This window comes from Fringilla coelebs (genome assembly GCF_963513975.1).
Source record: "Fringilla coelebs genome assembly, chromosome: Z".
In the NCBI taxonomy this organism is placed as follows: domain Eukaryota; kingdom Metazoa; phylum Chordata; class Aves; order Passeriformes; family Fringillidae; genus Fringilla; species Fringilla coelebs.
The window spans coordinates 36870734-36942822 of NC_140031.1; the positions used below are offsets into that span (position 1 = coordinate 36870734).

The 72089-nt window shown below is 37.9% G+C and overlaps 1 protein-coding gene across 1 annotated transcript; it reads right to left on the bottom strand.

Annotated features, from left to right (window-relative positions):
• Positions 1-31237: 31237 nt before the first annotated feature.
• RASEF (RAS and EF-hand domain containing) lies at positions 31238-59767 on the bottom strand (the record flags this gene model as incomplete). The annotated part of the gene is made up of 17 exons (XM_084224636.1): positions 31238-31346; positions 32429-32505; positions 33502-33621; positions 34467-34581; positions 35535-35616; positions 36523-36670; positions 36765-36902; positions 37918-38152; positions 40875-40966; positions 42387-42471; positions 43315-43383; positions 44104-44219; positions 44727-44804; positions 45802-45897; positions 48381-48471; positions 49254-49400; positions 59400-59767. The coding sequence occupies 17 exons, from the start codon at positions 59765-59767 to the stop codon at positions 31238-31240; spliced, it is 2166 nt and encodes a 721-aa protein (XP_084080762.1).
• Between the last annotated feature and the right edge of the window lie 12322 nt (positions 59768-72089).

The window sequence follows — 72089 nt, forward strand, 5'->3', positions numbered from 1 at the left end:
TGCTGCCTCTTGCTTGCTGCCCCAGGTGAGCCCACCCTGGCGTTCCAGCCGCTGCTCCGAGGTTCCTGCCGGGCCTGTTTTTGCCAGCCCGTCCGCCAGAGCGGCGTGAGGGAGCCTGGGCGGGCCCGCGCACGGCGCCCCCTGCAGGCGCGGAGGAATCACCGCACCCGCCCGGCCCGCCGGGAGCCAGCAGCGCCCCCTGCCGGCTGCCACCGGAACCGCACCAGGAGCGCTCTGAGAGCGGGAAGAGCCTTCCCCGGGATTTCTGCTCTCCCTTGTTCCTCCAGCAGCGGCGTTACTTGCTTGCCTGGTTACACAGACACACACAGGCACACACACACACTAGCAAAGAACTGGTATTCCTTTTCCCATATCTTTGTCTGAAAGGTCATTAATTTCAAAGCTATATTAATTTGGGAGGAAGGGTGTCATACTCTCCATTCCAAGGGAGGTTCCTGCCTTCCTTGGTAGACACCTGTCTTTCAAAACAAGAAATTCTACCCTGGTCCTTTCATATAATCAGAAAATTTAAGTACTTAGCAGTACTGAAACTGATTTCTGAAAACAACTTTCAAGAGTGGTAATATATCAATGAGGTCTCTTTGTGAATAAAAGTAATTCATTTCATTCAGTTGTTCTTGCCGTTCACGTTCTACAACTGTTTGTAGTGAACTAAATTCTGATCCTAAGATAAGGCATTGATAAGACAAAGCAACTTTCTTTCTTGTGCTAATAATTGCACAAGAATCATCTGCCATAGAAGTCCCAAAGTCATGGAGTCAGGATCAGGAGTTATACTACACCACAAGGAAAAGCAAACAGTACATGTATGCAGTGAACCATAACCAAGAAATACCCTGTGTTTCTAAATAGTGTACTGCATATACAGATTTTGAAAAATACTGAAAAATTTTGTGAAAAATTACAGCTGAACATTAGTAATCATTCATCATGAATGAATAAAACATTCCCTAGTTCAGACTAGTGGTTTTTTGAATGGAGAAATTCTTGCATTTAGATTTTGGATTGATTCTGGAGTAGCTGCCGTTCACATTTTTGGACTGTAACAATTTGCTGGTGCATAGATGTCTGGGTACACAGACATTCTTCTGGTAAGTGCAAGCTGAGTCACTATAAATCTCTATCTTTGTTCATGATAGTGGAAAATAATGAACAAATAACATCACCTGAACCTTAATTCATCTTATATTTGCCCCTCCAACAGACTGCATCACTGATGTTGAATCAGAGACCAACTGACCTTGTTATTATTGCTTTCATCATAGTCATATTTAATCACGTCCCAAAACCCAAAATTCATTTAGAAGTACTGTATCATTAAATGTTTATCACCTAAGAAATCAGAATCACCATTTTCAAGAACAATGGAAACCCAAAAATCTGTGATATCCACACATTTATCCTTATCTGAAAACGAATTTGTATTACTAGCCTTAGTGATATCCATTAAAAAAAAATCCCAACAGCACAAGAGAAATATTTATGTTCCTTGGTTCCTCATGTGCACTTAAATTGTTAGAGGTAATTTCTTATAGAATAAGTATGCCTTACTTAAGGGAAGATTACATTGCAATAACCTTGTAGCACATGGAAAGACTTAAATTAGACTTCTTTATATCCATTGACTTTACGTGTATAAAAGTGAACTCTCAATGAAGCTATCTAGGCTTCTGGAGAAAAATCTCAATTTTCTCTACTTCTAACCTTCTTCAGTTTAAGTGTATCTCAGCATTGCTTTTCCTTTGGCTTCTGGGGCCTCTGGGGCCAAGCAGGCTGATTACACCTTTGTGAAGATGAAACCTTTCAGCCACGCACAATAGGCATCAATTCTGATGAATCCCACACCTACCCTGAACTTGGAAAAAATCCCTTTCCAAAATATCCCTTTTATCTTTCTTGGATTTAAACAAAACAGTTTGGTGGACTCTATGGGCCTTGTCTAAAACTCACAGATGAAGAGTATCGATGGGAATCAGAACCGTGTTACACAAAAAGATCAGGAAAAACTGAAGAAGAATAATGTTTCCAAAACATCTGATTTTCCCAGATGCATTATTTGGTCTAACACATTACTTCTAATTACAGTCTCCTGACAATGAATAGGACAACTTGTATAAATTAGGTCATCATCTAATTTCATGCAAGACTTTGGAATCTAAATATGGGGAATTCTCAAGGTCCCTCTTGGTGATGTCATCTGGATAGTAATAGCTGACGTGACATGAGAGCATGGAGAGCACAAATGAATGGCCCATGCAAAATTTTCACAAAATGTTTGCCAAAAGCCTGGTAACAGTGTGAGGCATTTAACAAGGTTTGCATGAGACTACCATCTGCCAGTATTAAACACTATAACCAGGGGAATATCACAAGACTTTTAAGAAAGAAGAATGAGCTCAAAGGGAAGGGTGAGATTTTAACAGCAACTGAGGGAAAGACCTTGGTAGCCATTCAGAGTGGGTTTAACACAGCTGGATGTCATCTCACCACTGTTGTGACCTTTGCCTGGACCTGATGGAGCAGCTTCACTCCAGAAATGCAGCCTGTGCTGCTTAGAGGGTTTATAGGGCCTCCCACCTCCAGAAGACCTATGTGACCTTGTAGAGAGGTATCTCACCATTGTGTGCTCAGCAGGTTGTGGAAGGTTACATGGATGCAGACTGAGCTGCAGCACCTGCACCTCACCCAGAAGGGATGGTGAAATAAAAGTACCTGTTCAAGAATGTGGGTGAGCCCAGTGATCCACGGATTCTCTGACAATGGCATTAGGACTATGGAAAATTACTATTTCTGAGGATTAAAGAAACATGTTGAGAAAGTTGTAAAAATTGTATAAGTATCTAGAGGTAGTGTTCTGTTGTATTGCTGATATTGACCTTGATTTTGTCAGATTACTCGATAATTACGCGTTGATACTAAATCAACACTATTATCTGATTTAAACAAGAATTGAGCAGTGACAATACACACTAGTACAATATATATTGCCTTCAGATGATACCTGTAAACCCTCCCTTCTGGAAAGTCAGAAAAGCTTAAAGACAATAGAGATCTTCTTGGATTCCTTTTGAAACTACGTATGCTTTCTTCACCTCTCCTCTTTTGCTGTAGGTCAGTTAAGACTGAAATGGAAGCAGTCCCACAACTAAACTTCTAAATACTTCTCCCTTGACAAAGAGCTTATTTCATACCCTTCTCCTTCTGTTCTAAAAAGACTAAACTCTAAAAGACTGTTCTAAAAATGGAGATTTTCAGGAGCTCTATCCCAGTACATAACCATTTTGCTGGACCAAATTTTTCCTTTCATTCAAGTCAATTTCCTAGAAAGAACCTCAGTGAAACCTGCCCGTTTAAAAACTACCTGTGGGCTTGATAGAGCTACAAACAGGTGCAATTATGACACTGAGGAGTCTGTAGTTGCTCTTCCAAACAACAACTACACTTAATTACACAGTATAGGCCAGAATTAAGGCATGGCATATCTTTCTTAAAATCACCACAGAATATAGATAGGCTAATTAGCCCCCAAGTTATTCAATTCTAGACTTGTACACTGAAAGCAAAATGTTTTATGTTAATGAGCAGTTTCTTTATAAAGACCAAACCAGTCTTTTCTTACACTTAATTTAATAAGAATATTGTTCATCAGCAAGTCTATCAGAACAGCAGAGCCCTGTGGGTAATTACCTTATTGGTTTACTAAAATAACACCCATCAGTTCCTTTCAGTCTGTTTTTCCCAGTTAAAAAGGGTTAAGACAGAAATCTAATCAAATCTGTATTTTACCCCATCAATTCTAGGACAATGATCCTGCTATAATCATCTTTACTTTCCATGTCTATCACATGCCATATCGTTCATCATTTTAGATCAGCATTATTCAGTCTTGCATAATCTTTCCAGAAAGTTTTATAATTAAGAGATTCTTAATGATAGCTTAATCATATTTTTTATTTTTTTAGTAGAAAAATTGTGATTAGCATTGGATAGCATTTCAGACCCAGGAAGTAAAATGGTAAAACATTCCAGTCAGAGGAAGAAAATGAGAAATAAAATACCTTGAAATACCTTCTCCCTCCCAGCCCCTCCCTCCTTCCCACAGTGAGAGCAGGGAGACAGGGCATGGGGGTTTTGGTCAGTTCATCACCAAAATTTTCTTTCTCCCAGCTGCTCTGGTAGAGGAATCACGGGAGACAGTTCTCAGGGAGCTTCCCAGGTGTGGGTCCACTCTCACGAGCAGCAGCCAAACCACTCCTGCTGCAATGTGAGTCCCTCCCATGGCACTCAGTCCTCCCAAAACTGCTGTGACGTGGGTCTCTCTTTCCACGGGGTGCAGCCCTCCAAGGACAGGCTGCTCCAGCCTGGAAGCAGGGCCCTCCCTCTCCTCTGGCTCTCCCACTGGATCACAGCCTTCTCCAGGCATCCACCCACTCCTGCCTGGGCAACTCCACCACGGGGTGCAGGTGGATCTCTGCATCCCCATGGGCTGTGGGAGGATCTCTGCATCCCCATGGGCTGTGGGTGGATCTCTGCATCCCCATGGGCTCTGGGTGGAGCTCTGCATCCCCATGGATCCCATGGGCTGTGGGTGGATCTCTGCATCCCCCGTGGATCCCATGGGCTGTGGGTGGATCTCTGCATCCCCCATGGATCCCATGGGCTGTGGGTGGATCTCTGCATCCCCCGTGGATCCCATGGGCTGTGGGTGGATCTCTGCATCCCCCATGGATCCCATGGGCTGTGGGTGGATCTCTGCATCCCCATGGGCTCTGGGTGGATCTCTGCATCCCCATGGATCCCCATGGGCTGTGGGTGGATCTCTGCATCTCCATGGGCTGTGGGTGGATCTCTGCATCCCCCATGGAATTCCCATGGGCTGTGGGTGGATCTCTGCATCCCCATGGATCCCCATGGGCTGTGGGTGGATCTCTGCATCCCCATGGATCCCCATGGGCTGTGGGTGGATCTCTGCATCCCCCATGGATCCCATGGGCTGTGGGTGGATCTCTGCATCCCCCATGGGCTGTGGGTGGATCTCTGCATCCCCATGGATCCCCATGGGCTGTGGGTGGATCTCTGCATCCCCATGGAATTCCTATGGGCTGTGGGTGGATCTCTGCATCCCCTGTGGATCCCCATGGGCTGCAGGGGCACAGCTGCTTCCCCATGGTCTCACCAGTGCCTGCAGAGGAATCTTGGCTCCAGCACCTGGAGCATCTCCTGCCCCTCCTTTTCCACTGGTTGACATCTCCATGTTGTTTCCCTCACATGTTCTCTTCTCTGACTAGGAACAAAACCCCAGTGACTTTGGTTTTGATTTTCTTCTTAAATATGTAATCACAGAGGCATTTCCAACCTCTCGTTGGCCCAGTTTTGGCCAGCAGCATGTCCACCTTCAGAGCCATCAGCCATTGGCTCTGCTGGACGTGGTGGAAGCTTCCAGGCGCTTTTCACAGGAGCCACCTTTGTGGCTGCCCTGCTGCCAAAAACCAGGCGGTGCCAAACCAATACACCTGTGTAGTAAGATTTTCTGGTAGGTGAAGAATTTATGAGTACATAAATTCAGAGCTAGTTTTTAATCTAAAGATGAATTTGGACCTGTTGATAAGAAATAATTGATTTTGGAAGAGAAATACATATTTTTATAGAAAAGGCAATGTGAAGTACAAAATGAAGTAGTAGAAGTAGTAGCAAGCATTGAAGATAACATTTACTTGGTGACCCAGAACTATTGGTCCTTAGTATACAAACCTTAGGTAAAAGAAAGATTCTTGTTTAGCTCAGTGGGCTCATTCAGGGGAATTCTCAGTATCAACACAGGAAAAGAACTTCAAGAACAGACAGTTTCGTAGCTGAAATGAAAGACATACAACCTTTTACTTCCTAAGATTTCAGCTAGCTTCCCATTGTAATATAAAGAAAGACCTCACGGGTGTTTTGTTTGATAGAATAACTAAAATCTTCTGTTGCAAAAATCATTACAGGAGTAAAATCTGTTTCAGTTCTGATGATGTGATAGGGTCCTAGAGCAGCTGTTTGAAGTTTAAAAAGTCTCTCAGTTAGAAATAACTGATAAACAGAACTTCCTATATTTTTTAAACATGAAAAATGGTTGGGCTTCTGTCTCTATAGTCTTCAAGTTAACAGGTTCATTAGAGAAAACCAGCTGCTAAAAATAAGTTAAACATGTGATTAAAAATAATAAGGAAAAAAACCCCAAAACCAGACCAAAACCACAAAACCCTTCCCACTTCGCTGGGAAGGAAGGAAAAATTCAAACACAAAAAACTCATCAAGTAGTCTTTCTCATCATAAATGTAAATAATGCTTTATTGACCAACACATTGCAAAGCAGATGAAAGATAAGGGATCTAACGTAATCTAGATTAGGTAAATACAGTTAGATAGGGATTGCAAAACTCTAAATTCAAGACCAAAGTTAAGCAGGTTTTGAGAATTCAGTGCCAATAAAGTCATGCGGAACAGCCTCAGAAAACTTAAAACTGCACAATTGCTCTATATGCAGTGTATAAACAATGTGCCTCTAAGACAAAGTCAGAAATGTTTATACAAACATCCAGTACAACCATCAGTTTTCCACATTTTGAACCCATGAGTTAATAAAACAAACTACCTCATAGTTTGTTACCTTAAGTAGAAACCTTTGATTTTGTTAACACTTCTGCAACTGTGCACATTTTGGGAATGGGGAGTATACCAGGTACACAAAATACCACGCACAGTTTTATATATCTGTAATGAACAAATTGAAATGAAGAGAAACATCAACCAGACTACGTAAATTGTTGGAAATAACTTCTTCTGTAAGTGAAGTCAATGGAGAATGGGGGAAAAACGTTTACTTTTGACAGTATTCACAACATTATAAATGAGCAGAGATAGTGATTCTCAAGCAGATATGGAACACTAACAAGAACTTACAAGTTGTCACAGATTTCAATTATATTAAATAGATCCTTATCCTAAAGGACACCTAACATTCCCTACAGAAAAAGGGAAGAAAGCCCATTGCTGTACTTAGTGGATTTCCAAAGGGAACTGGAGCACCTCTAAGCTGAAGACAAGGTGAAGAAGCTGGGGAGTCTCAGCTGGAGAAGAGATTACATGGAGATCACAGTAAGCTTCCAGTGTATGAAGGGGGCCTACAGGGAAGCCAGAGAGGACTCTTCATCAAGAACTTTAGAGATGGGACAAGGGGAAAAGGCTTCAAGCTGAGAGAGGAGAAATTTTTATTTGTTACAGAAGAAATTCTTTATTGTGAGGCTGGTGAGGCACTGCAATAAGTTGCCCAGAGAAGCTGGAGATACTCCATCCCTGGAAGTGTTCAGGCCAGGTTGGATGGGGATTTGGGCAGCCTGGTGTATTGGTATGTGCCCCTGACCACAGCAGGGGGATTGCAGTTAGATGATGTTTAAGGTTCTTTCCAGCCCAAAACATTCCATTATTCTAAATCCAGATAGAAGTTGCATATATCTGCATTTCAGTTCCATCCTTTTTGCAGGAGATGATGCAAGCAATGCTTTTCTCTGGAGCCAGTCACAAAATCCCAAAAGAAAGCATTTTCTTCCTGTGTCCCATATTTTGGCTCTACAACAGATTTATGATGCTTGACTTACTGAATTTTAAAACAAATTTTGTCTGTTTCTCTCTAATATTCTAGGGAATTAAAAGTCATATTTATGATGCAAACTGATAATTTCATAGTACTTTTATTAATATTTCCACACTCTTAAGTTCTCAAGTTGAAAGGGGAATTAATTGTAAGCATTTATTTACATTGCTGAAGCTATTATAATCTACTTGTTTATAAAGTAGAAATTTTTATATATGACAATCTCCCTATGTATCAGCAGTGCTAAATCTAGAACCCACTGAAAATATTTCAGATAAATTTATGGAAAGTTTGCCAGAATCTGATGCACATTCAAATACAGCACATTAAATGTTCTACAGGTTTATGGTTTATGCTCAGTGATGAGTGTGCATTGAAACACATACTGAAGAATCAGATGGTGCTTATAGACAACCACCAAATGGATGCAAGTAAAACACAGTGAGGTTGCATTACCGGTAATGGAAAATTAGGGGATGGTAGAAAATAGGAGTAAAGTGTGAAATAGCAAATGGTGGAACAAAGGAGGGTAGCAAGGTGTTGAAAATTAATTAATGATTGAAGTATCTTGAAGAGGAAAACTACTGTATAATTAGTAAGTACCATCATTAATCAATTTAAGTTCCTTTTTTTTTCAGGTAGTCTGTTATACTGAAAGATTTCCCTACATGTTGTAGAAGGATGTATTACCTTCAACATTTTTTTGAGCTAAAGGTCTTGTAAACTTACTGGCTATTAGGGACATGAATTTCAAATGCAGAAGCTCTTTAATAGCTCTTATGTTCAAATATAAGAAAGCCACAACAAAGGCATTATGAAAAACAAGACAGTCTAGTGAGATATCCATGGATTTTGTGCACACAAAAATCCCATTAAAAGAGCCTTCAAGTATGTCAGTACAAGTCAAATATTTTAATGGATTCCATAAGAATAAAGCAATTGAATATTGTCATGTTAAATATGAAAAGACATAGACACTACAGAAGGAGAGCAGTGAAGATTTTGACCAAGTGTTTCCACCTACAATATCAAATCTGTCAAGGAAATGGTGTTGCAAACAATTAGTGTTCCAAGGTTATTATTACAGATCATCCATTGCTCTGTTAAGGCATGATTTGTTACTCATTCTGTTATTTTTCTGTAATTGTCATCAGATATCATAATATTACACATTTTCTGAAAGGTTACTCTTCTCTGTACATAGAGAAATTAGAGCAATGAGAGACGCCACAAGCTGATCTCAATTAAATGTGTATCTATGCAAAGGAATTTAGGATTATTTACCACACCAAAGATATGACTCACAGTTAAAAGTAAATCAATGCTTTCAAATGCAATCAGTTTTTCACATAAAAAGAATTACTATTTTCAAACATTACTTAATTTTTTCTTTCAAATTTGAAAGAGATTATCCACCAACATGGAATTTCTGCTCCAATGGCTACCCCAGCATGTGTTCTGCTGTCACTGATTGCAACACTGCCCGATTTGCTAAAAGATGAATCAGAAAATTTACCTCATGCCCAGCAGGTCTTTTCCTCTTTTGTTCTTTTATTTATTTATTTATTGGGTCTTGCCTTTTAACACAATTCTGAACCACTGAATACTGGCACCATTGTTTGAGTGAGCTTAAGGTGTGATACTGTATGCCTTAGTTATCAGATATTTCTAAATCCAGGTCAACAGACATGTTTACATTTGATCCAAAAGGCTAAATCCCTCTCTCTTCAACCAAGAGATTTGAGTAAGAAAGCCACAAAGAAGGATTATCTTGGCAAGGGTACATAAAGCTTATTCTTTTACCTGATATACCTAAAATCTGTCACTTAGCAATCTCTTTTTAAAAACAATAAGATATATAAATAAAGAAGAACCTAAAAAAAAAAAAGCCCACAGCTCTGCAACTCTCATACTTAAGCAGAAAACAATTGCACACATCAGCCTGAGCTTTGTCTGTCAAAAAGCTTTGATTTCAAATGCTTATTGTCACAAAGTAAATTTTTCTTCTTGTAAACAGGGACAAAAAGGCCATAAAAATGTTAGAAAATTTGATGTCAAATCAATAGTTATACAATTGTTTGGCTAGACCTTGCATATTCTTTTTCATGACAAAAAGAAGGATAGTTAGTAGAATCAGTCACTGGGATTAAATGACATTGCCATATTCATACAAGGAAAAAATATTTGCTATCATATTCTATAATTTGCTGTCTAAAATCTGCTATCCTTCTCTGGTGTGGAAGATATTCTGTATGTCTGTATGTCAGTTATGAGCGTACTACTTCAAAGTGGCTAAGGTCCTTGCCATACATACTCTTAATTGAAGAATTATTTATTCAGAACCAAAACAAGTGGGAAAGAAAAATAAGCTGACTTAAGTTTCATTGACTTCCCGTCCATTTATGTATGGTCCTTAGTACTACAGCTAGCTTGATTTTACTGGTGTTTGTCATGTTGTTCAGTGCTGGTCCTTTTTAATCTACAGGATAGAAAGGTGGTCTAGTTTTAGTCATATCTATAAAATTGTAAAACTCTTAGCAGAGGTTTCTCAACAATTCTTTTCAAATTCTTATTCCACAATCACCATAAAGCTCATTTTGCAAACTTAAGCAATTTCTCTTTGATGGTGTATTTACCACTTGATTAATTGCAAATTGAAGCATCTCAAGCCAAAACTGAAGTCTCTACATAAAAAACCCGTTCACTGTCCATTTATAAACTGTGAGGGATTTGAGTGATTTCTCACATACTCTTAATTTTAAGTACCAGTTTAAGCTTTGACTCAACATGTCTTTCTGCTGAAAAGATACCAAAACCAGTTAACATATCTCAATTAAAACATAAAGGAAATCAAGAAGGAGCATTTCTCTATCAATAACAAGAAACACTCTACTGGATCACATGAAAGGTCCTTTTTTGGCTAAATTTCTGTTTCCAATAGCATCCAATAGTGAATTTCTTTCTAAAAGGGAGAACTCTAGGCTTCTCCAAGGGAGAAGTGACAAACACATCCAGTAGGGAACTTTCCTTAAATTTTCTTAAGTGTATCTTGTAACAGACAAGTAAGTGTGGTGGTTAATCCCACCCATACACAAATATGCAGATAGCTGCTTGCTCATTCACCTCTCTATTAGGATGAAGAGAAAATAGGAGTAAGGTGCGTAAAGTCCAGAGTTTGTTCAGACCATAGACGGGGTGTTGTCTGTAGAGTACAGAATAGAATACAAGGCTTGCTGTTTTGTTGAGAAGCAATGACAGCTCATGCTGTCACCAGCTCACTTGCCCAGCTCCTTCTGAGGTTTGTCCTCCATTCACTTGGGCTGCTCCTGCTATATCACTTCCTACAACATAGAGCTCAAAATGTCAGTTGCAACTTGTATGAATGCTATGGTTAATTGTATATCCATTACAATCTGCACCCCTTTTCCCTTTGGACCAGGTGATGGAGTTACCTTTCAACAACATCCACACATTGCACTTGTGCCAGCATGAATCCTCCATGGGCTGCAGTTTCTCTGAGGGTGTGCCTGCTCCAGCATGGGTTTATTCATGAGCCATAGTCCCTTCAGGGGTTTTTGATCTAGTTCATGGTTGACTCCATTCGTATCTGGTATAGCAGTACAAGAATGGAAGCATTGCCAGGGTCATATACCAGCCCAGGCACATGGGAATATATTGCTATCAAAATGGCATGGCAAAGTAAGATGATAAGCAGAACATCAAACAGCAAAAAACCAAAAACAGTCATCAGAAAGCCACAGGCTCCAATATGCAGTAAAGTAAATGAGCCTCATGCCAAACATTAGAGCCTGCCAATAAACAGCTAAGCAGTTATAACAGCTATAAATTCAAACTACAATCAGTCTGATATTATCTTGCACCTCTTAAGCCCCATTGCGCAACAAAAAATCCTGTGGTGGGTAGGGCAAATACCTACACATCCAGCCAGTCACTCCCTTATCCCTTGGAAAGTGGAGAAAACAGAATGGAGAAAAGAATATTCACGGATTAGAACAGCCAATTTAATAGGGGAGGAAAAATTACATGTGGAAGCAGAATAGTTTCACTGTTTCACATGGGCTAGAAGATATTTAGCCACCTCCTGCAAAACAGAGCCTTAGCAAATTATAGCACACAATAATTAATTGGGGAAACACAAGCCAAAACAACAAATGTTCCTAATCCCTCCTTCTATCCTTTTATTGCTTTCATTGCTGACTGTGATGTTATATGGCCTAAACTATCCCTTTGGTCTTTTGGGGTCAGCTCTCCTGCCAGCTTCCTGCCCAGGCCCAGTCCTGAGAGGGGAAGGTGAGGGAAGAAAGTGAGAAAAAGGGAAAACCGTGATCCTGGACAAGGAATACTCAGTAACAGCCAAAACATGAGTGTGTTGGCAACCATGTTTCAGTAACAAATTCAAAACAGCATCATAGAGCCTGCTATTATAAAAAAAATTTAAAAAAATAGAATATATGTAAATATATAAAGCCCAAACCCACACCCCAAAACAAACAAAAAAATCCCCTCTATCTTAAATAGACACAGCGCAATAGGCATGAAACATTACATTTATCTGGTGAATTTCCTTAGTTCCAATAGTCTTGATCACTAGGTCTTCCTGAGATTATGGCATTAAGCATTTGATAGGATAGATTGTGCTATTACTAGAATTCATTGGCCTCTTCTGTACTTGCTCCAACAGGTCCCTGTCCTTCCTGTGTTGTTGACCTCAGCGCTAGACCCAGTGTCCCAGGTGTGGCCTCAGCAGAGCCTTATGTCATTGTTTAAGTCACCAAAATGTACTGTTTCCAATATGTACATCTGAGGGACACCACTTGACACTGATGTTAAAAAGGACACAGAGCCATTGACCATTACCCTCTGGGGAACCATCTCAATTCAACCAACTCCTCATCCACCAAAGACTCCATGCATCAAATCATCTCTCCAATCTAGAGAGAGGGATGTTGTGGGGAACCATGTCAAAGGCCTTACATAAATCCAGGTAGGTGACATTCACAGCCCTTCCTTTGTCCATGAATGTAATCATTCCATAGCAGTGACCTGAATGCCCTGAAGGCTGTTTTGATCACCCAAAACCTATGCATTGCAAATTCATCCCTACCCCATGGCAGACTAGCACTGGTCAGCAGTCCAAAGGCCTTACCAGGAAGCCTCCTGGAGATGTCCTTAACCCTGGCCCCAGGTTGACACAGCATATTGGACTCCATTGCAATTTTAAGGCAATCACTTACAATTAAATCCTGTCTTTTTTTGTTGTTGTGGAAGTGGTTGTGATAGGAGGTGCAGGTCTTTCAGACACTGGTAACACCTCCAGTGGTGTTGGGTCTTCATCCATTCTCATCATCCATTGACTGTCCTTCCATGTACATATCCTCTGTTGGATACAAAAGTGTCTCCATTTACTCTGTTTTTTTGACCTTCTGCCCTACTGCCTTCTCTCTGCTGGGGGGACAGCAGACAGTCCAGTTGATCTTGTTTTGTTTCCTGGTGGCTGGTTCTGTCTCAGAGAGTTAGGGTGTTGCTGTTCTACAAGTGAAAAAACATGCACCATCTCTATTGCAAAGGTTCTGTCTGGGAAATTACACAGGGAAGGGAAGGAGAAAAGCGAAGATGAAGGAAAAACGACTACATGACTTTAGGTACCCCTCAAAAATCAATACACAGATCAATCCTTCCTATCACATAATAATATCTGCATCCACAGCAATTTGAATCAAAAAGAGAATCACAGAAAACTATAAAATAATTTTGTAAAATTAATTTTGAATTTTTCATGTTGGATATTGATGCAGTAAGAGATTACACACAAGTATGATTTTACATATTTTTCACCATGTATAGAAGTAATGACTCTGATACATACTCTACTTCTCTCCCTCTGCAACTTTCACTTTAGTTGTACTTTTTTTGTGTTTCAAGAGAAAGGAAGACTGCATTATGCTTATTATAATTCTATCCCTTGCTTACAATTACTGCAAATATTACTAGTTAAGATTTTTTTTCATGCTTCTCTCTGCTTAAGGCCATATTAAATTTATTTCAATATATTATCAGAAATTACTCCACCATTTCCCTAAAAAGCCATCCAAAAAAAAAAAGTGAAATCATCAGGCGGTATTTGTTTAACAGTACTAGCCACTTCATAACATACATTCTGCAGAATATAAGAAAACAATCATTAAGTTACATTTTCTTTTTTGATACAAAAGAAATAAGAAAAATCTTCTTTTATCCAAGCTCACACTAAGATTTGTATTTTCATTCTTTGAAAGTTCTAGCTTTCCTTTACATTTCCAAATCCCTTCAGATAGCAACTTGGCATTCTGTACTTATTGACATGGGACTCTTATGAAAAAATACACTTATTTACCAGAGATAATACTATGCATTTTGCAATATCTTCCTGTAAAACCAAAAGAGAACTGTCTTCTGCCACACAGAGCTAAACCTAGCATGAAAAGATTAAGCCTACACTTGGTTGTTCTATCTTCTGCAACAGTTTTTCAGAAAATGTTTTACTCTTACCCCAGAGTCAGGGGTCAGCTACAAGAATTTCAGGTGTCAACATGCCCACGATTTCTAGGTAACACACTCCAGTGATTCAAGTAACACCACATCTCAGCTACTTATGTCAACAACATAAACAATAAAATGTAAGAATTTCTTCTTGTGCAAGATGAATCTAAGACTGACATGTGAACAATGAGCATTATAGGCTCTTTGGCCCTGTCGGGTTCCCTTGATCACCTGAAAAAATGGAAGAAAAAAGATTAACCAAATCAAACTACAACACCCAGACACGTGCTCCAGCAGTTGAGTGGCTGACAACATTTACTTGCACTCTAAACAAGGCTTAAAAACCATGTTTTCTTCTAGACAAATGATGCTCACCACTGAGCGGGGCTTACTACTCAGAATAATTTATTTCAGGCAATTTATTTTAGATCTTATGCTTCCCCTTATACATTTTACAGCTTTCCAATATATAGTAGAGTCCAGCTTCACAGCCCACATGCTTCTGCTTCCTCGCTGCTGGGCATTCAGCTCTCTCTCACTGAAGGAAATAAAGTTTTAACTAAGAAACCCTTAGATTAAGCAGCTGTTTGGTGAGCTTGACTGATATAGACCCAGCATCACCAATACCTGATTTACCCAGACAGCAGGAAAATGATCTTGGATGGAGGCACACAGCCTAGGGCTTTCTCAAAATAAACAGAATTTTGCAATACAGGCAGTGGTTCCTGTATTACATTCAGTGTTCTATACTTCATTAACCAGTGTAGTTTCATACTGAAACTGTGAATAGTGGGGGGGAGGATGGGGCAAACAGAGACACACACTGAAAAAAAAAGAATCAGATAAAAACAAATTATAAATGAAGTATAGACTTTCAGCATTAAAGTTAAAGTTGTCTTGCAACAATTTTCAAAGTGCTAGAGGATCTTTACCTTTTTGCATGGACTCAACAAAAAAAAAAAAAAAAAATCCACGAGACCAAATAAGGAAGAATGATTTGTCTGCAGAGTTAAGTGACCAAACAGGAAGTTCTCTTTATCAAGTGTTTAAAGTGTACCTACTCATGGTACATAGCCAAAAGATTAATTTCCATAGCTCAAGTATACATGCATGTCTTGTGGAAATGTTCCTGAACCATGAATGAAAAAGTCCTTGAAACAGTGGGTCCAAGATTACCACAGTAAAAAGGAATAGCCAACATCTGATGTAAATATTTCATAGAATCATAGAGTCGTTCAGGTTGGAAGGACTTTCAAGTTTGTCTACTTCCAACCCCTCTTCCATGGACAGGGACACCTTCCACTACATCCGGTGGCCCAAAATTCTGTCCAGCCTGGCCTTGAACACTTCAGATCACCCACAAATTCCCTGGACAATCTGAAACAGTGTCTCAGCAACACATTGTAAAAAACTCCTTTATCTGATCTAAGGCAACTCACTTTCTGTTAGAAGCCATTCCCCTTGTTCTCTGACTACAAGCCCTTGTAAAAAAGTCCGTCTCCAGCTCTCTTGTAGCCCCTCTTTAGATATTGAAAGGCTGCAATAAGAACTGTCTGGAGCCTTTTGTTTTCCTGACTGAATAGTCACAACTCTTTCAGCCCATCTTCACAGGGGAGGTGCTGCAGCTCTCTGATCATCTTCATGGCTCTCCTCTGGACTTTCTCAATGTCCTTCCTGTGATGGGCACCCTAGAGCTGGATGCAGCACTGCGGGTGGGGTCTCACCAGAGGAGAGCAGAGGAACCGGATCCCTTCCCTTGCCCTGATGGTCACATTGCTTTGGATACAGCCCAGGACACAACTGATTTTCTGGGATGCCAGCCCATGTCCAGCCTGTCATCTTCCAGCACCCCCAAGGCATTTTCATCAACACTGCTCTAAATTAATTCTCTGCCCAGCCTGCATTTGTGCTTGGGATTTTCCTGATCCTAGTGCAGAACCTTACACTTGACCTTATCAGTCTTCATGAGGTTCACAGGCTTGTCTCTCAAACCTCTCTCAGTCCCTCTGGACAGCATCCTTTCCCTCCAGTGTGTCAACCACACCCCACAGCTTGGTGCTGCTCGGGTGTGCTCCATCCCACTGTCCATGCTGCTGACAAAGCTGATAAACAGCACTGGCCCCAACACCAACCCTTGAGGACACCAGTCATCCCTGGTCACTGGTCTCCACTTGAGCCACTGATTGCAATTCTCTGAGTGTGGCCATCCATTCAATTCCATATCCACTGCTAGTTAAAAAAGGATGAAGCAAATAACCAGTGTAGATTTCTAGCCATTTTTGGCAAACAGCTACACCTTATAGGCCCTGGAGAGTACTCCGGAGGCAGGGTAATAACCATGATTTGTCATGTTTCTCCCAAAAAGTTCTCTAACTGATAGTCATTTGCCTGTAGGAAAAACCCTTTCAGGCATTCTTAGTCTCTTATTTACTAAGTTTTGAGGGCATAAGCCAAGTGAATTTAACAATATTTTAGACATTATTTAATAGATCTTACTGAGTCCAGTGCTCAAAAATAGTTGCTCAACTATTACCTGCCATATATGTCTTTCCCTAGGTGCAATCAATTGTTTCAAGTCTGGACTGAATTCTGGATTTGCATTTTAAGCTATTAGAGTTCTTTTGTAGGAAACTCACTTGCAAGACAGCCCTTCTGCTTTGCCATACTTGAGGAATTAGTAACACCAGAGTTTTGAGATGGAATTTCAGTGACATACGAGAAGACACAGCTGGTAAGACTCTCAGACTCAAAGACTACTTTCTTACTTGTTCCAGATCAACCTTTATCTACCACTGGAACACAGTGAAAGTAACTGCTGAACTCTAAGAACCTTCAAGAAAGTGACTGGAGAATGACCAGTGAGTTTGTTCAAGTATGAGGACTACCCTTTGTATCTGCTGCTCCCTGATTAACTTTTGTCTGATGGAGTCTCACTTATCTGCTAGGACAGCCAGTTCTACTCTGTCAATTTAATCATTTTGGAGTACTGGTAACACAAGGGTTAAGCCTACTCTTGCAGGCTAACTGAAATTAGCACCCCAATGCCCTGTAGTAACTGTTCACTTGTGAAGATTCTTTAAAAGTCACATGGATATTTGTCTTCCTAAAACAACTTTCATAATCAATTCCTCAAATACACTGCCAATTAGGATATTTTTTATTTATACAGGAATGAAGGTCTCTTCATTTACTAAAACTATATTTGGCAATAGTCCACATTTCAATTGTACCACAATAAAAAGCACCATTTACATGAATTAAAAAGAAGTGGTTCAACCATCTATTTTAATATATATGTTTAAACCTAATTAGCCTATTACGTCCACCTGATTATGTCTTTTTTAATGCCTGCTTTTCTTATTTGCTAAAAGTAAGCTTTTAAGCACAAAATATACTGAGCAGCATTTCATCTGAATCCTATCAAACAAAATTATTGAGGCATGAGTTCCATATAACCAGTGAAGCAGAAGGCATGCTATTACATGGATAAATGCTCCAGAGTTACTGAAGCAACACAAAAACAATCATACAAACATGGCTTTTGAAACCTCATAAGCAATACATTTTGGAAAAATGTTTGTGTGGGTGCGTGTATATATATTAATAATCCCCCCCATACATATATATGCCATTTGACATCAAATCTCCACAAGAGATACAGCCGGACTAGCTTCACTCAACTCCTCCCAAAAACCACAGAAAAAAACAGAAATCAAAGCTTTCTATGAGACTTAAGGAAAAAAAAAATCCTTTTTCTTACGGTTTAAGTGCAGGCAAGGGAAAAGTAACAATTCTCAACTCACTTTGTCTCTGGAAACAACATCCCTCACAGCAGCTTCAGCACCCACCATCTTACAAACTCCTCGTGGTTTCAATGGGTCTGTAATGCAACTTGCACTCAGTTACCCTCTAACTTGGGATTAGATCCTACCTTTACACAGCTTATACACAAGTTTGTATGGTGTTGCAGCACTTGCTGCCCAGGGTGGCTGGAGAGGTCCATTGGGTACTTAAGCATGAATGCCTCGGCTCCTAGTCCCCAGCAGCTGCGGCCACCAACATTTCCTTCAGAGAGATAAATTATGTCAGATCCGGGCCTCTTCCAGATAGTGGACATTAAACAATCTTGAAATTCTCTGTTGTAAAAAAACCCCCAACCTTACGTAAACCAGCGGGAGTATATATAAAATTGCACAGCAGAGTCCCATAGAAGGGCTGTGCCCTGCTCCCCTACAGGGTGTGCAGGAGCCCAAGGCAGCACCAACACCCAGCATGTGGCAAGGACACGTGCCACAGACAGGCTGGCTGAGCACAAAATATTATCCTTCTTTAAGCAATTCACCTGGCACTGCAGAAGAGCTCGCTTGGAGTCTACAGCCCTGACATTCTCATGAAAATATGCGCTGTTGCAGGCGGTCCACATAAACAGCACTCTCTCTAGGTCTCCACTCACCCGCTTTGGTTTCTGTTCCCATCTCTCCCCAAGCCTCTGAGCCTATTCCCTTTCATTAATTATTAAATTATTTCATTGCACTGATCTCCTCTCCACAGCCACCACAGCCTCATTGGTCTGCACTGCTGCAGAGCAATGTATGCCCTCTCTTCTCCCACAGAAAGGACCTCTACACATGATATGGGAGAGGGTTGGGTCAAACCAATACACCCTGGGGCTTATCCCCAGCAGTAGATATCAGCACCCACCACCTTACCACACCTCTCAAGCCAGGGGACAATGTTTTATACTAGTGGCTTCACTCTCCCACTCCCCCTCTGCAGCCCCTCTGCTGAGGGGGTGCCTTGGGTGAGCTTCACCCTCACTCTCCAGCTCCCAGGATCCTTAGCCCACCTTAGCCCACTTGCACTGGCCAGCACCAGCCAGCACCTTGCAGGGTTGGGACCTTATAGGTGGCGGTATATTAGTTTATACAGCATATGGAAGTTTTTAATTCAGGGACACCATGGTCCCACGGGGGTGAAAAGCTCTCCACAGCCACAGGTAGTTAGTCTAGACCTTATTGGCAGGGGCTGTGAGAGCAGCGGTGGGCTAGCGCTCACCTCAGCCTGCAGCCTCCAGAGTAAAGGCAAAAACTCCTGTAGTATCAGGTCAGTGTCTTTGTTCCAGGGTCAGAGGTTCACCACTTAATGAATAATTTTTTCTATGTTTGCAAGTGTTTTCCATTGCACACAGTAAGGCTAGCATGGAGCTTATTTGTTTCCAACTGCAAACATTTGTTCATTACCCTAGGCTGATCAGCAGGGTAAAGAACTAACATTTCTGCATCGATGAAATGGAGCAATGAATAAATAAATACCTTGGGACTAGCCAGTCTTAACATTTACAGCTGCTTTAGTTGAATTGAGTTAATTGTCAATTAATACATGCCTCTACATTACCAAAAACTCTAATCGGGATATTCACAAAGTGAATGTCCTCTTCTTCTTACATTTTCATTATTTGCTTACTCAAAATTAACATAGGCTAGCAAGATACACATATAAAGAGATTCTTAGAAGAAGTAATCTCTTAAACCCACAGGATTTAGGGCACAAAACACAGCACACATCCCTCACTCTGTAAAATGTCAGTCAGAGGAGGCAGAATGGGGGCTTTTCCCTCCATTCAAAGCTATAATGAAATGCTTGTCACTACAGAAAATTGCCCTAAGCAATGGTTTTTTTTCATAATAATAGTAATCTAAAAGACAAATGAAAGAAATCAAAGAATGAAATTCATCCAACTATTTTTGCAAGGCAGCAGCTGGCTGTGAGCCATAGTCACAGAAGTATCTGCTGCACCACAGACTCCAACAAGAGAACAGCCAAACCAATCCATAGCAAAAGCCCAGTGCAGTGAGGGTGGGAAGGTGGTGTAAGATTCTTGAATGTGAAGTTTTAGCCTTGGGGGAGTTTTCACAAGCAAGTAATACACTGCTCAGAAAGGCTGTTTTAATTAAAACAGAACTGAATTTAACTAATATAGGGTGAATGTTCGACTATACAAACCCACGTCTGGACAGGATATGTTTCTAAAGTGGGGGGTTTGAGTGTTAGCTTTTGCAGCACGAGTCAAACATGAGGGATTAAATAGTTTTCTGTTGGACATTGCTGCCCTCCAGTGACAAAACAGAACATGCAGCTGGGGAAGAGAGCTTTTGCTGCAAAAGATTTCTTTGCTCTCAAGGCAAGTGATCTTCTGATCATTGAACTATGACAGAATTTAGTGAGACTGAAATCTTACTTAACTTTAGCCTTAAAATATCGTTTGATTAAACAAAGTATTTGAATGTAAATAAATACATATTCTGCAAATAAAATGTGTAGTGCAATACAATTACAGTTAGCAATACTTCTGTGTTGCAGTAAAATTGTGCATGAAAAGCATTTCAGAAAAGCTGAAAGCAAGACAGCTACATTACATGACAATTAGTTAAATAAGAAATGGGTCTAATTTAGCTATGAAACTTTTTATGGATGTGACAGTGTTTACACTACTGGGGACTTTCACAATAAACATTGTCAGACATTTCCACAAAAAGCAGCATAAATCTAAATGTGCATCATTGCCTTCATTCCACAAATTGCCCAATTTTCAGTAGGAATAAATGACTGCTTTAATGTTTGTTAAAAATTAACCTTTATTTTTTTACAAGAAGTGTGTAATATGGCAGACAAGTTTGTTTGATAGCCCTTAATATTGTAGTTCCAAATTTTCAATATTTTGTCACTTATTTCTTCTTTGTTTAGCTTGCAGATTTGCATTCTGGTGGGACCTTGTCTGTATTGCAAAAAGTTGTAAAAATCATAGCCTTTGATGCAGTTTCTTGATGCAACATCTAAAACCTAGGTGTTTCATCAGGAAACAAGTGGGTTCCTTCTGGGGAACATGATAAGAGCACACACTCGGGCCTTGCAGATCAGTCAGCTGTGAGGACACAACCTTTTTTTGATTTTGCAAATTTGTCTTCTGTAGCTAGATTCAGTAAAATTCTCTTTTGAATCAGATTAACAGTTAAAAAAAACATGCTCATGCACTTTTTATCTTTCAGTTTTCCAACAGCTTTTGGATTCTCATGCACTTGTGCTCTGACAAGCAAAACACATTCCTTTTTTTGGTTAGCTCAGGACTAGAACAGTTCAGATGAATGCAGCAAACTATTTTCTCTGTCATTAGTAAACCTTTCAGTTCTCCAATGACCTGGCAGCACAGAGTGTGCTAAATACTAGACAGCTATCTGACTTATAATCAATCTCTGGGACACATAAGTGCACTCCTCTAGGTTCCTGCACTGCACTTTCCTACTTCTCCAATAAGTTGTGATATGAAAAGAAGTAGTGATAGAAACACATTACCTGAAATATCCCTACTTGAATTTCCCTACCTGAAATATCTCAGAGGAAGTGTCTACCACCTAGGCTGCTTTTTAGTAACATGGCAAAGAAATTATCATGGTTATCAAAGAAAATTTTCTGTGACAGTCTGGGAGTGTCAGGAGACAAAGTCCTTACATTGTTTAACAGAAAGGATGGATGTTTGCAAAAAAAAAGCTATGGGTGAAAAAAATACCCAAAAAATGAGTAATTATGTGTAGATGAATGGAAAGGTGTGGAAAAGCATGGAAAGAGGATAGTGAGTGTGAGATAGACAGACAATTAGAGGCAGAGGACAAAGCAAAAGATTGTTTCCTGTTCTTATATAAAAATAAGAATGAGAAAACTTCATAACTTGGAAGTAGAACAGAAAGTCTTTTTCCATGTGCTGTGCAGTCTTTTGATCTTCAAATATTTGCTTATATTTTTTCAATAAATTACTTTCCTTCAAAAAGAAAATATTTTAAAGGCTTGATATATAAAGTACTCACTTGCCTAAATCCTAAATCTCAAATTTAAGATGAAAGTAAGAAAAAGATGGAATTTAACAAATGTTTATAGGTCTTGTCTTTAAAGAAAAAGATTAAGGTTAAACCTTCTTATATATCTTTCATTTAAAAATGTAGGCATGTCCATGCTTCACTAGTTGGGTTTTAAGGCTCCCCATCTAGCTTCAAATATATTCTTTGGAAGTAAAATTTTACTACTTTTATTCAACAAAATCCTATCAGTAACTATTCACCAAAGATATTTCAGACTCTAAAGTATCTATTTGTTTCATTCACTTTAAGTGTAATATTTATTTTGAACTCACTTAAAACCTTGATTTGTCATTATGCTCTCTGGGAAAGCAACTACACGCAGGCTGCATGACTTCTACCCACCTTAGTACTTCATTTTTGGTAAATACAGTGAGAGACAAAAAAGAGAGAGATAAAAAGACACAAGACTTTCTTTAGCAAGAAAAAAAACTCCATAACTAACCATTATGCACATAAAATCATCCGTGTATCTTCCCCACTTAAGAAGGACAGATTTTATGTCCATCACAGCACTTTGATGTTACAATTATTCACATTCTTTTTCAAAAAGCACAGCTATTCTGTGAGAACTGTAATGCTCAAATGGTCCATTAATTCTTTAGAAAAGACACTAACGTTCCTTAGGACCACCGTGCAATGTAAATTGTCCATGCAAATCTTGAGAGAAATTAATTCTGAGGCACTTCTATACTCAAAAGTTGATACACATTCTCAGGTAAATACAGAATGGGATACAAAAATTGTTACAGTAGTCTTGACAGGGTGTAGAAACCTCCCTTGTGGGTCCCCCTGATGGGGAGACTCCTAAAACTGTTCTGTGCCAGAAACGAGAGAAGGTTGGGACTCTTGATTTTTTTGGTCTTCAGGTTATTGCTTATTTTTCTCTTATCAAACTTCAGCACACCGTCTACATGCCAGACTTAGCATATAAAGAAAAGGCACCAAAAGTCACAAGATACAGATTCAAGGTCTTTTAAAGCTATTTCATCCAATTAACTCTTAGAAAATATTTTATTTCTATCATTCTGCCAATAACTAATTATTTTTCTCTCCACACAACATCTGCATCATGGTTCTTTCTAACCAATCACTCTGTGCTACCAACACTGCAGAAAATGGAGTAGATGAAGACAACTCCCAAAACCTCCACCTTGCCTTCCATCTACCTCCATACTGAAAACCCAAAACTCTTAAGTTTTTCACCCTGGGATAAACTACACTACTATCTAGTTCACAAACTCGTAGATTCCAATTCATCCCAAAGAGTTGGAAGCGTTCTCCATGGACGAAGGTTAAAAGCAGTGTTCTCCTGAGGATCAGGACTTCTCAGGACAGGCAGAGAAACATTCCCTGTGCCCTGGGTTCCAACACCTGGGGACCTGGTTTAGTCACCAACCCTGGAAGAATTTAAAAGACAAGTAAATGTGGCACTTACACATGATTTAGTGTTGCCACTGCTGGGTTAATGGTTGGACTAATACTCTTTCAGATCTTTTCCAACATCAATTATTCTGTGATTCTACATACAAAGTAGACCACAACACTTTGCAATGAAGTAATAAAAACTCTCTGGGTTTCAAAAGCAAAAGTAGTTGCCAGTACATGTTTAGCAAGACACAGCCTTGGATATAGAGCAGACATACACTGAGAAAAAAACATGACAAGATGACTGATGTCACCCTTATCGTCTATGAAAACCATTACAGGAAGGCTTCTGTGATCCAGGATTTTAATTTTTTTAAGGAAAAGACAGTAGTCATTGTTTCATATGCATGTATACATGCAGCATATATACATATACATGTGCATGATTGTATATAAACAAAAAGAAGAAAGAGTATATATTCTAATGTTTATGTGTATACAGGTATGTATAAGTATATAGCTCCCTAAAACTGATTTTCCAGAATTGGAACATTGCTATAACAACCAAATTTACTACTCACTGCTTAGCCTTATACAATCACTCATGTTTGGTCACTTCTAATGACTTGGAAACAAAGATGGAAAAAGTATATGTATTCTAGAGAATTTGCAGAAATCTCTTAGTAGAATTTACTTCATCTATACAGCTTTGGTACAAATTCCCACCATTTTGATCAAGTGTAATGAATAAGAATTGCAAGAGTTGGCAAGGGCTGTGTATGGTTCAGCTAGGATTCTCGTGGTCCAGGACTCAGCTATGGAAAAGTTTAATATTACAGCTCTGATACTGCCAAAACAATGTCTTCACTTTCGCATAAAAACTAGCAGAAATATTTTGGAAAATATTAACTACTTCACAAACTGGTACTATAATTCACAGTTTGGGGTTTAGATTAATCTAAAACATTTCACTCAATAAATAGCTTCTATTTCTATTTTCATCACTTACACACATAGTTTCATACAGTACCATCTGCTTTCACAGGTCTGGTTTTAGTTTTCAAGTTAATTTGCTTCCTTATTTTATCTTAGAATGTCCATCTATTCAGTATATAAATGTTAAAGTATTCAGCATGTAAATGTTACAATGAGTTTGTTTTGTGGAACCATAGCAAATCTCAGGCACTTTGACTTACTCAACTGATAAAGAGAACTTTGATAAATTTACTGCAAAATTCCTGAATATTTTCTCTAACTAATCCAACTACAGTTATATCTCTAAAAATAAGTTTGTGACATGAAAAGAACAATTCCCTAAAAGCGATAAAAAGGAAACACTCCACAGGAATGGATGCAGACTGAAGTGGAAAGCTACTTTCAGAAAAAAAAAAACAAAACATGAGGCAGTACTAAATATAGTCACTGTCTTTTTTTCCTGTATCTTACATGTTGTCATTGATCTTTTATTCTGGTGCAAACACCAGAAATTTTTTTCCTTGTGGAAGTTTGCATTTGATTCTGGGGAGCAGGAAAAATAAGCAACTCATAGAGCATTTTTTCCATTTTCTAAGGACCACATCCTTGATTCTATCTTTGATTTGTTTCCTATTTTTAAGTAAGATTTTTTAAAAATACCTTTTTCAAAATGAAAACAATAGCAAGTTCTTAGAAAATCTGGGATTATTGGCAGAAAGTAACAGCAAAGTTTAAACAGAAAACTACCAGGTGTGTATTTTTTGTTGCCGTAAAACCATCTTTTGTTGCTGCATGTCTAATTTTCCTTGGTTTACACCACTAGCTTGTGAACTAGAATTCCCTGCTGACTACAATGTCAGTAAGAAGATACAGCCCCCAATGTAAGATTATAAAAATAGTTTCTGATTATACATTGATAACATCAGGTGTTAAATATGGTTAAATGTTGCAGTTTCAACAATGATTTTTAATTTGTGCCAATAATACAGAAAGCAAAACCATATTTTTATTCATACTGTGTTTGTGGCTGGTAAAGAACAGGTTACAAAAATAAAAGGGAATAATACCTGAAGAGGAAAACATGAAAATTAATTTGATGTCTTGTGTTCTAAAAGGAAGGAAATCAGGTTTTGAAAAGGGCATTTTCACAGTGACACACCCCTCAGCCCCATCCCATCCTTCCAGGGCTTATTGCTCTGCTTCAGAATGACTGTGTGCTTCAGAAAGCAGCACACATTCATGCTTTAGCTCCAAATCCAATCATTAATGAAGTCACATGTGAGCTTAGAAGAACAGGACTTGGTCTTACCCAATGGACTCAGTCTTGGAGGTCTTTTCTAACTTACATGACTCTGTGATTCCATGGTAACATTTAAATGGGCCAATTTTACCTGATGCAGCTTTTAATTTGTATTTTGGGGCATTTTTTGTCTTTGATATACGTACCCCAAAGCACTTTTTGCTTGATGCCTAGAGTCGTACACGAAGCATATTTGCAAGAGGCTTGTTATTTCAGGCTACTTATCTTCTTTTCTTTCTTACTTTACCAATACCCCATCTTAGTGGTTAGGGACAGCATGGCTAATGCATCTCTGTAAAGAGGTACAGCAAGATTTATTTGAGTATCACAGTGAGAGACATCTCTCAGCTCAAAGCTAATGACTGTTCATTGAGGCTAAAAAATTGGAGGCAGCCAGATACCGGTGTTTGGTTGCATCACTCTTGCAGGCAACTGGCTGCAAAAGTTGGTGAACAACAACAACATTAAGCTGACAGGTCACAGATGTTATGCTGGACTGTTGTTCATATGTACTGATAAAAAAACACACTAAGAAAAATGGCTATTGAAGCATATTTTATTATACAGTAATTTGTAATAGAGGAAAAGTGTCAGTTTTGAACATATATATACAAACAGTAAATGATCAGTCATTTTAAGGAGGGACAAGCTGCACTAAACAATTTTAGTTGCATACATTTTTTTTTAAAACTTTTCATAATTTATTTATAGAATATACAGACTTTTATTGAAAGACAAACACATAACGGGTACAACTTCTTACTCATACTAGTCTGAAAACAGATTCACATTTTACATACTTCCTTTTACATTCAGTGGGAAACTTCCACAGCTTGGTTTTATATGTTACTCAGCCACTTCATGACTAATTTTGTATTAGTCCAGCTACTTGAAGCCATAACTCAAGGAGCAGAATTGCAGAGAAAGGACTTCTTTGTACAGACTCAGCAACACTTTACATATTGAGTCATATTTTCTTTTACAGGAAGTTTACACAAAATAAGAAATAGTTTTAAAAAATTAATAATGACAAATATTGATATTACGAGTCCTAAGGATACCAGTAAGAAAGGATTAGGACTGATCCAGTCCTAATACAGTGGAAGATAAATAATAAAATAACTGGCACTCTAAAAATCTTCTCTAATCCGTAAGTAGCCCAGACAGCATCAGAGAATTACATGCTATATCAAGTCTGGCAGAGGTAGTGGTAAAGGCCACCGGAACTGTACACAAGATATTAGTCCATTTTTATAATTATATAACACAACTTGAAACATCCTGAAAATATGGTTTTTTATAATATAATAACCATGAATATATTATTCTCTTTGGTTTATGAATTGGGGATCGTTGACTGCAGTAATTTTACCTAAAATGCTGCCCTACCATTGCTGCATAACAGTTGATAGGGGAAAAAATAGAAAACCTCTTTAAAAGGATATATATGTGGATTGCCTGCACTAGCACAGAACTTATTACTTTATTTGGAGCTCTGCATGTATGCACAGCTGAATGATGTTCCTTGAAGGAGTGGCTTATAGATATTTTCCTTAAACTACATTTAGCATGTTATACAGATTTATAATTGTAATTTTTTTTCCTAACAGAGGATTTTCTAGTCAATACAAAAGTAGTTACACAGAAAAATGCTTAAGCCATGTAAGGCCATAACAGAACTTAGATGCTGAAGTTTGTCTTATTAAGCCAGTAATATATGCTAAACAGGCACAAAGTGGTTACAAGAACTTCTGTAATCAAAACATTTTTGGAGCATGTCATAGAAATTATTGCCTCAGAAATGTGTAATAAATTGCAATTTAAAAGGGTCAAAAATAATGTTTCCTTGTCAACTGAATAAAAATAATTTATTTACAGATCATGAGGAAAAACATAAGAACTGTCCATTTCAAATAAATACATTTATTAAGGGAACACTTTCACTAACTAAAAAAATAAATTTTGTGATTAAATGAACAGTTCTTATGTACTAAACAAAACCATAAAAACATTCAAAGGACAATAGTGCAACAGAGCATAAAGCTGATGTTTGCCATTTTACCTTTTAGGCTGAAGACAAGGTAACCTTTTAAAGTGAAACAACAGAAAAACTTATGCATTCATTCTTTCCGTGTATAAATACATGCTTTAATTTCTAGATTTAAATATTTTTCCAAGTTCTTTTGCGTTAACATAAATTCAACACAGTATTACGTGAACATTCAAAATATGATGGAGCTGACCATCACATCATTTCTAAAATGAGTTCCAACTGAGCTATAGCTATATCCCCATTTAATAGTGCATTTTCAGTCCTCTAGACATTGATCATAAATTTACTCCAAGGTAAAACTTTGTTAACAGCTAACAACCTTCAACCCTGAATCTTTAGAAAACAACACTGTTTCAAATTAAAGTTGTTTTACATGACACAAAAAAATCACAGAACTTAATAAATTGATCCAGGCTAAATAATTTGACTAAATAACATAAGATAGACTTTGGTTATTAGAATAAATGAAAACCAAAAGTACCGAAAACATCAGTGGCCTGCAGAGAGGGAAAAACCGGTGTGAAGCCAAGTCCCTGAACTTACATCCTTCAAACAGCCTCTCTACAAACATGGATATTCTCATGGCACCCTCTGTATGATAAAAATATTAGATACGAAAGCAATTACTACACATGCACACATGCTGCTAATTCTAGGATGTAGAACCCGAGACATTTTGCAAAAGATACTCCTTATGTTGTGACACTGGTGGAGAGAAGGCCAAGGGAGAACTACAGATACTGAAAGGGAAATCCCCAAGATTATAGTCAAATTCTTCTACATAATGGGGGAAAACTGTTATAAATTTGTAGTCATTTGGGGAACTGAAGTTGGACATGAAGAGAAAGGTTTATCCAGAAAAGGAGGAGAAGTATGAGAACATGTTGCCCAGACTGGTGGTAGTACCTCTGTCCTGGGGCATTTTCACAGGCTGGCTGCCCAAACCCACAGATAACCAAATCTAGGGCTAGCCAAAGTCCACCTCTGCTTGGGTCCTTGGAAGGCCGGACAAAACCATTTCCAGAAATCCTTCCGGCAAATCACTTTTTGTGATTCTCTGTATCCAGCCAAAACACTTTGCTCATGCAGGTGTGTCACTAACGTTCAAGGAAATATTGCACCTCATTTACTGGAGGCCAAGACCACAGAGCTAGTCAAACACAGTAGCTCAGGACACACACATAGAACACTGATCCCCAGTCCAGGCTCTCCAAGCTAACAACACTGAATGAGAAAGATTTTTGGAACATAAGTAACAATTTATAATCTTGATCTTATCCCGAGAAAATGCAAATGCCTACAGGTTGAAGGCTCACACTTCACAAACCAAGCGCTGTATCATCTTTCAAACTTCTCCCTACCGCGAACAATTCCCAAATTAATTTTACTTCCATTTCATTCATATGAACAATGGGAAGGGTTCACACAAAGAATACAGAAAAGGCCCTCATCAAAGCGGTCAGTTAAATTTGGCTTGTCTTCTCAAAGAAGCTAACTGAAGCTGGTTTGGGGTTTGTTTTTTTTTTTTAATAATATAGGGTTAACAGCAAACAATATGTATGTGATTAGACATACTCCTGATACACTTGAGTGTCCTGCATTCTTTGCCACATGCTTCAGATGTCTCAGGACTACAGTGAGGTGTCCTGTACTACTGTATGGGAAGATGCTACAACCCTGAAATCTCCTGCATGGAATTAAGTAGCATGCGAAGATTCTCCTAATACTTAAAAAAAACCCTCACCTAACATGTTTTGTCTTCTAGGGCTGAACTATTATACAGTGAAATAAAATGTCTTATTCATTCTGGCATTAGATTTCTCTCTCTTGGTAAAAAATTTTCTGATAATTACCCAAGGATTGGCTGCTCTGATTACAGATTTGAAAGGATGCCTAAAAACATTTCTTTTCCTAGTTGAAACCTTTTTATTACTTGTGAATTATGAACCATCCTGTTTCTCAGATTCCCACATTTTATATGTGAGATAACACAGTACAGGTCATACAGTGTTGACATACAGTGCTGATCAAATGCAGCAAATAGCTGGTAGTCAGACTGTTTTTCCATCAGTTGATAAAACTTTTTCCAGGTTTGCTTTACTGAACTAGGCTTCAGCCTGGAGAGGTTTTATTAATGGAAACAGAGGAGATAACAGTTTTCTGGCTCTGAAAAGATCATATCCGATTTTGATCAAAATCAATGAAAGTTAAGAAGAACTGGATTTTGACCACTAACTGTATAAATGCTCATAATTTTTTACTATACTATTGAACTCTTGGAAACTATTTTAAACAAAACTCAGTGTTTAGAGATGCTGACACCTAAAGCTACCACCCCCTGGTAAGTTTCTCAGAACTTTTCTAAAATCAGTTGAAGGAACTGTCATTAAAGTGATTGCCGCTTATTCCAGGGTTCTCTTTTACTGAAAAATTTATACAAATGCTGTGCATGTGCAGCAATTCTTTCACCTGCTGATTTAAAACTCATTAAAAATGCATTAAAATATATATTAAATCAGACTCCTAGGTACTATTACAATCCTTCAGTTACTGACTGAATAGAAGATATTTGAAAAAGCAAAGGAAAAATTACAACTCATACCAGTCTGTAGTAACAATAATGATCTAGCTTAAACAGGCAGATAGATACTGGATCATAACTCACTTCAGCATCCTACATATCACAGGTGCTACATTCTCTCAAGAATTCTGAACTGTAATAGTCCAGAAAAATTATTCTTTCACCTCTTAGCTGTGTAGAATCAGTTACAACGTCTATTTCTCACTTCTTAGTCAAACCCCAGCGCTCAAAATGAAATACATTCTAACTAGCCAACTTTTGAGGAATTACAACAGAACACCATGCACCTGCCACTGTCTTCTTCTGATAAAGAGCATTCTGGCTCCTGTAAACTTAGGGATAACTTGGACCTAGGCAAGCCTTAATGCTTCGGAGTTTTCTTAAGAAATGTTTAATCAACATATACTTAAGGCTGTCAAAAACTAGATAAGCAGACATGATCAAAAAGAGATTAAATTAACTGAAGCTGTAATTTTTTTTTTAACCTGTGAGTGATATTGGATATTACTATGCTCTGTATATAAGACACATGAATGCCATAAAGAAACATGCAGGTAGAGACAATAATATATATTACAATATTGTATGCAGTGACTACTATAGCATTGATTCTGAGATCATTGCACTGAATAATATTACTTTAAAAAAGTGAAAAAATAGTCTATGGGGTGAATCAATTTCACAAATTTAAATGAGCAGAAAGTAGAGTCTAGATTTTGAACATTTTGTGTCGTTTCTAAATATACAAATGTATAAATCCTTAATAAAACGGAAACACCATTGAAATGTTTTGGTTTGGTTGTTGGCTTGGGTTTTTTAAAATATACAAGTTATTTAGTTAAGGAAAATTATCTGTAATTTAAACATTACAACAGTTTTTCGTGAGTGCCGACTTTTTGACAGGTGTCCCAGCTAGGCTGGTTACTGATCTTGTATCATCTTGATTATCACTTCGTTTTCGCACCTCACTGTAAAAAAACAAAACCAAAAAATTGCACTCAATTAACACATTTCTATTCATGTTCACTCATCTATTTTTACCACTACGTGCTGCAGAGTTCATCACCATCTATTGTATGGCAATGTAAATTAGCACAGAATCAACATGTCTCACAAGTTTCCAATTTGGTAATCATATTGACATTTCTATGCAATTCATAGTGATAATTTTTTTTTTAAATATCTAGTAACTCCCCCATGTTCTGATTTATCTTCCTTTTCCTTTTGAGAAGTTTTTCTTATTTGCTTCTGTATTTTACCATTAAAAAAGAGTATGTTCACAGCTCTAAGTACAAAACCAAATAACTTCAGATTCAAGTATAAATTTACTTTCATAGAAAAAATGCATGTTGTTGGATGTTTTTTAGAAACGCAGACTTAAAAGCTGTGCACATATGATTGATTATGGATTACAGACCACTTTTTTGGAACCATTACTTCTTTCTATAGGCCTTTCAAAATTATACTTTAACCAAAAATGGTTTGAAACAGTAGCAGAATTGTAGTATTTGGTTCACACACTATAAGAGAAACACCAGGGTGCTAAATGTACATAAACAGAATTTCTAGCTGTAAATAATTTAGAGAAGGGGAATTTTAAAGAAAATATATGCAATTAGAATGGTCAGTAATAAAACTGAATACATATTAATATGTGTAAAAGAATAAAAAAATTACACATAGAATTATTACATTTGAAAATAAATTATGAAAGTATCAAGAAAACAAATCCATGTACAATTAAAATTACAATTCATTCAGCAAACAGGTCTTAAAATTGTGGGCTCTGTAACTGAGTTGTGATTTAAATATTAATTATTGAGAGAACTTTGTAACATTTTCAAGAAAAATATTACTTCATTAAACTGAGAATACATCACATCTTGCATTTATCTATAGTGATTTAAAAGAGTATTCTTTTCAAATTTTTTTTAGCATTGGTACAATTTTAAAACTATATGTGCATCTTTCTATGTGCATTCACATACAATGTCCTCTTTATAAAATATACTTAGATGTGTTTAGGTGAAAGTAAAACATAGTTACTTACCGAGCAAGATGAAGAACTGCTTCTACAATATTAGATCCATCTTTAGCACTTGTTTCACAGAATAGTGCATTGTAAGTCTGGGAGTAAAAATAAAATGTTAAGCTTAACTGATCTGAGATGGTTCCCATGTGAATGGGTACATTTAATTACAAATTGTTTCCTGAATAACACAAAGAATGACAGTACATTTAAATGAACAGGATTTCTTCTAGTACTCTTCATTGTCCAACACATTCTCTTTAGTACTGTGAAATAAAACAGTAATTGGTTTTTAATTATTTCTGGTTTATAATCAGTATATTCTGAATTAATAGACTGAATAAAAGCCATATTATAAGTTTAATGCTCAAACTCAGCCTTCTTGCCCACAAGACTGCAAAGTGGTAAGAAAGTGGCCAGGACAGGTTAACTTTAACTTAGTAGCTACAGTAACTATAGCATCTGGTTATTGTAGGTTAACAAAAAACCCCATTATTCCACAAGTAATAGACATAGTATCTTGTCCCAGTATAACTGACAACCTGTGCAAGCACTCAGCCACTCAAGACCCTCAAGACTCCTCCTATTCTACAAAATATAGGATTTGTGCATCACTTTCACCCATATAAATACACGCAAAAAAAACTTGCTCACACTTCTATTTATAGCAGAGAATTCCTTTTTTCTTTCTGCACACCTGGCAGGAATACAAGATAGTCTCTTGAAGATGAAAATATTCCACACAAAATCTGGACAGACACATATCAGTCAATACTGGGCCTCATATTTGAACTGGTAACTTCTATTCGGCAGCAGAAAAACTCAAGTCTCCTGTCCATTCACCTTTTTATGAGAAAGGCTGAGAAGTCTTTCAAAGCCAATAATGAACTTCAGCTCAGCAGACACTGAGATGTGATTTAACCCAGCAAACACCATCAAAACACGATAGTTTAATGCAAAGTGTCCATGAATCCTCATTACTTGGCTTGGAAAAATGAACATAACATTACCTTTGTTTGCTAGTTTCTCACATGGTTTTCAGATTAAAATTCCTAAGACCATTTTATACTAATGAAGGTACACTTGGACCTTACCATAGCCAGCTTTTCTCCATAGTTTATAGGCACACACTTTTGCCCTTGTTCTGTAACATCTTGACGGAGATCTGCCTTGTTTCCCACCATCATAATTGGAATATTCTCGTGAGTTGCATCCTGTAAGGAGAATTTTATTTCCTTATTGCTAGAACCCTCAGAATACAAAGAAGTGGCTAGCATCGTCATGTCATATCAATTTCCTTTCCACAAAGTCTTGCATATTAGTAGGAAAAACCTGACAAATTATGAAAGCAATGCTGTGAACTTTCTATAAACCACTCAAAATGTAAGCAATCAGCTTAACTATCAGCCTGTGTTTCCATTCCCATAAGCCTCGTTTCCCAAAAAGGAAATTAATGTGTTAAGTTAATCTAATGGAATTGGTTACTGCATCTAAATGCTGTATGACAAAATTACTAAGGGAAAAGTAACCAACTCCTATACTATGACTAGAAGAAAATGCTTTCACAGCATTAGACCAGTATTTTGCTTGCCACTTTCCCTCCTATTAAGCATCCTGAGCACAAGAGAAAAAATCCCTTGCAATAAATGCAAATTCAAATTCAAATAAAAAACAAAGAAGTACAAGTAGAAATACATACTGAAAATTTCACTTAAGCTATAGCTAATTTACAGAATCTAATATATTGGTTTAAAATGCAAAGACTCCGAGGAATATTCAAGCCATCCACAAGAAGGTATCTGAAATGTGCTGCCACAATAATTTCCAAAGGAAATGAATGGGAAGAGTGTCATTGCACAACATCCTTTAACACAAAAAGATGCATCAGATTGAATTCTGAGTATGTCAGGATACATTTAGGACTTCCATATAACTTTATTTCTATAACAGCCTCCAGTCTGGATAATTACAATTTACATCCAATATAATTTTATAAATAAAAAAACTAATCAAGCAGTGAAACATAGCTTATAAGTTCTAACATATGTAAGGGTCTTACCTCAATCATATCCACCCATTCTCTCACATTAATAAAGCTTTTTTCACATGTTACATCATATAGCAGTAAGACACCATCTGCTCTTCTGAAGTATGATTTAGCAATACTTCGAAATCTTTCAGAAAAAAAGAAAAGATTTTCATAAGGCCACATTATCGAATAATAGTTCAGTTTAATATCACTAAGATATTAATGGTTCCATGATTCTACGATTCACCTACATGTAACTTCCTAAACTGATTGCTCAAATTACTTCCTTTGAAAAAGATAGAAATCCAGTAAACTTATTTGAGGACTTCATGATCAATCTTTGTCATGAACTTTATACAATCTACTCAACCAAGTACAGTAACTCGGTATTTACAATGGATATTAAGATATTCTTCACAAATATTTTACATGAGAAGAAGAATGATTGGATCCCTACCTACATAGAGCCAACACAAATCTTGGTCAATGAACATATTAAACTGACTTCCACAGCACTAGATTAACCTCTTAATAAGCCCTAAAGTAAAGATGTCACAGGATCCTGAGGAAACTTTACACAGCATTTTGAAGAATCATGGATATAAATTCACCAATATACAGAGATATTTTTAGCAAAATTCCAAAGTCTTTGGAAAGAAGTTTTTATATACTAAATACAATGCAAATCAGAACCATGATTTTCAAGGTAAGAACAGAAGATGGGGAGGAAGGGAAGGGAATCCCTAAGAAAGAGCCTGCTTAAAAATACAGGTGTATATGAACAAAGAAAGCTAAAGACTCAAAACAGAAGAAACCATACGCATGTATTCCATTATTCAGGACTGCCAAGGAGGGACACACAGATTTAGTTCATTAATCCTGTGGTGAACCTCAACCATTTCTCTTGATACCTCAAGCATCATCAAAGCTAACACATAAACAGCTGTCTTGAGGCCTCAGCAGAGGAAAATTGCATCTGTTTACAGTTATTTACATATGGACCATACAATTATTGGGTTTTTCCAGCTAGATGAAAAAAGGCAAATGACATTTACAAACAAAAGAATTCAAATAAGATAAGTGCAGAGGATCACTAACCTCTCCTGCCCAGCTGTGTCCCACAGCTGTAACACTGTAGGTTCTCCATCAACAATTAGTCTTTTCATTTGAAAATCCACACCTGGAAAGAATCATATGTATAGTCTAAAATAACCCATCAATAATCTTAAAGAGACCACAAAAAAATTAAAAGGTAGGGGCTATATACAACAGTTTATCCACAATTCATCTTTTTTTAATAGGTTATGAGATTTCAATCAGTCATGCCCATACTTCTGAAATGCAATAATCCCCAGAATGTATTTGCCTTTTCGCAGAAGAATTGATACAAACCGCATCCTGAACAACAAGTAAGATCTCTCACTGCTTTATTTCACTAAACAGTTTTATCAAAGAAGTGAAAATGTTTTATAAGAAACTTGATTTCAAATACCAAGGAAGAAAAAGACAAATTGGAAAAAAAATCCTGACAAGAGGCAATGAAACAAACTTGTAAGTATTATTTGATTGGAAGATAAAATCCAGTCTTTGGAATCCTTAAGACTTAAGTTTGTTAGCTGACAAGTATACTAATATGCAGAAGAAGTCAGTCAGAAATCCTTCTAGCTGTATTTAAACCAAAGCTTCAATAACACTTTGAAGAAATTGCAACAAAAATAGTAGGAAAGACATCAAAGGACAGTATGAAATACTAAAGAAAGACAGAAGTGTTGAGAACATGAGAAAGCAATGAAAAATGCAGAAAAACTCATACACATACCAAAAGTTCCTTACACTGATATTTTTCCTCTGGTGCCTTGTGCAGAAAGAGGCTTCATAAAGAAAAACTAAATTAGACCAGTACCTTATTTTCCACTACAAACAGCTGTTATTACTAAGCTTTGGTACTCAATTAGGTCTCACAGCCTGCATGAGAAACTGTGCGCATATCCCTAGCAAGCAATCACAAAGGCAAGTCTTCCATCCTCTTCGCTGAAAAGTAACAATGCAATTCATTTCAATATTTTAAGAAGAACACAAACTATACCCAGAGTTGCACTGGTATTGCCTTGAAATTCATTCTTGCAAAGTCTCATTAGAAAGCTGGATTTTCCCACTGCTGCATCTCCAGCAAGAACAATCTTGTAAGCCTTCTCTGTATTGGGGTATTTTGGAGTACATTCAGTTGCATCTGACTGAAAATAAAAATAATCTCTCTGTAACAACTCATAAAAAAACCTCACCCCTCTGTATCATTCTTTTCCATTTTTCCCCTGAAGAACTGGTTACCTGAGGGGCGAGAGCAGATATGTGTTTCCTCGTTGAAGCAACTGAGCTGCTTCGACTAACTGGTCGTGAGGGCTTCCAGTCTAAAACTGCAGTGCTGTTAGCAGGACTGTATGCTTCTTCATCTCTGATCTCTGGAACCTGAAAGTATGAGTTAGTTCTCTGGTGAGAAAAGTATGTTTTTCTGTAAAGGCTAAGACTGATGAAAACATTTTAACAGTTTGGATTAAACAGAGATAAATGACCAGATACAGCTGTGCAATTCTAATCAAAATATTGTGATAATTATGTTCTCATTCATTTCTGCTGTTTAGTATAATCCACATTTTGTCTTTTAACATTTTTATTGTTTGGCATCCATTCTTTCAGTACTCTAATAGAGGAAACTAATTTCTATAAGAAAATTTCAGCTTATAACATAGTCACAATAAACAATTAGGACAATCATTTATTTCAAAGCTTATTTTGCAAACATTATGAATTTCCCCAAAAACATCACTTTCTATGCTACTACTACTCAAGCTAAATTAAGCAGAGCACAGCTGTAGTGAACATTATTCATAGCAAAGTCTCCACAGAGATTAATGTCTATTGAACACACAGCAAACAGTTTACCTTAAAAAAACCCTCATATTATACTGTGCTTGATATTTTTACATGTAGTCCTCAGAAACTCTTTCAATGTTACTAACAATAAAACAGACACAGGAACATCTTCTTCAATTTTTTAAATTCTCCAAGACTTCAGCCTGTAAGTCAATGCATGAAATAACAGTATTCTATCTCATATGTGCTTTTTTCTCCACTGCCACAGCACAGTAAGAAGACGTGAATAGAAACCTATTTTGTTTCTATCCACTTTTTTATCATTAGAAAATGAGCTCCTTTCTGCATACAGTTTAACAACCTTCAAAAATTACATAAACTTCAGAAATTAAGTTATTACCTCAAAAAGGTATCAAAAAATGCAAATTCAAAAAGAGGGCTACTTTTATGTTCTCAAAAAAATGTTCACTAATTAATTTAAATACGTATGACCCAAATATTTACTTTTAATTGGCCCGTGGGCAAAGATCCATTTTATTTTAAAAACAGGAAGCTAATTTTGTCTCCAATCAAAGGCTTTTCTCAGAGAAGAAGTAAATCTGGCACTTACATCTGTATCAGAAGCATCACCACCAAAGCCTTCTTGCATACATTGTGACCTTTGAAAAATCCTTTGATGCCTATATTCCACTTCTGAATCATACTCATTTAAATCTCTCAGAGTAGACAAACCACTGTCAAAACAGCTCTCAGGTAAGCTGTCAACTTCACAGTTTATCCTTTGCATCGGGTCACAAAGTGCTAAAGAATCATAATCTTCATCGACACAAGACGAATGAGATGACCTAATAAGAAAATATTGGAGGGGGTCAAAAAATTATTCCATATTACAAATACCAATAATAAATAATTGCTCTTCCCAATAAAATCTGAGCCCTTCTGGAACAGTCAGTTCTTAGAAATGCTAATGTTAAGTTTAAGACATATGTCAATCTCTATCTTGCCTTTATAAAGAATTTCTTTCTCAATCATATGCCTTGGGAAGCTCAGATCAAATTATTTAATCTGTGTTACTGATGATGACTTTCCAAGTCTCAGTTATTATGACTATCTGTTGATTTTAAAAAGCCTATCTAAAAAAAATTCAGAAAGTGATGTACTATGAAGACATGAGAAAAAAGAAAAATACATATGATGTTTTAGCAAATTTTAGCCTACTCTAAGACATAAAACGACCTTGACATATTGTATCTCATTTAAATGAATGCATTTGTTCACAGAGGCACACATGGCAATAATAAACAGCTATAAATATAGAAGATGGAGTAGCCAAGTTCAGGAGATCAGTAATGGTGGAAGAAGTCACTGAATAATTTTCTTATAGTTTGATAGACTACGCAAAACCTAAACTTTTACACAGAATTCCTCTCTTTTCCCTTAAACTTCCTTTAAAAGTCTTTTTTTTTTTTTTCATTCTGGATACTGTAATATATAAAAATATGAATGCTGCTACGACAGTATAGGTTACGGGAAAAAAAAAGAGTTTATTTATGCAAATAAAACCACAGAAATAGGAAGATTAATTGAGTGAATCCTACGAAAACCAATCTTATAAAAAAGCAAGACAGGGACAGGCATCAACGAAAGTGAGGCAATAAAGGTCTCCAAGTCATAGCAGACAAGAGAGGGTCTGGCTTAGCCCTGTTGGGAATGGATGTGATGCACTGACCTGCTAGAGCAGACAAGGTCAGCATCAATCCTTGTAATAACAGCTTGCTCCCCGGGGGGCACCCCTGTGATGGCACAACACAGGAGAGTACACTGGGGAAAATCACCAAATTATGAAGCTGTTACTGAGTCGAATTCTTCCCTGCACCTGACCAAATGGGGGTGACAGTGGCATCATTGTCCTATGCAGTAACATTCAGAACCATCTAATTTACACCCTTCAGGCTAATGAATAATCACATGAATGCATGTGATCTTTGCTGTAGGATATCAAAGCACACATGGTCTTTGTATTCATGCACTTACTCGCCTATATTAAATCACTGAACTACTGAGGAAGAGTGCATGTTATAACAAAGTTAAGCTTGTCAGGCATTCCATGAAATGAAGCTCTTAAGTAGGCAATTCTCAACTGCACTGAACTATGAATTCAATGCTGGGAATTTCATGTATGCTTAAAGCAAGTTAGACCAAGATGAATGTTACAGACAAAAAAAAATCATACATTTTAGAACAGATTTCTTAAAATATATTAGTATACAAACCAATACCTCTTAATGCTGATCTGATGTCAAGAGACAAAGTACTGAAAACAAACAGGTTTTGGGACATTCACATCTCTTTTTGTCTTTTGATACTATCAAGTCACACATGTTAAGACTAAGCTTTATTCCTCCCACATAAACTTTCTTCTAAAGTGGTTTGTATTTCTCACTTTTGTGGAAATGCAAGGATTGCACCATGTGGCATGTACTAATGAATATTCATAAAGAACAACATAACAAAGCTCCAGAGAGGTTTTAGTTACTCCCTCAGAAAATTACTGAATGTAATATGCAACTTAGAGTGGATACCTCTAAGAATTTGCAGAGGGTCCAACATTAGGGAATTGGGTTTATGTGCATTCAGAAACAGGAAAGCACTTTTGACAACCAAAACTTTACAGCCAGCAAACACATCTCACATGGAGACAACAGAATAAGAAGGACACTACTGAATGAATGGAGATAAGTGTGAAGTTAATTTAATTCCTATCCAAGACATTTTTCTTTCTGGCAGACTAGTAAGACCTCTATTAGAGATCTCTCTATGGTTTGGAATACCACTGAAAGAAAAAGAAGACAAAATAATCTATCAATTGAGTAAGGACACATATTTTTGCTGATGGATCTGTTTAAAAAAACAAGAGTGAAAGCATAACATGACTGACAGCACTCAGGGTTGCCTCCAGTACCCACTGTCTTCAGTGTGTCTCTGAAATGATGAGGAAGTTGTGATCAACAATCTGTATCTAGTAAGTACAAAAATAAATACCTCTGGCTATCTAATTGCATTTAGATAACTTAGTGGTTTTGTACTCTTATCCCATTAATATCCAAGTGCATCCACAACTCTTGCATATCAGTGTGAGATTAGGTGATTTGAAGAATCAGTCCCATATTTGTACTAATTATTATAGGGGAAAAAAGGCACACAAGCTGAACATAAAACCAAAAATTTTTATTTCCCAAGTACAGAGAAAGGCTAACAAAGGTCCTCAGAAGAGTTTTATAGTTTCTTGGAGACAAAAAGGCTGAGACTGAAACTAGAATCAAAAGAGGCAAAGACCAGACAAGAAGCTGTCTGACCTTTCTGCAGGTTTATGGCTTCTACTGAAGAGGAATATCCTGAGCTTTCTGAAGTAATTAAGAAAACCCTATTGACTTTAGTATATTTTGGATCACATGCTATGGTCACACATTACTTTTAAATCAGACAGAACTATTGTCTGACACTTAACACTAATCTGTTCTTCTAAGACAAGCCTTTCTCAAACTAACAAAAGCAAGCCCGGCTTACCTGTCATACCGTGGATTTAAAGGAGAATGGTCACCATTAAATTTAGGACTGCTTCTAGAAATGGTACTTCCAGGTGAGGTATTTGCTAACCGCTGCAACAGACAGACAGTAAATGCATTATAACTTTGATGAACACAGAAGATTATATCTAGATTTGTTGAGAAAAAAAGTGTGCATCATCAAAATTACAAATTGGATGTATTTAATATATGTTTCTTTATTTTTTTAATATATATATTTAGCTACTTACATTTAGTTAAACCTCATACTTCACATATGACTGAGGGTCAGAAGGCTTATTACCTATAGCATTTAGGCTTCACCACTGCCTTTATACTGAACATACTAGACATGTTCAACTACAAAAGACAACAGAATTTCCAGGAGGATGATTTCATTGACTGCCTCAAGACTCTGAAATGGTAAGCTTTGAAAAGTGATATTTATACCATGACATGCTGACTACTGAAAAGAAAGGGGAACTGTCACTAGCTAAGCTAGTTTCAGAAGTGTACCTCCTAGTTCCTAAGAGAGATAATGAGGGAAAGGTCTCAACTAATAGCATGTGATAAAAGTATTCTGTACATTCTGCTGTGCCTCCATACATTTATTCACTGGAAACAGCTTCTTCTGTCTTCTATGTAATATTCTCATTTATATTTCCAGGCATGACAGTAGGAAATGGTATCCATTGTTGCATCTGTAGCTTGTGTCAACAAAAAGCAACAAGCTCTGGTAGCTTGTATCAACAAAAAGCACTTATGTTCATTGATATGGAATACTGCAAACAGGCAGTGAACTGACCCTTATTTTCCTCCTTCCTGTCCAGTATTGTCTTTGTGAGCCCATTATTCTGGCCCCATCCTTCTAAAAAAGCTGCTTTCCTCATGATGCCCAATCATTAGTTTTAAGAGTTTCAACAGGTTTCACAGGATTGCAAAATGACAGTGTAGAGTAGGTTTTTTCTTACTTTCAAGCCTTCAAGCCTTCCTTTCTCTAGTTTGGAGGATGTCAGGTGACATTTGCTACAAGATACTCCAATACAGTTCTGAGAGCCCAAAAGGATCTGACTAAGGTCTCTATAAGTAGTCCATGCTATTCATTTTCCCAATGACTTGCCTGGACCAAACTTTGAGTTAGGTTAAGATCTTACTATTAAAAAAGGGCAGTTTTCTGAGAAAGTGTGTTGTCAGTGGTAGGACACTCCCATACATAACACAAATACATTTCCTCAGCGCAAGAGAAACTCTTGATTTATTCACCTCATTGAATATCACAGACTATTAAAAAAATAGTAATTTTCCAAAGCACCTGGAAAGCACCTATGCTCTAACAAAACTTCCAATATTTAACAACATGTAAGTAAAATCTAACAAAACTACACAGAAGTATTCCCACAGTGAGTCCACTGAAAAAACATCAGTTTCCTCAGTACCCAGCGAGGTACCAGTTTAAATGAGTTGCTGATTCTTACACCTTCTATGACAATGAAACAAAATCATAAATACATACCAATGATCTGTTGTACTTGCTGAAACTGTTTTCGAGTGCACTTCTTAAACCATCGTTGCTGTCATGTAATTTTCTATTAGCTGATCTAACAAGGAAACACAGTTTAACTTGTAGAACTCAAGAAAACATAAAAAACTCCAAAAGAAAAATTTTCGAAATACTTCTACAAAAGCCCTTTTTTTCTTTAGCTAAACACTAAAGAGTAACATAAAACTAGAAACACACTGACAAATAGTCAGACAAATAATTTGAAAAAATCACTGTGAATTTTAGGCTTCAGTGGCAGCCCAGGGAGCCCATTTTCACTTGTACAGCATGGTCTCAAAAAAACCCCAAAAAACAACCCACACAACAAAACAACTAGTCCAGCCATTTCTGTACAAAATGACTACCCTTTAAATATTGTTGAGGTGATTCTGAAGACAAATATCATTAATCTGCTTGAAATAAAGTATTTGTTTTAGGATAAGGATATTAAATAAAGATATAAAAAAATCTATTCATTGTGACCCTTCTTGTGCACATATTGTATAATACTGCACACTTTTAGTACTTTCCAGACAACAATAAGACAGGGAGTTACTGGAGAAGCAAAGCCAATAGAAAAAGGAGTGAGGCAATAATTTTTATGATAGCATGGATAGACTCAAATCACATTCAGCTTATTAGAAAGAAATGAAAGTTAGGGGGGCTAAGAAAAGAAATGGAAAGAAACCAACTGAAGTGTTACTGGGTCAGCACCACAGTAGAGTTAATACCACAGTAACATTTATGACAGTTGAGAACAACACCTTTTATGACAATATAGGCCATTTCAGTATTTTCACTCAGAACTTTTCCCGAAATTTCAACCTGATCTTTTGCATACTTATCCCAAATGTGGTGGGACAAATTTTGATAATAAAAAACTGAATTTCTAAAAACTTACTGAAGTATTTCAATTTGTCTTTCCAGATTATCTCTGTCTTCAGTATACTCTCGGATAATTTCTAGATCCCTGGGGAAAAAAAAAACCAAAACCACCAAACTTAAATGAATTTATACTTAACAGGATATTCTTACATTCTCACCATATTGCCTTTGGCAGAGTTTACATTTATGCTAAAATATGCTGAGAGCAGTTTTATGCAAAGTAAGACCATTTGGTGACTTCATTAATCTCTGCATTATAACTCAACAAAGACTGTGAATGAAAAATGAAAATTGTACAAAATAACCATAGGGATTGTCTCCTTTTCCCTTCAAATATAATTTGTATTATCTGACAATAACCATACAATGAAACTCCCCTTTATGCTCCTTTTAAAGAGCAACTAGAAGTAGCTTTCATTCATTTTAGAAAAACAAATGGTTAAAATAGACATGGAAAGCTTCCAAAACTATTCTCCCTAAAATTCATACAGATCATCATGCGAGTGCAAGCCATGAAGAAAAAAAAAGTCTGATGCTGTACTGTTGTTTTATTCCTAATAAAGTCCCACTAAAATCAGTGGATACTGTTGTAAGATTGAGAGAGTTTGCATCATAGCCAGAACTAGCTCTTTCAGAAACCTAACAAGAAAAATCAACAGCATTGATGACATGGTATCAAACATATCCCTACCCTTTAAGGCAAATTTAGAAAATAACCGTTGCCAACTGCATACATAATAATTACATCAGAGAATAGATTTTGTTTTTTCCCTTGTGAAAATATTATCCTGTAGAAGTAACTTACCTCTCAGTGTTCAAAGACTGATCTGCATACTCGCTTTTCAAGGTATCTAATTCACTCTGCAGAAAAGCTATATTTGTTTGCGCTTCTAAGAGATCTTTCTTAAGTCTCTGATTTTCCTTCATAAAAGGAAGATATTAGATGTTAGCTGTCATAGTCACCTCCACAAAATGTTGATATATTATAATTGCAGAATAAAAACCACAGTTTTTAAAAACCCAAGTGACATAAAAATGAAACACTAAAATTTGGCATTGGGAGGGAAAGAAAATGAAGGAAGGCTAAATCAACAGAGAAGTCATTAAATTAACAGGCAAGAACCTCTTAACCTTTATTTTTCCATTCAGTTACAAAAAAAATGGGACCACATAATCTCAAGCCATTTCTAAATGTCCCACATAGAATGCATAGACATTTAAACAGGTTCTTTTTCAACTTAAAAGATCCACATACACTTACCCATGACTTCAAAGGTTTACTTTCTAGATTACCATTACTAAATGTTAAAAAAAAAAAGGAAACCAACAAAAAATCAAACCCCAAATCTCCACAAGTATAACAATCTGTACTGCAGAAACTAAAACTGAGGCTAAATAAATATGTGAACAATAATAATATTCTCTTACCAGCAACATATCATGTATCCTTTTTTTCAGTTCAACTACATCTTCCCTGTGATTGACATATTTGGATTGCTCCTCCAGCTTGAAGTATTAAAAAAAATAGATCACAATTAATGTATTGGATTGTTCCGATTAAAAAAAAATAACCTTATGTAAATCACAATAAATAATCCTTAAAAGGTTTTACAGTTACTAAAGTTTTTAAAACACGAGAGTTTTTCCAAATGTACTAGCAGACAGCATAATTTTAAAAAATCACTGGCTTTCTAGAAAATTGATATGCATTTTGCACTCTTTAGGTATAAAATATTTATAGCTGGTGACACAGAAGACTGCTGTTAAGACAGAAACAGAGATAAACACTCACTTTAAAGAAATTATAAAAAAATATTACTACCCCAGCTATGTAGTACTTGGACAAGAAGCTCTCATCTTTCTTGTAAGAAATTTCAATTTCTACAAATGCTCTTCTTAGTTAAATTAAATACAAAACCCAAAAAATATACCCACTTTGCTTTCTATAATTCTGCTAAAACTTACAGCAAAAACCAAGGTCAAAATTAAACCCAAATTACAAAATATCCCCAAAATCATTACTATCTGAGATTTCATTTTACTTTATTACTAGGTATCAAATTACAAGATCAGATCGCAATTGAGTTCTAAAAGGGCACTATACTTAAAGTTGGATACTACAAGGCACTATCTGTAAATTACTATGTCTGGGTTGCCAATTCCATCTCTATTTATAAATTAAAATACTTAGTGGCAATCTATTGGACTATTTCTAATGGACCAAATATAAGACTAGGTAACTGTAATGTTAATAACCAAATGGACCTAGAAAACTGTTAAGCTAGAGAATTTAGGTAATAGTTGCTGCTCCCTTTCCTAAGTATTTCAACAAATTACACAGTATGAATACAAAAGCACAGAATGTCAACACAACCTAAAAATTATCTGCAGTTGCCACTTACTAATACAAATTAAATTAGAAACCTACAATTATGATTATCCATCTTGAGGGAGGCATTTCATAAGGTCAAGATCTCTTAAAACTCACCAGACTTCAACTCACCTTTTTAAGTTTTTTTATTGTCACCTGAAGATCCCCAACTTCAGTGTCATACTGGCGCTTCAGCTCATTTAGTGCTTCTTCAGCTTTTTGTTTCTCCTGTAACATTTTCAATCCCATTAGAAGTTGAGACAGATTTCAAATGTTTATCAAAATATTCATTCACTGGTTTGGAAAGCACATACTTTTTGCTTAGACAAATGTGTCTTTCCATTCTGTCGCTTCCTTAAGATCCATAGGTGCTGATTCTGAAATTGCAGTCCATTTCTAAAACACTCAAAGAAATAAAATGGTGGCATGAAAGCAAAGATATGGGTCCATTCAGTGTTTTTCATTTTTTCATTCATGATTCCTGTGCTTAACATTCTCAATGTCATTTGCTTTTTTACTTCTGTTTTTCTTTTTAATTTTTTTGCTTGCCAGTGTTAGAAAATTACAGACCCATGTCAGTAAAAGGCAAGCAGATGACAGCATCTCTAGTTTTAGATAAATGGTATCATCCCAGAAACAGAGAAAAGGGGATGGTTTCACTGCTGTCTACTCAATACCACCCACATCATCAGGATGGTCTCAGCAGATGGAAATGGAAGCAATGTCATCTTTTACCAGGGCACATGGCAGGGTGTGTGCCTGTGTTCAGAGACTGCACCAAGAGCTGCTCACAGGGATGTGGTGTGCTTCAGCCACTCCCCAGGGACTCCAGTTTCACAACGCAAGAAGTCAGAACGCAGTAGTGAGAAGTGGAGCCAATGAGACAGCTTGAGTTTTCACAAGGAAGAGGCAGGCATAGATTTTGCTTAGAATTCAGAATTTCCCATAGGCTACATTGGCATTCATGTGTTCAAACAATAATCCAAGCAATCAATTTAAGTTGGATTCTCCTACTGTTGCCAACTACATAGACTTGTAAGTATTGTTGGGTAACTATTTGCTTCCCTTGAAGAAACAAAATACAGGATAGGTTCATGCAGAAGCAGGTGTCCCAGTGGCATGAGTGAGATCACTCTGACAAACAATAGCCTTGATTACAGACATTAAGATTAATGGCTTAGTACATTCCCACAAAGTAAATAACTTAACATTTACACTCAGGGCGTTTTAGTAGGTGTGGTATGTGGAGCTAGGAGCTACAAGGAACACTGGGGAGGGAAAATGAAAAAAAGCCTTGTGAGAAACAAGTTAATAGACCATCTTTCATACCTATGGCTAGATGCAAACAGTGATTGAGAATACAGACTAGATGTGGATAATACACAGAAGATCGACTTCTGCATAATGCCAGTACATAACCGTAGATGTTCTCACAGTAAGCAAGCACACACATCCCAGTCCTTTTTTCAAAGCAGTGAAAAAGGGTATTCAGTGCTTTTTTCAGTGATTTATCACTTTTTTAGGACAGTAATTTTTCAGTGAAAATGTATTTGTTTTCTAAACATTAACAACTTAGCTTCTCTGAAAGTGAAAATTTATCTCTACTAAGAGCTGCATTACCACTAGTTAAACATATTAAACCACACTTTTTTTTGCAGGTGTGATATCTTTAAGATTTTTATGCCATTATATTTTGTTTCTAGGAACACAATAGGCTTTTATGGTGTGGTAGGACTGTTTTCTCCTGTATAGGAAAAAAAGCTATTTGAAGTAAATCTATCAGAATACCATTTACCTTCACATATCAATTAGTGTGAACTACTTAAAATCAGCAAGTTGGCAGACAGCACTTTGTTACTTCTGGTTCTGCAAGTACTCTGGTGAAAGAACCCATAGCAAATATATATAGATGTTCAGTATACCACGTGTCTGACCAAGCAATAATTATGCTCAGAGTATATGTTTTAATTAATGAATTTCTTATGCCCTCATTAAAACACTTTCACAAACTGTTATGCCCATATAAAGATTGGCTTATCTTAAGTGAATTCAAAATGAACCAGGGAGCTGGTCTTGCTCCTTTGAATTATGCACTCACATGTGGCTCTAACATATCTCTCCCTGGGTAAGAGAAGAGGATTTTTACTCCTTTTCATATAGACTGCAAGTGGGTTGAAACAACAGCTAAAATTGAACAGATCAAAACAGAATTTCCCATTAAGTTTGAGGGGCCCAGGCCCTCACACATTGCTATCACAGTTACTCTGTCTTAAGTCTCTAAAATGTGGTTGCAGGAGTATGGAGGAAAGAAAGGTCATTAATCCAGATATACAAAGCAGACCCAAATAATCAAAGCATTAAATTATACATAAATTATTTTATAGGAGAAATAGATTGCATTCTTTAGTGCTGAAATAGAATTTTCGCCAGTCTGCTTCCAATATTAGTCTCAGAAAGAAACCCTTCTTGACCAGTATGTTCCAACAAAAGGGAAAGACTTTTTTTTTCTTGGTTTATTACACCTAAGCAGATATTCCTCTTTAGGAAAGCATTAAGATCATTCATTTTTTTATCTCATGTATAGCATTTTTTCAGCCAGGCCCTGCCTACAGCAGGGTCAGGCCATCAGGATCAAAACCACGTACATCAATCCTGCTTAAGATCACTGAGAGTTCAGTAAGTATGAAATAGTGTAAATATAAAATACTCACTTCCTTTTTAACTTTATGCTCTGCAGCCTGTATCCGTAGTTCCATCTCTTCCTCTAACTCACTGAGTTGAACTGCTGCTTTGTCCTGGGCTCTAAAATTTAGAAGAAAATCTTTTCTTAGGAATTGCCCTCCATCTTGAAAGAAACACTGTGTGAAACACATCTGCCCACCTCAACTGAAACAAATTAGACAGAAAGACAGGGAAACAGTTTAAAATTGCCTAGACCTTGAAACTGGTGTGGCTAGGAACCTAAATCACAAATTATTTTGAAGATACTGGCCAATCAGATTTTAAATAATAGCTGCAAGCTGATGATTAGCATTAAATACATCTGCATTTTTAAAATTAATTTACAAAGATGAAAGGTGCCCCTCGTTATCCTATGAAGAGACTTCAAAAGCAACTTGCATCACCCACACATAGAAGATCTCTGTTCTGAGCTAATCTGTTTGGTTTTGGCAGTTATTTGAGACTGACAGTGCTAAGTAGTTAAAACAGCTAAATACAATCATTGAAGCTCATGAAGCAAAAAAATGATTCCTGAAATGAAAGTATAGTGGACAGGTATGATAAAACTCAAAGCTGCAGCCAAGGAAGAGGAGTCAAAATGTTTTAAAGCATTTAACTAACAACAGAGTCTACAAAAATTTGGTCCAGAATTTATCAAAAATATGAACAGGCAATCATTTGCAGGCTGCTATATGTGCTTATGCACAAGGGTATGCACACAAACTAACTTCAGAACTCAGTTGACAGAAATACTTTGCATGGCATATTTTGGCATTAACTCTCAGTAGTTTAATCAAAAAAAGCATGAGAAGAGAAATAAAAAAGAAACCGTAGAACTGACCTAGAAACACAATTCACTATACCTTTTTACCGCTATAGCCAGAGTTTCCATTTCTGTGCTTTGAAGTTTGATCTCTTGGATGAAGTTCTTAATGACATGCTCATATGGCTGGATTAATCTTGGTTCTGCTATGTGTATGTTCTGATACAGAACACTGACCTGCTCTTGTCTGAAAAAGAGAGATATACACATTTTAATGCACTTACTTAGAACAATGTTCTATTACAGGTTTGAGAAACTTACTACAAGTTAAGACATTCCCCTCTTTGCCTATTTTTAAAATTTAGCATAGTAAATACAGGCTTTCCACACTCAGCACAGTATGTCTAAATTCTTTAAATTATGTTTACCATTTCCCCTTCTCTGCTTTAATATAGCTACTGAAAAAAAAAAAAAAAACAACAAAAAAACTGTCTAATGAAGTAGTGTTCTAACTTCTGTTCATAGTGAATGAAGAGAATGCCACTGGAATAACCCACAATGTATATCAAGTTTCTTGATTGCTCTAATGTGAATCATAATCCATGAAGAAACGTAAGATTTCAGGAGGTGGAAAAGGACTGAAAACGGGTATGAATGCCAACTATCTAAGTTAAAAGGGGAAGGAGATAGAGGGAGGTGGGCTGTAGGCAAAATAAGAATACAGCTCTTCAGTTTCACATAAATTATTCTGGTCTATATCCAAATAAATTTGTCATTATAAGAAGTTAATTCTGTATATGACTCTCATATGAAAGATTACAGGCATATCTCATGAAGAAGAAAGCAAACATTTCTGTTGGTATTTTAGTTGTTGAAAGCTCTCCTGAAATTCATTGTGAAAAGTTGCTTCAATGCAGGAATAGTATATTCTGATTTATAGTATTTAATCTGGACTAATTTACATAGATTGCATGCTGTTATAATTGTCAGAGCAAAGAACCTTTACAAAATAAAAAAAAAGAATAGCGTAAGAGCCAAACCACTATTACAAAGTCTACTACATAAATAGCACAGATTTTAGTTCATGCCACTGGTACATCATGCAAACCTTTATTTTACATACTAGGTTCCAACTCTGGGATTACATTAGGCAACGTAGCAGAAAATATTCTGTAACACAATTTAGCTGTCCTAAGGAAAACTGAATGAGAGTGACATAGATTATATGCTAGAACATGATCACATATTTAACAATTGTGCAATTCAACAAGCGTATATTCTCTTCATTTTTTCTCACTCAAAGCAATTCCACAGGCTTTGATTATTAATGCTGCAGTAATCTGCTTCTTGCATGTGATTTCTTCACTGAAGGTCTAATTTACTTTATTAAAACAGTACCACAACTGTTACTATAGCTCAAATTCCCTTTTAAACAATTTAACAACTTCAGGACACTGTAAAACTTGCTTCCAGATGAAATGCTGACATTCATTTTGAGATAGGAAAACATTAAACCAGCACAAAGAGATAAAGATTTACTGATGCCCTAGAAATTTCTGTGTTTTTGTCTTGCAAAGGATTTCGTTTACAAAGGCTAATCCTGCATTACCTGTATTTAGTAAGTTAAATATCTTCCAATGTATGCACACAATTTCTTTTTCAAAATGTATTCTAAAGAGAGTAATATTGAAATTCACAAACAGTAGCAATAATGAACAGATTTATCTGATCACCAGAAGCTACAAACTCTGTATAAATAATGCAACATTAAAGAACTCCTCAAATGGGTATTTATTCAATTAATTATTTGCATTTAAAAAACTGTTAAAGACATTTCCAGAATCCACCTGGAGGCCTGGGATCAATACTGGAACCAGTCTTGTTCAACTTGACCCAGATGAAGAGATAGAATGTACCTCAGCAGGTTTGCTGATGGCACTAAACTGAGGGAGTGATGATCCACCTGAAGGCTCTGCTGCCATTCTGTGGGACCTGGATAGGCTGCAGGGCTGGGCAGAGAGAAATCCATGAGTTCAACAAGGGCAGGTGTCGGGTCCTGCACCTGGGCAGGCACCGCCCCAAGGGCCAGCACAGGCTGGGGCTGCTCCCAGAGAGCAGCTCTGTGGAGAAGGAGCTGGGACTCCTGGTGGATCACAAGCCATCCATGAGCTGGCACTGCCCCTGTGGCCAGGAGGGCCAAGGGTGTCCCGGGGTGCATCGGGAAGAGCATGGCCAGAGGGGCGAGGGAATTGTGCCTCTGCTCGACCCTGGTGAGGCTGCAGTGCTGTGTCCAGTTCTGCTCCTCAGTAAAAGAGAGACAAGGAGCTACTGGAGAGGGTCCAGCAGAGGGTCACAAAGATAATTTGGGGTCTGGACCATCTCTCTTATGAGGACAGATGGCAGGAACTGAACCTGTTTAGTCTGGAGAAGAGAACACTGAGAGGGGATCTCATTAACACATATAAGTATCTCAAAGGTGGGTGCCAAGACAATAGTGCAGATTCTTTTCAGTGGTGCCCACCAACAGGACAAGGAGCAATGGCCCTAAACTAGAACAGAGGAAGTTTCACCTCAATATGAGGAAAAGTCTCTTTGACATTGAGGCTGGCAGAGCACTGGAAGAGGCTGCCAAAAGACATTTTGGCGTCTCCCTCTCTGGAGACATTCAAAACACACCTGGCCAGATTCCTGTGTAACTTGCTCTTAGCTGACCCTGCTTTGGCATGGAGGTTGGACTGGAAGACCTCCAAAGGCTCCTTCCAACTATAACTACTCTTTTCAAAGTATATGCAAACCTGAGATCAGTTAGTTAAAGCATGGTGATAATAACACCAGATTGTGGATCCAATACCTGTATGGGCCACTGACTCAAGATTTGGCCTTCATGAGCCTTGTTGGTCCCTTCCAACTCAGAATATTCCGTGATCTGGAAATACACATGCCTGAATTTAAGCTAGAAATCAGAAGGTCTGTGATGCTGACCCTCTGCCACACAGCTAAGTCTGATTTAAGATGCAGCAGTCAGAAACCCAAAACCCCAAAATAGTTACTGTGAGGTTTTATTCTCCCTCTGTGATTAAAAAAAAATTTTATATTTCATATCCCTTTTTAGCCCAATGACCAGCTACCACACAGTTGGTTCAAAATATTTCAATGACACAGTTTTAGGAAGCAGTACTTAGGCTTAGGAAGTATCCATATCCAACATCGATACTACCACAACCATGCAGGAGTCTGGAAAGGTCTGAAAAGATCACAGCTGGTCACAAACTCTCATTGATACTTATGTGAGTGCTTCTACAGCAACAATACAGGACGTCTCAATTAAAAAGTAGACTCACAACTACTACATCAATCCAAAACAAATCACAAAAAACCACCAAACACAACAAGAAAACAGATGAGAAATCAAAGTCATGCAACAAAATTAGCAGTATTACTTAATCACCTATGATTTCAGGAAGACGTAATACACTTTCATGAATTGGAAAGATTGTCAGAGATCCAGTCACTCCAAGTATCCATGAATCCATGATGAAGGTAGCAGCAATTATATGGACTCTGCATCAACATGCAGTAAGTATTTAAAGATTATTCATTCCAAATTGACATTTTTATATTTTTCATCATTCCTCTGTTTTCACATGCTTAGTGAAATATCAGTGACACTGCTGCAGTAGGGAAGATTAGCTGCAATGAATATTGCCCAATTTGTTTGATGTCACTTCTTCTTGAATACATGCTATTTCTTTCTTCTAATTCATTAGTTATTCAAAATTAATTATCAAAGAAGGTTTTACAAATTTATTTCACCAAGCTGACTAGAACTCTAAATAGTCTGTCCTTTTGCTAGACAAAATGTTTCAGCAAAACTAATCTCAAATGCTTGGACTTGCTCTTTAAAACTGGTTTTCATTGAAATCCTAAATTCATTTTCCAGTGTGTTTAGCTGCACATAAGTTCCACACTAACACAGTTGTGTTAGGGTGGGACTTGAAGGTATTCACAAATACTAATTTGTGAATAAAAAAATGCATAGAAAGAGCATTTTCTAATATACGGCATGAAAGTTTGTCACTTTATTCATCTGGCACTATAGATTTACTACTCATCATGCATGCATTTATTTCTGTTGCCTCTGCAAAGTGCAGACACCAAACACTAGTAATCCACATAAAGTATAGCATTGTGGCCAAGGAATAATTTGGCTTTTCCTTACCTCATCTCAAAGGTTTTATAGCATAAACCATCTGTAAAATTAGTACTTAGTAAGAGTAATTAGTCAATATTTGCACAGCTTCACATGAGTTAACTTAAGCAAAGTTACAGTATTCACATAGTTTCAGAGAGAAACCATGTGAATACTGTAACTTTGCTTAAGTTAACTCATGCAAGAACTGCATAAAGAAAATAAAACTGCTCTGATTACAATGCAATTTCTAATATGATAGATTTAAAATACCATGGTTGAATAAAAGAGGAACAAAAGGGAAGCAGAGGGATGACCCACACCAAACAAACCCACAACACTGATTTTGGGGACATCAGATATTTAGATTATATTGTGTTATAATTTCCTTTAGTTTACACAGCTGTATTAATCCTTATCAAGTCATAGTATTATTTCTGGCATTTCTGCTGATTGTACAGTGACCATTTGCCTCATAATCCACACTCTGGACGCAGTTCAGAGAAAGATGATGGAATTTTTCGACAAATAACAACTCCAGAGTTGCTCAGTATCTTACATGTGCTCCCTGTGTAGTCATGAGAAGGAATATGCTGCATTAGACAGGCCACCCAGTCTGACCCTAAGGGTAGTACTTGGTTTTAGAACACTATGATCCCTTTCTACTGTAGGTCAGCTGCTAAAACTGCTCTGATCACTTGTAGAAGTTCTGTTCTGGTATGGACATGAAGCGATGAAGCATAAGGTGGTCTGAGCTGGGAAGGTCTGAGCTGGGTGGTCAGAACAAAACAAAGCTCAAGCACTACGCATCTGATAACTGTCCTTACACTGGAGGCCAACAGCTTATGTGTGCCCGCAAGAGATCGACAAGTACTTTTTTTCTGAAAAGCAGACACATTGGATATGATACTGTAGCAGACAAGAACATGTAGCAGAAAAGAACAACCAAATCCGATACAGATTGGAAAGGATCTAATTTTGTCACAACTGAGTGAGTGCCTAACACTTTCTCTAGATTAAGTGCCTGAAGGAAAAATAGATTACACAGAACTTTAACATGGCGTAAAATTCAAAATATTTATGAACTTGAAGCACTATGGGCTTTTTAATACGACCTTTTCTTTTTCTGTATCTGCCCCTTCAGAAACAGGCTGCATTAAAAGAAGACGATCAAATCAGTAAACCCCGGATGAGACAGCCCAGCCAAGGTCCGATTCCAAGAGGAAAGATTTTTAATGTTCTCAAAGCATGAATGCTGTTCCCTTAGAGATGTGATTTAGAGCCAGCGGAGCAGCAGTGGAAAAGTCTGTGGGACAGGCAAGGAAAGATTAAGTCTGTGGAAAAGGAGAACACCTCAAAGACATTATGGCAAATGATTGCATGATGATACCAGGAAAATAATCCAGGAAAATGAATGCTACAGTGCTTAAGTTGGTTGGTACAAATGCTGTTTTGATTAAAACAAAAATCAGAAGAGAAGCAAAACTTAAGGTAGCTCAGAAAGTCTTCTAGCTCGCAGAAAGGCATTCACCACATTTCCAGCAGGGCACATCTCTCAAACCCCTGCCATGATATGTATTAAAAGACAATACAACATTCCCACAGAAGAGATCCCCTCTCCAGCATGGTGGTGAAAAAAAAGGACAAAGCAGGTTTTCCCCAGGATCTGCCTTTATCCCCTCTCCATGGAACATGCTTCAACTTCCAAGGAAACCTCTCTAGTTCTGACATCATGATTCACCATCTCATGGAAGTAAACACAAATTGCTGACAAAAGTTAATACTGTGTTCTTTATTGACTTTGGCAAAAAATCCATCCTAATTTATGACAGCAAGAGCAAGACAGGTTTTGGATGGGTTTTTTATGCACCAGAGCTTCTCTTCTTTGCTGTAGTACAGCGGTATATCCCATGAGCATTGCCTGTTTTCACAGTTTAAGTAGCACACATTAAGAACAGCATGCTTTTCTCATTTTATCACATCCCCCAGATCCACATTTTCTATACAGCTCCAGATGAATAGACTGGGGGCACACTGTTATCATAATCACATTAAGAGACTTTGGAATTGTATGAAGCATAAAATCTCACAATCAGGCAGCACTGAAATCTGAGTCTGATGAATAGTCAGCTTGGCTGAAACTACAAGGCACACAAGTAAAACAAAGACTAAAAAAGCAAAGCAATGGAGTATGAGGCCTCTCAGTGGCAGCAGATTTAATTCGAAAGAGGGATATAAACTTTCTGCTTCAGATTAATCCCCCCATTCATGCTCTAATTAATTTAGTTCATTTTCCAATAAGATTATCCAATTTGCCAAATATTGCACAAAAGTTGCCTGGTAGGGCTTAGTCTTTTTGACAGTCCCAAACCTTTGTTCTTCCTGACTGGAATCTTTGACATTGAAATTTAAAAATCTGTTTTCCAGGAAGTTTTTTTTCCTGTAATTTATAGAGAGAGAAATGCCATAGCATTCCTAAGTACTGGATTTTTCTTGTAGTGTCAGAGGATGTTAGATTATTCCTTGTTCAAGCTGAGGAATGGAAAAGGATTGCCATTAGGGAGACATTCCCACACACTTAAAGGAAAACATCTGTCTATAAGGAGCATGGAGGGAACCTTTTAGTCTTGCCACTGAAATTCAAACAGGGATTGGAAACAAGAAAGAATGCAACAGTCCAATAATCCCATCAAGGGCTAAACACTTCCAGTGTGGCAGAGCACTGAAGCACTCATTGTCTGGAGCACCAAAAGGTAAGTTTCTTTTTTGTCAACTCCTGTACCATTGCAAATACCTCCTAGAAGAATAAACTAATGAACAGGGCTGACATCTCAATAAAACAGATCTCCAGCTGGCAATTCACTATAAACATATATAAACTGAAGGCACTGCATGATTATATGTTTAATTGCATGATTCTGCATGATTCTATTAATTAATTCTATTCCTCATTAAATGTAACAATGCAGAAGGGTAGCTGCATTTTAAATAAAATTAAAAATAAACAAAACAAAACAGCAACAAGAAAAAAAAACCAACAAACCACCATTTGTAAAATTCCACTAAAGTCTGACTTCACATATTAGGTTATCAGCCTGCAAAGACCTTCCACCATTTTTTTTCCTAGAGGCAAATTGCCCACCAAGCACAAGAAAAGGCTAAGACAAACAATACTTGTGATTCACAGTTACCACCTAACCAAGAAATCTAACTTAATTTAGTCAAAAAACTCTGTTCAAGTGAGGAGGAAAGGAGCAAGGAGTAAAGAGACTCTAAAATGTGACTCTGCCTGTTTAACTGCAAACAATAAAAAAACAGCTTCAGCACAGACTTGAATATTTTGAAGTATAATCTTAAAGGACTGTGCAACTGATACACCAACAGCAGAGGTATGAACCATCCCATAATAAAATTACCTTCTGCAAAAAAGTAATTAAATTCAAAATACGCTTATTTTAATATACACTTATTTTCGTATCTAGCAGTAAACAATTTTGCATTAAATACCTGCTACTACACTGAGGACTGGGGCAAGGTACAGACCTGTTACTGGGTTTCACACCTCGTTAGGGAGGGCATTTATGCTTTCTAAAAGTTCAGTCACATAAACTGAACTTTCAGTTACTGAAACGGAGACGGAACTAGGTGTATCGTGGAAATTTTCCCTTTGATTTCCATGGGTATTCATTCAAGCTGAGGAGTGACAGAGATCACAGATGTTTACTGTGCCATTTTCTCCTGACTTCAACCACCCTTATCTCACTACTTCCATTTCTTATGCCTTGTTTCTCTCTGTATAAACCCCAACAGCATCAAAGCACATGTGCCAGTGTCTTGCTGGCCACAGTCTTGTGCCAGAGTCTGTGGCCACAAGGCAAAGCATTTTGAGGAACTGAACCCCAAAATGATCAAGAAAAAAATTACACAACTGAGATTAAAAAACATGGATTCCCAACTGCACTCATCTGGCTTTGAGGAGTTTCTCCTTTGTAATTACTTCTTTCACAAATGTCAATGTCACAACAAATCTATGAAGAACAATAAATCCCAGCATAAGGATGACAGCTCTTTCATAGCACTTAAGATTCAGATGTGTTCCAAGCCCATTCTACTTTTCAAAGTACTGCCTTTTCCAGAATAAAAACCTGAAGTGACAAACAACCAAAACAAATTAAATCATTTAAACAAAAGGATAAACCTCTTTTTTGAAGTCCAGCTTGTACTTCGCTTGATTTTGTTATATTCTTCTGCTTCAGATTCCTCAAAGAATTTCAATTTATTCATTACTCATGCAAGTGGTCCTAATGATTTTAGTGGGACTACTCCCGTGGGAAAAAAAACTTAACATACATTTCAACAAAAAAAAAAAGACATGGGCTACAAATAGAAAAAAAGTTGAGCTGTAGAACAGACCTAGTTCGAACACTTCGGGATGAGAGAGAAAAAAAAACAAAGGGCACACTGTATTTCAGTTGACACTGACACTCATTTAATAAATACAGCCAACTGTGAAGAATGTTAAAATCTGAACCAGAATAAGAAACATTTACATCCAATTACTGCCTATCTGGTAGTATTTAACCATCAAAACTTAGTTGTTTTCAGTTTTTATGTAAAAGAACCACAACATAAATTACATTATGTCATGATGAATTTAGCAAAACTACCAGATGCGTCTGCATAGTGGAGCCAATTCAAGCTGTTCCCTTTCCTATTATGCATTTAGACTATCAGTAAGACTATACTGAAACTGCTGATGCAAACAGTAACCAAGATAGTGAAACAGAACTATTACCAAGCGGAGACAGATGCTTTCACAAGTTACCACTGTTCATGAGTCAGATTTTTTTTCAGTTCCTATTGAGTTTCTGACTTCAGGTTATTAACTGTATCAGCAAGCTTCCAAACAGTCTTTTGTTGTTTAGAAAGCAAGTGTCTAACAAGGAAAGCATCATGAACAAATTAAAACCTGTACAAAAATACTGATCTGTCTGAAATGGGGCAACCCAATAAGATTAAAGAGTACTAGTCCAGAAAGAAAAGAAAATTTACTCTGGATTTACACATGACTAGTAGGTTAAGTAACTGAAAACTTTTCTGAAGAAACTTTTCACCTCATAATCCAAAATATTTTTAATGTGGCTGGAACCAAATTGGTACAGGTAGGAATTTAAAAAGCACTATATGGAAACAACATGGAGACATATTCATGTACATGAGTTTTTTTAACTCTCTTGACTAGCTGCCAAGTCCTGAAACTCAGATTACTTGTTTTCCATCATAAATTACAATTTTAAAATGAAGCAGAATCACCATACTTTCTATGACCAACATTTTCAAATTAATTTTGAGCACCTCAGCTTTCAGGCAGATTCCTGAGAGTCACCAAAATGCGCCTCTGTACTCTGGAACCACCCCCGTACTGACAGACCTGCGGTAAACGGGTTTACCCTCCAACAAAACTACCATCAGCTGCCTTCACTTCACTGAGACCGGGGACAAAGACTCTCACAAACTTCAGTGAGCTCATCACATAGAGGGCCATATTTACCAACACCGTTAACGTGGAGGCAGCGATGTTCCTGGTCAGCCTTTACCAGGAAAAGACTGACTGGGCTGGAATTAAAACGCTGGGGGCCGGCCGGGGAACAACACAAGGAGAAAGTTCTTGCAGAGCCGGCAGAACTTTACACCTCGTGCGTTCTAGCAGCCAGACTTTCCCACGTGGGTCGCTGGCATAACAGAGCAGAGGAAGCCAGGAGAGGTTGCACGCTGGAAGAACGGCGCTGGAAACCACCCCAGCGGGAAGCGGTGCGGAGGGCTCTGCGCACCTGCAGCCACGGGAGCGAGGGGTCAGGCTACCCGGCCGCTCCCCAGCTGGGATTGCATCAGCGCCGGCGGCGGCTCCGCCAGGAGAGCCGTTCCCGCCCCGCAGGACGGCGCGGCCAGCTCGGCAGCAGCGGGGCCGGGGTGCCCACAGCTCAGCCCGGAGACCCCGGGGCCGCGGACCCGCTCCCACCACCGGGGTTGGACAGAGCGGGCGGGTCCGGACCTTACCTGGGGATGTACCTCGCCTCGTCCCCGAGCCGCACCTCGAAGTCCTTCCAGGGTTGTTCCAGCCCCGCGGCGACCCAAACCGCTGAGGCCTCTTCCTCCTCCATGTCCTCGCCCCCCGGCTCGCTGCCAGCGGGCTGCGGCCGCGTGGCGCCGCGGAAGCCACGGGCGAACTCCGGGAAGGTGATGGCCCCGTCGCGGTCGCTGTCGAGGCGCTGGAAGATGGCCTCGGCCTCGGCCGGCTGCACCCGCAGCTCGGCGCAGAGGGCAGCGAAGTCCTCCCGCTCGATGCGGCCCGAGCCGCTGGCGTCGCACGCCAGAAAGAGGGCGCGCAGGCGGGACAGCTCGTCCCCGGCCACCTCGGGATCCATCGGCCAGCGCCGGGGGCGCGGAGACTCCGAGCGCGGACAGAACGCGATGGATGCCGCGGGCGGCTGTCCTACCTGCGGCTCAGCGGGGCGGGCCGGGTCCCGCTCCGCCCCGGCGCCCCGCGGGGCCGGGCAGGCCGGAGGCGGAACGCAGGCGGCGGCTCCTGGCCGGGGCAGGTCCCGGGCCGGGCTGCGGCACCCCCCGATCAGCAGGGCGGTCCCGAGCCCCGGCGGCCGCGCTGCCCCGCCGAGTGTTGGGGCACGGGGCTCCCCTCGGGCCCAGCGTGCTGCGAACAGCGCAGGTAACTACAGACAGCCATGTAGGGTAAAAAAACACTTCTCATCCCCCCCTGCAGCACTCAAAGGTGGGTCCTGATACTTTGCGGTCACCGTAAGGTGTTAAACCTAACTTCCGTTTTCCAACATAATAAAAATACTCTTCACGTTCATGGAGGACCCAGATGATAACACAAAGTTTGAACAGGTACATTCTGTCTGGCACGAATAGTCTTGGAGTTATACTTTGTGGGTATGTCAGATATCTCACCATTGGTGATTTATAAATGTGGACTGTTAGAATACCATCTTAAACTGAAAATGCAAAAGCTGTATTCAAACCAATAAACCAGAGGAGGCAGCTTTTCAGTGCTTTGTGAAGGATCAGTGTTTTTCTTAACAGAAGTCAAGATCTTTTCCTTGTTGAAGTCACATTCAAGTCTCAGATTCCATTTGAATCTAAGAGAAATTTTAAAATTATTATTTATTTCCCTACACTTATTCTTGTTAATGTCCATCTGCAAATGTGAATTGTGTTATACCACAGTTGTGATAAACGAACTACAAATCTAATGGTCAAAACAGCATTTCCTTATTGACCAAAACATGGCCTAATTACGTGATCTAGCAAAGCGTAAATAGTCTATCTTACCTCTCCTCAGAATATAAAAACATTCTGTAAATGGGAACTATCAAGTTCCTTTGCCTAAGATGTGGAATGCCCTCAAAGGGATTTTTTTTAATAGCTTTTGATTATTAGATTAGTAACCCATCAGGCAGACAGCCGACAGTCTTTCTCTAGACAATAAAGAGTTTTGTAAAACGTTCCCCACTCTTTAAGGAAATGTAGCCGTTAAGCAATTTGAAATATTAGTTTTAACTTAAAAGTATGAGATAGCAGAAAGACTTAAATTTATGATTTTACACATTTTATTACATTATTTTATTACATTTAAACATAATTAATTTAACAAAAGTATTCTTCCTGTTCTATAGTCTTTTATTTATCCATCAAATTTTTATTACTAAAGTGTGTCATGGGTCCCTTAAGGGGTTGATGAAGGGTTGTTCAGCCATCAAAAGAGAAAAACTTCTCTTGTATATACAACCCAGCTCTGTTTATAGGAGCTGGGACATTTGGCTTTCAGAGTGGACAAGCTCATGAGGTGAACTGGGGGAGCCTCATCCAGGTCTGAGTGTGTCTGACTAGCCAGACAAGGAGTTCCCGTCAAATCAATGTGCTCACCTTATTTGCTATTTGTTTTTTTTAATGGCTTATTTGCCTTTTTTTTTTTTTTGTGGCTGCAGAGTTATGAGTTGACATTGGTCAGCTATCCTACCCACTCTTTTACGTACTCTTGTATCTTTAGTGATAGTCACTACCTTGGGCTGCCAAGCAGAGGGCATAGACTTAGGACATGTAGTTCCTGTTGGCTTTTTTTCCTTTTCTTTTTTCTGTTAGAGAAGTTTTGTCACACAAATCTCAGGCACTGGCAAGAAGCACAGTGTATCATTTAGCACTGCCATGGCATAGGTATATTGTGCAAAATAGATCGTGATTGCAATGGTTCATGATACTACACAGCCCATGCTTGTTTGGCAGGCCATGGGTTAGTTCAGTAGTTCTGACACAACTGCACAAAGATAATAAATGGTTTATTTGTTAAGATGAAAGAATGGTCTCAATGGACCAAAGAGTGGTGAGACCAGGATTACCAGCAGGCAATGGCACGCTTTCTTCTGAAATCATGTCCCTGTTCTTAGAATGACCTGCTCTTCAAATCCGACTCTAAATTAAATAAATATGCAAATACAAGGCACTGTTTATGTTTATGTGGCATAGTAGTCTTAAATTCATAAGTTTTAAATTCATGCATAAATTCAAGATACTGAAGATATAGGTATACCATGCATTCATTTTTCATTCTATCATCTGTTTTGTTTCACCATGCCATGAAGCTCTACCCCAAGCATCTATTTGGCTGAAGAGGCAGAAGCGAAAATTAAATCATTCTTAGGAACTTAAGAGAGACCTAAGGCAACAGATGAACAAGAAAGTATTCATTGTATCACTACTAAAGTGTCCTATTTTACTGAGTGGGAAAAAGTGGATTTTGGTGCTCTTATAGAGACAGAGGTTAAATGTTACAAATTGGAAGACAGGTAAGTCAGAAAAGAAAGGCTGGCAACACATGACATCAAGACCTATTGTCCCAGGAAGCAAAAGAGCAGAGGAGCTGGGCTGACCACTGGGATAAATTGTGGAACCTTGGAATGCTGTTTGAACACATGTGGTCTCTGAAGGTAGCTATGCAGAGCTATGCAGAAGCCCAAAAAAGCTGGAGTGCTGTGCTCCAGTCAGATTCAATGCCTGAAATAGCAGCCCTCTTCCCAGCCCTCTCTGTATGTTGTCTTAGGAACCTGACATACATATTAAGGGAAGATTTTTAACTTGGAACATCAAGCATTTAAAAGTTAGGAAATAGAACCTAAATTGGAACAATTATTCACTGATTTCCTTTTCATCATTATTGTTTGGGGACTTGGGCTTTATCTACAATGTCATCCATACTATTCTGATCTTCTACTGAGGACAGAATGTATATTTTGGATAGTTTCTGCATACTTCAACTAAATTTCCCAGCACTAGGGTTGGCTAAGAAAGAAAAATTATCCCTCTGTGGTTGCAATTACTCTCTTATTCACCTTTTTCTGTTTTACATTAGGACAATTTAAGCAGTTTAGCATAAACTGTGCAATCTACTTGGAAAGTACATGGCATCAAGAGAGCATAAATAAAATAGAATCAACCGGTGATATTGAAAACAGTTCATATCACACAGAGGTATCATATTAACCACAACACCCTGAAAGCTAATTTTATAAATCTACTCAAATTTCTTCCCCCTCAACACAAACTTTACCATCTCTGCAAGTCACTATAGATCTCAAAGCATTACAATCCCAGTGTGGCACTCCATCTGTACCTTTTGTACCTACTTGGCCAGGACCTCTTCATCACCCCTGCCGTCAGGAAGGGAAGCACAGTGTGCACAGGCACATGAAGGACAGGGAGAGAGGAGGGTGATGATGTGCAGGGCAGAGTCTGGGAGTTCTCCAGGAGATGGGCTGTGGTAGTGAATCTTCCTACTGGTTTCCATTTTCTGTCATTCTTTACAGTGTCTTCCTTTGCACTCTTTCTTACTTAGATGGCATTTTCTTTGCTTTGATGCATTAAACTGTGCTTTGATGGCATTAAACTAACTGTTTACCTGGTTCTGTCCTGGCATGGACTTTGTGTGAAACATACAGAATAGGTGCACATATTAAATGCCAAGTCTGGGCAGATCACAGAACATTACTGCATGCTCTCATTCCCTGCTGCATAATTTTTAGTACTACTGAATATGATTCACCCTCAAAAAGGCATAATCTATGTCTTTAAAAACTTAGTCCAGGAAATTAAAAAATAATATTTTGAGAGAACACAATTTTGTGCTTTAACTTTGTGATAAAATGACACAAAAAGTGACAATAAAAGTTCTTTGTCTAAGAAGAGGTACATTTAAAAGTGAAACATGTTCCTCAGGATGTACAGATTTTTTTTATTCTCCTAAATGTTTAGCTGTTCAGACAATGGAGTTGTAAAAGACCCTCATGGTATTATAACACTTTAACAAACTTCAGATGATGACTCCAGATCATGAAGTATAAACCTTTCAGGTGAAGCATCTTCAGCCTGAAAAAGACAAAAGTGGCCCTTGATATTTAAATATCAAAATACCCAAGGTGCTTTTGCAGAAATAATTAAGTATTGGCAGTCTTTTAAAAACTTTGTCTGTATGATCAGTAGAATAGCCAGGGAGGTGCTGAAATGACTGATAATGACTGCTGTTTGGACATGTTAGCTGTCCACCCTCATGCTGCTCTAATGAGTTCTCCAGCCCCCCAAAAATAACATTAGAAGACTGTTCTAAATACATGTTATTATATTGCTAATTCTCAAAATCTGTAGTGTTTTTGAATAACATAAGCAGCTAGCAATAAATACTTACGAATTTCATTGTTTATGGGAAGCCTTCCTTGATTTGGGTAGTCTATATAGTTTTTTCAATTCTAATAGTCAAAACAAAATCACATCTACCGGTAAAACTTCTTTGTTCTTAAAGAAATGGACATCTCAAAATGCAATTCCCCATGTGCAAATCCTGTTAACAATGAGCAATGCTGAAAAGAGAGGACTGAAGTGTCCTTTTCAAGAGAGAGGTCAAACAGACATGCCTCCTTCCAGTTAGGATTAGCTTTGACCTTTTTTCTGCAAAATGATGCCAAAGCTCCTTCAAAAACACAGCAAGGTCCAGGTTTCCCTTGCAAACACAATAGTCACTGTTTCACCCTCTACCTATTTCCCTTTCTTGCTCAATGTGTTGGAACATTTCCCCAGAAGTAGAAGATTCAAATTTAAATCACTGCCTTGCCTGAAGGAAATTAAGGTCACACGCAAGTGTCCTAACCACGAAGATACTGGAGACAGTGATGGAATTGAGAAGCACACAGCTGCTCAAAGCCACTGTGCCATGCATCTGTGTTTTACAGTGCATTATAACTAGACAAAAATATACTTTGGTGAAAATGCTAGATGACAATTTTCCATATGCCAGTTGATCTCTAATCCATCTTTTATTTCTCTCTGTCTGGTCCAAAAAAATCTTACATTACTTTCACAGATTCTGACTAAATGGTATCTATTCAATCACTTGAGCAGCTGTAGGACAGTCTGAAAGATATTTGCTTACCTAGAGCAAGAAATACTTAAATCTGTTCAGACAGAGAGGAAGACTGAATTCATTTCCAATCTTGCATGTAATGATCTTACCTTCAGGTTCCTCCTCTAAGAAGACACATATTCAGTACTTCTTCCTACTTTATCCTAGGCAAAAGTGGCTGCCACTGTTCCACATTGTGAAACCTTCTGCTATTCATGTTAGGCAAATTCTGTGTACCATCAACAGGGCAGGCCTTAAAAGAATGAGGGAAGAATGTCTTACTTGGGGATCCCAAGAGGGATGTTGGCAGTTGAGCTGCTCAGTCCACAGGGCCACTGGACATTCCTACAATTTGAGGCTTCTGGGCAATATTCCTGAGGAAAACATCACTGGTCAATGTCCCATTGACAACAGTTTTGGATGGGGACAAGGTTTAACCCCAGCCAGAAGCCAATCCCCATGCAGCCACTCACTCCTCCACCAGCAGGATCAGGGACACAACTGGAAGCATAAAAGTGATAAAACTATCACTTTTATGTCTTTGGAGATAAAGACAGTTTAATAGGGAAAGCACACACACAAGCAAAGCAAAACAAGGAATTAATTCACTGCTTCCCAAGGGCAGGCAGGTGTTCAGCCATTTCCAGGAGAGCAGGGCCCCATCACACATAAAGTGACCTGGGGATATGAATGCCATCACTACAAACACCCCTTCTTCTTCCACACTTCATATACTGAGCATGATGTCATATGGTCTGGAGCATCCCTTTGGTCAGCTGGGGTCACCTGTCCTGGCCCTTTGCCCTCACAAGCTCCCAGACCACCCTCAAGACCTCCCCAGTGCGGCCGTATGAAAAAGCAGAGAAGCCTCGGCTCTGTGTAAGCCCTGCTCAGCGTTAACAACTTCTATGTTATTAATCATGTTTTCAGCACAAATGGAAAACACAGCTCTCTGCTAGCCATGTGAAGAAAATTAGCACTACCTCAGCCAAAACCAGATGGTGTCTGTCAGTCCCCTTGACTGCAGCTAATGATTCTGTAAGTGTCTGTTCCCAAAGACTCTGAAACTCACCTACGTATGCTGTTCTATGGATTAGAACAACCCCTGGAATTGGTTGCAGCACAGCTAGCATCTCCCATGATTCCTCTCGATGAGCACTGTTTGGGAGATGGGATAATCCAGTTTCAATGTGGCCACCCTGCTTTGGAAGGCATGTCCAGTTCAATAATAAAGGAGATGCTGCCATGTCCGCTGACCTAAGTGCCAGAGAATAGTAATTGTTTAATTTACAAGGGTAAGAAAATTACCTGTGTAGGCCTTTTTATTTATAAAAGGTCAAAATAATATTTGAGATGATAATCCTATTAGAATTTACTTCCTGAATATGTCGCACTTTGACAATAGTTTAGATCTAAATGCTGAATAATTGGGAACATGGCCGATTTGACCTTTCTTTTTTGTATCATGAGAGAAATAAAATAAGTGTATTTAAAAACCCTAAATTATTACTTACTACAATGTATGACCAAAAAATATTGCCATAAAATATTGGAGAGGTGGACAAAACTGGAGATGTAGTAAAGCATTCCTAAAAGATCTTCTAAACAGGAAACATAAAAAAAAATTAATGGGGGATTTAAACCAAAAGAGACTAAAGATTACCTGACTCAGAGCAGAAAAGTAAAACAAACCATGAAATAATCACAAAATTATAAATCCACGCTAATTTTTCATTTCTACCAATTTTAGGAATCTTCTTTTCTCAGCATGGAAATTGCAGAAAAGACAATTCATCTCAGCAACGCAGTATAAAATCAGACAAGAAAAAAGATAATTAATTCTATTGAACATTTCTTCCACTGAAGGGATATTAAAAGAGGGTTGCCTTTCACCTGCCCAAAAGCATAAAGAAAAATAATATGTTCTTATGAGCCTAAATCTCTTAACAGACTTGATATAAACTTTCCTCAATATTTATACAACTGGAGAAGACTAAAAAAATAAGTATTCCAATGATTTTTTTTTTCTACAAGTGAAATTGCCTCTAAGTAAATACTCAAGAACTCCTATGAGAAGTTAATTCTATGTTTGTAACGTAAATGCTTTTGATGACAGGCTGTTCCTCCTCCAAAAGCCCCTGATTTCTGAAACAACTATACAAAAATAACAGCTCAGCTTGTGCTCAGCTGCAGTGAGCTAGGCTTTGGCTATGGTGATGTCTAAGTGCTTTAGCTGACTATACTGCAGGACTAAAAGCTGTGGGATATTATATTTCATACCAGCTTATAGCTGTATGACAGTTGAATGTGCTCTGCTGACTCCTGGGTCTCTCTCAGCACAAAGAGGCCATCGCATTCTCCCACCTGATATGGGAGGAAAAACATCTCTTGTTGCTGTCTTCAGTAGAAGTAAGGACAGCTCTAATTTCAAATAGTCTGTGTGAACTGATAACCTTCAAACAAAACTAAGGATGAACCAGTGGGTAATTTTGAACACAGCAATCTGAGAGGGCAATAAAGAAAAAAAAAATAAAAACTATTCACAAGTAATCCAGAGCAACAGAAAAAGTTATGCTCTTAACACACAATTTGTTAAATGTTTTATTGTAGCAGTACCATAGATTTTCATAATTATTCTTACTTTCATGATAAACTTTTTTAAAAAGTGATGTTTAAATAAAACACATTCTTTTATCAAAAAAAATCTCTCCATGAGTTTCTGTGCTATATCTCCTCATGCTGTTTCTGTCATTTTAAATATACTGCTTAAATAACTATATCATAATGCTGTAAAAAATTCTATGAGACCTGAAATTTTGAAAAAGTAATGGACAGCTTATAAAAGTGAATAAAACTAGTTGTTTTGGATTAGAATAGCATCCTGAAGTGCAAAAATATTCCTGTGATGAGAGTAACAAAATCTGACTGCATTTTTAAAATTAGCTGTGAATGGCATTTAGAGTGGTATCTGTGCAGAAACTGAGCTTCACACATTCCAGATAGACCAAGAAAAAGCTGGTCAACAGCACTGAGGCCCGCAAACAAAAACCAAGCTAACCCTACCTACATTCTTCTAGGTGTATTTAAAAACATTTACATAAATTCTATAGGCACAGAGACCTACACGTAACACCATTTAAAGGCTGTGTCAGCTTTACTTTTGGAAAACCATAAATAAATATTAAATGCAGAATATTTCAACATTACTAATGTTGATGACATTTCAATTTAATTTTGTATGCTTTAGAAAAATCAAAGGAAAGAAAAAGAAATAATGTATAAGTTGACAAAGAAAAAACCTCTGGAAAATAGCAAGATTTGAAGAAAATTATAACAAAAGGAGAATTTTAATATATGGAGTTTGAAAAAGGTTTTCCAAATACAATTTAAAATCCCTTTACAATTCTTCTGAGAAACAGGCAATTAACACCCTCTTACATTCTTTTACTTTTCCTTAAGGAAGGGTGACATAAAAGAGAAGGCAAAAGACACTGTTTAGGTTTCAACTCTTCCCTTGTTTCTCTAGTGGTTTACTATTAAAGCTACTGCTGTGTAACAGGAACCACCAGAGATCTCACTTGCAACTCGAGCCTTATAGGGATGAAACTGCCTTGGAAATACAGATTACGGTTAGGGACAAAGTGGAATTATTCACAGAATACCTTCTGTATTCTGCAACAAACCAGACTGCAGCTTAAACTGTCCATTCATCCCAAAGGAATCACACAGGACAAGGTGATAGGTTTCATAGCTGCTTTCGCATGGCAAATATACACCCAGATAAGAAAGTCCCTGTTTAAATTTCTCATCATAAGCTTGAGCCTGCAGTGTGCTGGAAACTTGGTGTGATTATTTCCTGAAACTAGGAGTGTACAAAAGAGCATTTCTCCTGAAGAGAATTATATGTTACTTGTACATCTTACATTACTTCAAACTTTATTCTTTGCTCTTATTACCAGTTTCCATTAACATAATTCCTTCTCTCTGAGTATAAAACTTTTTGAAATTATCATGATTATTCTTTTTTGCCCCTTTCATTCCATCTGAAGAAGAAAAGAAACAAAATCAGTTATTTCATATTCTCTGCCTCTAATGCCATTTCTACTATGCCATTTCTACTATTTTAAGAACAAGAGGAGCTCCCCTCTCCATGCATTGCATAACTTCTCCCATCTGTCTTTATATTTTGCAAGACTAGAGTCACTTCTGTCTTACAAAATTCGAGGGACCAAAGTAAGAGGGGATTCATATTTGATACAAGACCTCCATGGAAGCAGAGGAGCAGGTATCTTAAAGTGATGAAAGAGAAGTTGGAGAATAACTGTTAGGAGTGCCTCTGAAACTTTAATTACAGGATATGGATCCTGTCAGGTTTGTTTATATTTGGTTGCACTTGGCAACCACCTGTCATGCAGCCGTATGTAGACATGTAGGCAATTGAAGGATTCAATAGTCAACTTGGCATATGAGCCCAGTGCTTAACCAAGCTAGTTTAAAGCCAGATATCCTTAAAGGACATATTACCAATCATGGTGAAGAGTTTCCTGGCACAACTGTGACTGCATTATCCAGCTCAGGAAAGCAGAATTTTCCCCTGTGCTGGCATGCCTAGGTGCAGCTGGAGGACAGTCCTGCAGGGCTGCCTGCAGGGCTCCTGTGCTCCCATTTCAAGCCGTCAGACTGCTGCAGGCACCTGCCAATGTCCCTGTGGGCCACTCCAAAATCAACTCAGCCCTTCTGTTTTCTTAAACTGGGAAATTCAGTTAGCCCTGTGAAATGTGCAGTGGCTACACAGACTGTGTTTGCCAGCTGTGAAAATCAGGCCTATCTTAAAGTTGTCACGTAAGTAACTTTAGATGCCTAGCCTTGGAAGAGGAAACTCAGACTAAAGATTGTGTCATAATTACAAAGGAAGATAATGTTTTCATTATGTTGTGTTTCCTACTGCTAAAACTAACTGAAGCTTGCCATGAAGAAATGTAAAACCATACACACAAAAAAAATCAGATAGACTCCTGGGAGGCAATCTGGAGAGTTAGATGCTCCTGTGGCAAGGACTTGCACCCTACTGGGTTTCCTTTAGACTGGTCAGGGCTCTAGTTCATCATGAATAATCCTGGTTGACTGTGAGGAGCAGAGTCCTGTCCTAAGCTTTGATATACATTAATTTATGACAATACCCAATACTGTGTAAAATGAAATAGGAAGATCAGATGAAGCATCAGCAGTCCATCCTATAAAAACAATTTTATGTTATAGAATCAAAGAATCATGTCAGTCTAAATAAATAAATCAGTCAGATGCAACCTTAACAGAAAACAATCAAGCGACTTCAGAGCTTTTAAAACACGCATGATTTGTTTGTTGAAAAAAATTAGGTATGTGGGCAAGGATTTGTTTCCATCAGCCCAATTCATGACACACGTTCTTTGCACAGAATGCCAAAGAACTGCTCTGAGGATAGTGCAGCTGATTACTAGTACTCTTCTCTCTTCTTGCTACTGTAATTTCTTTTAAGGAATGTGCCACAGGAAAAAAAGCTGTTGAATTGTGATAAAAAATCCTTCCCTGGAATGTGCAGCATAGGTGGTAATAGTTTTCACTGGATGATACTCCTACAATACCTGAAGTATGACATCCTTACCAACAAATAATGCATAAACTGATTTCTCAGGTATAAGCTGCTTCAGATTGGTTCCTATTGCTCCATTTCTCAACTAAAAAATTAGTTTAACTGAAAACAACTGATAATGCCATGAAATTTCCAAAAACTTTTACAAAATGCAGCCTTTAGGAACCATGAATTACCTACCCCTAAGAGAGATCAGATATTTCCCCCTTTTATCACAGAAAACTGCTTGTCAAATTCATAAGACCTACAAGATGCCACCCCCTTGAGTGTTTCAAAGCATCAAGTCCTAAAAAGAAGGACGTGACGCTTTGTAGGGGACTACCACGTGTCATCCATACGCACCACCTTTCCTCAAGAGATCCTTTTTTTTTCCGTAAACTTTGCTCAAATTGAAATTACAATTTCTCCATACAAACAGGATTTTACACATGTCTGGCAGCCTGATCAAAGCAGCTGCTTTCTGTGGTTACCAGGCATTAGGACATCGCAGGCTCCTGCAAAGGTGAAGGCGGCGCGTGCAGCGAGCCCGCGCTCCTTCCATGCATTGCACCCTTGTGTACTCAATCCGTACAGCCAACACGGTGGGTTCCAATCTTGTTGCACTTGCTACCTATGTGCTGACCACTGCAGCGTGTCTGTGCTCATATGTCAGGGTTTCACAAGTGAAATTCAGGTAGCTCCCAGGCTCACACTATCAATTTACATACTTGGGTGAGTAAAATGTACTAGTTGTTAACATTAGTTAAAAAAAAAAAAATTATGGTGGGATAAATTTTGGTCTTAAGTTAATGCAGTTCTTTTAATGCAAATTCATTTATATGTACGTGTATATATATATTAGTATATATTGATGTAAAAGACTGTAATTTTAAGCAAGACTAACAAAAGGGAAACTATTCACATGCTTATGAGAATAAGAAAGACATTTCCTTACAGAACATTGCTTAGAAACATGTATATTAAGAGGATCGTGTGAGTACTGCTCATCATTTAGTAGTTAATAAGCATGGAATAATTTTGTATTTATTGTATCCACAAAAACACAATTTTAAAAATCCCTAAACAGCAAAAAAGCAGTTCCCACAGTCCTGGAAAGCAAAAGGGTTTTTTAAAAATTCTGCCACGAAGATATGAACAGAAAAGACTTACACAGCTAAGTCATATGGGGCAGTATGCCCAGCGATGAGGTGGAGTCACCACCCCTGGAACTGTTTAAGGAAATACTGGATGTGGCACTCAGTGCCATGGTCTCAGTGGCAAGGTGATGTCTGGTCAAAGGTTGAATGCAATGATCTCAGAGGTCTTTTCTGACCTAACTGGTTCTGTGATTCTCTAATATAGCAGCTGGTTGGCTAATGTATGAGGTTAGAAACAGGTAGCTGTCATCAGTTTGGACAGAAATAGACTGATATGCCTCTTCAGCTGGAAGAGTTAGTCTTCCTTCAGACAAGGAAGACTGATATGCTCCACGCTCTTGTACAGATCTAAAGTGTGCAAAACAAGCAGAAATCATCAGTTTAATCTGCACTGAGTTCAGCAACTTCATGAGGTGACTCACAAGACTGACATTCACTAGTATTTTCAGCTGCTGCCCAAACACCATCAGAGAAGTTTTCTGTCCCCTGAAGTCAGACAGGTGCTGAAGTAAAGA